The 72,089-nt window shown below is 40.7% G+C and overlaps 2 protein-coding genes and 1 long non-coding RNA gene across 3 annotated transcripts; 2 read left to right on the top strand and 1 right to left on the bottom strand.

The window, feature by feature from the left end:
• Positions 1-34,859: 34,859 nt before the first annotated feature.
• On the bottom strand, positions 34,860-40,145 carry LOC120567685 (CD209 antigen-like protein D). The gene is made up of 5 exons (XM_039814654.1): positions 40,100-40,145; positions 36,904-36,972; positions 35,397-35,530; positions 35,095-35,195; positions 34,860-35,001 (listed from the first exon to the last, which is right to left on the bottom strand). Exons 1-5 carry the CDS (start codon positions 40,143-40,145, stop codon positions 34,860-34,862), a joined length of 492 nt encoding a protein of 163 aa, XP_039670588.1.
• Positions 40,146-40,269: 124 nt separating this feature from the next.
• LOC120567652 lies at positions 40,270-40,704 on the top strand. Its single transcript, XR_005640601.1, has 3 exons — positions 40,270-40,350; positions 40,462-40,561; positions 40,670-40,704. It is a non-coding gene; the product is annotated as an uncharacterized LOC120567652 (long non-coding RNA).
• Positions 40,705-40,766: 62 nt separating this feature from the next.
• On the top strand, positions 40,767-42,163 carry LOC120567686. The gene is made up of 3 exons (XM_039814655.1): positions 40,767-40,836; positions 41,143-41,364; positions 41,603-42,163. Exons 1-3 carry the CDS (start codon positions 40,795-40,797, stop codon positions 42,161-42,163), a joined length of 825 nt encoding a protein of 274 aa, XP_039670589.1. The 5' UTR covers positions 40,767-40,794.
• Positions 42,164-72,089: the final 29,926 nt, after the last annotated feature.

Genomic DNA, 72,089 nt, shown 5'->3' on the forward strand with positions numbered 1-72,089 from the left:
GTTTATTTGTTCATGTATGCACCACATAAGTTTATTATTGTGGCAATAAAACCTTTTCTGATTCTAATTCCGATTCTGAACCACTTAAGCAGTGCTAACATTGCATATTTACTGTATGTGTAAACCTCTTGATAGAATACATTATATTCACAGCTTCAACATTGTACAACTTAACCAATAACCTAAAATTGTGTATTGTCAAATCAATAGCAACCACACCAAACTGTAGTTGGCTGAATCATAATTTGTCTCAAAAGAACATAAACATAAGAACATAAACCTAACCCACCCACACACACACACACACACACACACACACACACACACACACACACACACACACACTCTGTACAGTAACATACAGTAGGCTAACGTTACATGGACTTGGCTAGCGATCGTTATAGAAAGCCAATAGCATAATAAATGCTATTTATCTATTGATGAATGTCACAACTGACATCACTCAGATCTCAAACTTGTCGTCCACCATCTTGAGTACCTGATTCGGCAAGATTGAAAAGGAACTGAGAAGGCAAGCTGTAGCTGGACCATATTGAAGGAACTAGTGAAGTACTTAAGCCTTGATATTACACACTCCGGTACAGTAGGTGGCGGTATGCACTTAAACAAGTTGGTTGCGACCCACCACAGGGCTCCAGACTAACCTAACTAACTAGCCTTGGTTGCACTGGTGCGCCTAACTTTTTTTATTTAGGTGCACCAGCAGAAAATGTAGGTGCACCCACATTTTTCCTTGCGTTGCCATTAACGCTGAATGGCGATACACGATATATAGGGGCTGCGTGGAGGAGAGATCCAAACATAGGTACGGCTTTAAAGAAGGAATGGGTCATGTAACGCAACGTTAAACCATAGATATAAACGACATCGCTACGTTCGTGGAGAGAAAAATCTTAGTTGCACCCTTAGAAATTTTGGTCGCATGTGCGACCAAATTGGTCGCACTCTAGAGCCCTGCGCCATTAAACGCAGATTAGAAGAAGAAGAAGAAGTAGAAAAGGAACTAGCTATGCTTTCAATATGTTGTGCGGTAGGGTGCAACAACAAAAAAGGAGACCCCAAAATATCCTTTTACAGACTACCTCAGGACGAAAAAAGACACCATCAGTGGCTTGCAGCCATCAAGAGGACAGGCTGGACACCAACTGCAAACACTCGTCTGTGCAGTGCTCATTTTGTCTGTGGTGAGTGGATGTCAATATATTGTTAGCGAGCTAACGCTCGCTGTCGCTAATCGCCAACCCTAAAGATAATAACATACGAATCTTTCCAAACAGTATTAAGCAGTCAGTGTGAATTGGTTCATATACTGTCTAACAGCATGAGTTTAGCGTCAAAGGTCAGTTTATCGTTTAATAAAAACTTGTTACAATATCTGGTAGAGACATCACATCAGTCATAAGCTGAGGATATTTGTTCAAGCTTCAACCAGTTTAAGATTGGAGCCTGAAAACACCAACATCACTTTGTGTGTGTGTGTGTGTGTGTGTGTGTGTGTGTGTGTGTGTGTGTGTGTGTGTGTGTGTGTGTGTGTGTGTGTGTGTGTGTGTGTGTTTTAATGGTTTTAGTGTAAATTAGTTAATGCCATAGCCTCCCCTCTGCTGTCTTTATTCAAGTGCTCCTAAGACTGGTTACATTAGCAACTGGTTGGCTAATCTGTTTACACCATAACATTAGCAGCCTGAAGCATTGTTTGGAGTCACCGTTTTGCAAAGCATAGCACATATGAGTTCTTCAGTCCTTATTAACTTCACATACTAGTATTGTTTATTTTACTGACATTGCAGATTTCTTCCACATGTTGTAGACATTTGGAGATAGTTATTCACAATCTGTGAAATATTTGTCTCACCAGGTGTGAAGAGCCAGAACCCTCTGAACCCTGACTTTGTCAGTGTTCTCAAGTGTCACGCATTGAGCGTGACAGTCACTCATTTCGGTCTTTTGTCACGCACTCCCGCCACACATTGTATTTCTCACGCAGAAAAACTATTTAAAATAAATTGAATATGCCGCAGCGCCCAAAATTTCTCTGGCCGCGCCGCTCTCACTATGGAACCGGCAGGAATCAAGCACGTCTCCCCTGGAGTTCTTAGTCGAGCCTGCCACTTATCAGCCAATCAAAAAAAAGAAAGGGGCTACACAATAGCCAATCAGAAAATAGCACTATTGTATCTGGGTAAGATTTAATGCAACAGCCAATGAAAAAAAAAAAGCATAGAGCAGCGTACAGACACTTCCCTAAACATTCGCTCATTCAGAGACCAGAGACCCAAACGGGGTTCTGTGTCTTTCAGATGGTCTGAGATCTACTCAGCAGAGCAATCACGTTAATGCACAGCAGATTATTTTGAAATATATTGACTATTATAACTTTATTTTTCTCAAAATATCACGACTCCTCCAAAACTCAGATAAAACAGATATGTTTTGAATGTGCACAACGTTTTGAACATGAGCAGAAATCTTGCTCAAACAATTCTGTTTATTAATTCATTAAAATGAATTAATGTATCATTGACGTGAATAATTGTCATATGGACTTCCGGTTTAGCATCAGCCATGTGAGGGCACATGAGTCCGGAGCTCCGCAAACCAGCTTTTGAATTTCGTTTTATAATCTGATACAGCGCCATATATATATATATATATATATATATATATATATATATATTTTTTTTTTTTTTCGTTTTACATCTCGTTTATTAGACGTTTACTTCACTTCTAACACTATCGTTGTAGTCAGTCGTTTGAACCCAACGATGTCCAAGCAACGACAAAAGAAGGCCGATTCGTCTGTGGCCGGCGGCTCCCCTTTGAAGACGGCTGAACTTTCCACCCCGGAGGCAGAGAGTGTTGTGATTATGGGTGCCATTAACAGGCTTGAAAGTGGAATTTATGCCAAATTCGACGCGCACGCCGCCGGAATTCGAGGTGAAATTTCCATGATACGAGAAGAAATGCATAACACATTTTCATCCTTCAAAGAGGACCTCAAAACCCAGAGTGAGCGCCTAACTAACCTGGAGACAGCTACCTCAGAATGGACGACAAGTCTTCAATCTCTCGAGCCAACGGTCGTTTCTCTCCAGAAAGAGGTCGCCTCACTGCAAGCTAAGTGCATCGATTTAGAGTGTCGTTCCCGCAGGTCCAATCTCCGCTTGGTGGGAATTCCGGAGGGTTTGGAAGGCCCACAACCTACGAAGTTCGTGGCAGATGCTTTGGCGGAGATATTTGATCTTTCTGAACCTCCACTCCTTGCTCGCGCACACCGTACACTTGCACCGAAACCCGCGGAGGGTAGCCGACCGCGAGCCTTCGTAATTTGCTTCCATCGATACGACGTCAAGGAGGATATTTGGCGAAAAGCGAGCCGTGGTGGGCAGCTTAAGTTCAGAGACAAAACTGTGTTCATCTTCCCGGACTTTCCGCCTGAGATTGCCAAGAAGCGGGCCGCATACTACGAGGTTAAACGTCTACTGAGGTCCATGCCAGATGTTAAGTACGGTCTAAAGGGTCTTACCGGCTTCAGAATCACAAAGAACGGCGCTGAACATGTGTTTGATACTCCAGCCGCGGCACTGGCTTTTGTGAAACAACACCTATTACCTGCTTGAACACTTATGACTGTGCTGGAGCTATAATGTCTCATTTTCTTTGGGTCGGAGACTACTGAAAGCACTTCACTCAGAGCCAGAGGTGTGGTTTAATATGTTAGGTCTTATTCTTTGATTATAGTAATCTTTTATTTCATTATATAGGATTATAATTTTTATTTTATATGTATCAGAATACATTCGCTGTATTTGTTATTTGTTTGCGGAGATGCGTACGAGGTAAGAATCACAATATCTTGCACGCACATTGGGGTTTTTCCTCAGGGTAGCGTACGCTCCAGTTGGGGGAGTGTTAGCTTAGGTCAATGGCGCAGGGTGGGGGGTGGCTGTGAGGGCAGGGGGCGGTTCTTTGTGCTAGGGTTCTTGAAGTGTGTTAATTTGTTCTCGTTTCTTTGTTCATCTCATAAGCACAGGTCTGGGTCATTGCTCTTTTGTATGGTTTCATACTTTTCTGTACTTGCTGATCCTTGCATAATTATTTGGGTTTTACAAGTATCTTATTGGTCTCCGCTTTTCGTTTTTTTTATTTATTTTTTATTTTTTTCTCTCTCTTTATTTTAAATGATGGGTAGTAGAGCTAATGAAGATGTTTTGGTGAGATGGGTTAGCTGGAACTGTAAAGGTTTGAATAATCCAGTAAAACGTAATAAGGTTCTGACTCATCTTAGGAAGCTGAAAGCCAGTTTTGTGTTTCTTCAAGAAACTCAACTCTGTTCCTCTGACCACTTTAGATTGAAAAAGGACTGGGTGGGTCAAGTCTATCATTCACATTTTAAGTTTAAGTCCAGGGGCTGTGCCATTCTGGTACATAAATCCACTCCGTTTGACGTATCACAAGTAATTGCAGATTATAAGGGCAGATATGTCATTGTAACAGGAACATTGTTTTCAACCCCCCTAATTCTTGCTAATGTCTATGCCCCAAATTATGATGATGTTTCCTTTATGACCTCCTTTTTATCATGTATACCTGACCTTCACTCTCATTCATTAATCCTGGGCGGTGATTTTAATTGTGTGATGTGTCCACGACTTGATAGGTCCTCTAAAAAAGTTATATCTCTTTCAAAATGCGCAGCGATTATTCAATCTTTTCTGCATAGCTATGGTATTCGTGATCCATTTCGCTTTTTGAATCCTTCCGCAAGGAAATACTCATTTTTTTCGCATGGACACCATTCTTATTCACGAATTGATTATTTTTTTCTAGATAACAAACTTCTTCCATATCTGCAGAATTGTTCATATGAAAACATAGTAATATCTGATCATGCACCTGCTGTTCTGGAACTTAGCTTTCCAAAAGCACCCCCAAAGCATCATCAATGGTCCTTTAACACTGCTCTATTAAGGGATAAAGAATTTGTAAAATGTATCTCCTCAAATATATCTTCTTTTCTCGACCTCAATAGTACTCAGGGTATGGCTTATTCTACCATTTGGGAGACCTTAAAATGTTATCTGCGTGGTTGCATAATTTCATATTCGTCTTATAAAAATAGAGACTGAAAAAGACAACTTGACGAATTATCTAGTGCTATATCAGCTATTGATGATCAGTACTCACTGAACCCGTCTCCCAACCTTTATAAAGAGCGTCAGCTTTTGCTGACAAAATATGATCTGTTATCGATGGAAGAGGCTGAGAATTTGTTTTTACGAGCTCAACATAGGATCTATGAGTTTGGTGATAAGACAGGTAAATTGTTAGCTTATCAAATTCGTAAATCGCAAACGTCACGCTTGATACCCCAACTTAAGCTTCCTACAGGAACTACTACCACTGATTATAAAGAAATAAACTCTCAATTTAAGCAATACTATGGACATTTGTACACCTCGGAATCTCCTCAAGATACATCTTTAATGAAAACTTTCTTAGATAAATTAGATTTCCCCACTGTAGAGAAGACTCTGTGTGCTTTTTTGGATGAGGATATTCGAATTGAAGAAATAGCTGATGCGATTGCTTCCTTGAAAACAGGCAAGGCCCCGGGTCCCGACGGTTTCCCGTCTGATTTTTATAAAGCATTTTCTAAATTGCTATGCCCTGTATTGCTCTTGGTTTTTTTAGAGAGTCTTCAAAACTCCAAATTGCCCCCAACCTTTTATCAAGCTACTATTTCATTAATTCTTAAGAAAGATAAACCCCCCCTAGATTGTGGTTCTTATCGCCCCATATCGCTTTTAAATTGTGATTACAAGATACTAGCCAAAGCATTATCCTTTCGACTTGAAAAAACTTGGAGTCATTTCACCTGATCAAACTGGGTTTGTTCGGGACAGACACTCTTTTTTTAATATTAGGCGTCTCTTTAATGTTTTGTATTCACCCCATTCCAACAATGCTGAAGTTGTGATCTCACTAGATGCTGAAAAAGCATTTGACCGCATTGAGTGGGGATATCTTATAAATGTTTTGGAGAGGTTTGGATTTGGTTTAAAATGTATTTCTTGGATAAAGCTCCTTTATGCTGCCCCCAAAGCATCTGTACGCTCAAACAATATTATTTCAGATCCTTTTCCACTGTGTCGGGGCACAAGGCAGGGTTGTCCCCTTTCCCCCCTTCTATTTGCTATTGCTATTGAACCTTTGGCAATTGCATTACGTGCTGACCCAGAGGTGCAAGGTCTTTCTTCAGCTGCACCCATTGCCAGTAATGCTTCCTTTCTACCCTCTCTTTTTGATGGGGCTTTCAATATTTGGAAATCACAGGGTCTAGTTACAATTGATCAGTTATTTATTGATAGTAACTTTGCTTCATTTGACCAACTTAAAAATAAATTTTCTTTGTCCAATTCACATTTATTTCGGTATTTTCAAGTTCGAAGCTTTGCCCGTAAACATTTTCCTGAGTTCCCCTCTCCCCCTCCTAGAGGTGTTATGGAGTGTATTTTACACCAGCATAAATGTACAAGGGGTGCCATTTCAAAGATTAACAGTACAATAAATTACAATCAAACCCCATCTAGCAGGTCATTAAAAACTCTCTGGGAGCAGGACTTAAGTATTTTGTTAGGAGATGAAACCTGGCACACTATCTTAAAAAGGATATATTCTTCTTCAGTTAGCTCGAGGCATAGGCTTATTCAATTTAAGGTAGTGCATCGTATTCATTGGTCTAGGGTGAAACTTGCCAGGATATTTCCTGACTTAGACCCCACCTGCCCACGCTGTCTTGCAGAGCCAGCCTCTCTTTTTCATTCTTTCTGGTCCTGTTCTAAGTTATTAAGGTTTTGGGGGGGGGATTTTTAGTTGTATCTCAGAAATCCTTACCACAGTAATAGATCCCAACCCATTGACAGCTTTATTTGGGGTCCTTCCAGAAAATATTAAACTTACAGCTTTAGAGAGGGATAATATTGCACTTTTCACACTGTTGGCTAGAAGACTTATACTGATTAACTGGAAGCTGCCATCTCCTCCAATCTACCGTCAGTGGATTTTTGACCTACTTTTTGCCCTCAAACTTGAAAAGATTAAATTTGGAGTTAGAATGAAACCCGAACTTTTCTTGAAATCTTGGAGCCCTTTTTTGGATTATTTCAAGGAGACAAGTTCTGGATAAAACCCTTTTTTTCTTTTCTCTTTCTGATTTATTTAGTTGTTTATATGTATATGCATATGTTACTGTGATTATATGTTCATTTGTATGTATTCATTATGCCTGTATAATTTTTTTGCCTTATGTTTCCCCCTTCATTTCATTATGCAACATTCTGATACTTGTACTGTGCTTGAGAAGGTTTTCTTAATAAAAAGTAAAAAAAAAAAAAAAATATGCACATTTAAGGAGGTTAAATCCTCAACAAAAGATGCAAAAGAAAAGGGAAGAGTAAATGATGCTAGGCTACATGTGTGCTGACTCAGATTTAATTAGGAAAGCTGATCTACAGGAGAATAAATAGATGAAAGCAATACAGATTGCCTGAGAGACTAACTGCCATATATTCCATTATGTTTTTATATTTGGATAATAATCTATGTTTACCATTACATAAAGATTTCCAGCATGAATTGATTCAGAAAAAGGTATAAATAGATGCATAAAAATTCACCAGAATGCAGGAAATGAAGAGTTTAATGCTCAAAAGTTTCTGGGGGAGGACCTCCATACCCCCCCTTATCATAAGTCACCATGCCATGCGGAAATTGAATAAATACTTTGTATTTGGTTGAATTGTCAGTGCCATGTGTCAAATCTTTTCTTTTGTAAATCTGAGCAATTATTAATAATAACAACAAAAATACTACTAATAATAATAATATTAATGAAACACCGCTACTCCTGCGACTCGTCCAACCCGCCACCAATCGATGATCTTTTTCTTTTGTGGGGGTGGGGGTGTCACTCTTGCCTGTCTTCAAAACTTGAGAGCCCTGCTTTGTCCCAACAATATTTCTGTACCTCAGCTCCCCCAACAAGAGGAAGAGGATTAATCAAATGACACGATTCAAACAAACACAAGAACTGAAGAGAAAAAGAGCAGTTAGTTTGGACAGACGAGAGACTGGAAAAGAAGAAGAGGGAGTGGAGATGGACAAAGATGACAGGTAAGAGTTTGACAGAGAAGACGGACTTGAGTTAGATGAAGAAGATGGACAGGAAATTGACGGGGGAGATTTAACAATTTAGACAATTAAATGAGGAGTGCGTAAGATTACAGACAGAAATTTGGAAGCTCAAGGTTCAAGTAAAGTCATTGTCCTTTGACCAAAAACGTTTGAAGGACAAAGATGATAAAGTACATAAATCAACTGGCCTGCCTTCATATGTAAAACTAATTGTTGTTTTCTCTTTTATCTCATGTTTCCTAAAGTTGAAATCCAGTTTGTCCCCTTTTCAGCAGTTTCTGTTGACATTAATGCGCCTGAGATTGAACTTGCCACTTTTCTTTTTAGCTCATGTATTTCATGTATCAATGTCAACTGCTGGTCGGGTTTTCAACAACACACTGAACGTAATGAATATCAGGCTGTGTAATATCATAAAGTGGCCAAGCAGAGATCAGATCCTTTGTAGTCTCCCAATGTGTTATAGAAACGGCTTTGAAAATTGTACCAGTATTATTGATTGCTTTGAAATATTTATCAAAAGACCAAATCAAATGAGAGCAAGAGCACAAACATATTCTCAGTATAGGCTAAGCATCATAACACAGTTAAATACCTCATCTCCATAACTCCACAAGGGGTTATCAGCTTTGTTTCGAAAGGTTTAAGATTTAATTAAAATTAATTTTATTTACTTTGTTTGTTTTTAAAATGTAATTCTAAATTTGAAGATTATGGTGATCTTGTAACATCTAAATAATGTATTATTGTAATTTGTAACAGAAAAACGTGTAAAAAAATGATATATATATATATATATATATATATATATATATATATATATATATATATATATATATATATGAGCCAATAATAATGGATAATTCTAAGAAAAGTGTCTGAAGAAAACAGAACGTTCAATGCTACGTGGGCAGATTCATATGCTTTCACTGCAGATGAGACTGGTTTACCAGTATGCTTAATATGTAATAAAAAACTAGCAAACAACAAAAAGTAAAATGTTGCAAGACATTTCCAGAATAAACACACACGCCTTTGCTCAAAAATATCCAGATGGAAATGAGAAAAAAAAAAGCTGTTTCAGAACTGATGTGGAAGGTTGATCTGAGCAAAAATCACTTCGAGAAGTGGATGAAGTCTGCAAATTCAAGTACATATGCTAGTTTTGTAAAGAGAGAAATTGTGCAGAAAATCAGGGATATGCCCCTCTCTGCAAAGACGGTCAAAGACAGAACCATAAAAAAGGCAGAAGACATCACCAGACAGCAAATTAAAGACATCAATTCAGCTGTGGCCTACTCAGTTGCCTGCGATGAATCTAAAGACAAAGGTGACATTGAACAAATAGCGCCGTTCTGCCGGTATGTAAACTCTGCTGGGCCACAGGAAGAAATTATTGAGTTGATACCGCTAAAAGGAGGACATCTGTGAGGCTGGTTTGAATTGTTTAAGAGCCAAAGGAATAAACACCACCCACCTGGTGTCACTGGCTACTGATGGGGCACCAAGTATGACAGAAGCGCATAAAGGCTTGGTGGCTTTACTGCAGAAGGTGCTGGACAGAAAGCTGCTGACCTTTCACTGAATCCTGCACCAAGAGGCACTGTGTGCTCAAACATTTCCTCCGGAATGCACAGAAGTAATGAATGTTGTCATTCAGATTGTCAATAAAATAATGGCAAAAGGTTTAAATCACCGTCAGTTCCGTTTGTTACTGGACGAGCTGGAAAGTACATATTCTGATCTCCTGCTGCACAACAAAGTCCGGTGGCTGTCCAGAGGGGAGGTGCTGAAACGTTTTGCCACGTGTCTGGAAGAAGTGAAAACTTTCCTGGGCAGCAAAGGGCTCACATTTCCTGAGCTGGAACAGCCAGAGTGGCTGGAAAAGCTACACTTCATGGTAGACATGACAGCGCATTTGAACACGCTGAACACAGCTCTTCAGGGGAAAGGACACACAGCCCTGCACATGTTGGATTTACAGAAAGGTACACTGTCATACTTCCCCAATTTGAGAGAGTTCAAAGAAGCTCACATGATAAATTCGGAGTATTTACATTCTGCAATCATCGCAATGCAAACATAGTTTGGGAAACGATTCTGGGAGTTCAGAGAGGAAAAAACCACATTATCCTTCCCTGTCACTCCCCTAAGCCTAGATCCATCCCTGCTGAATATGACTGCATTGGCAGGTGTGAGTCAACCTGATCTTGAGATTGAACTGGCCGACATAGCCGACAAAGACATATGGGTGTCCAAGTTTAAACGCTTGACAGCAGACCTTAAAGATGTTGCCCGTCAGAAGGCCGTTCTTGCTCAGAATCACAAATGGCAGGATATTGAAAACATCCCCAAATCAGACAAACTTGTGTTCAAAACTTGGAATGCTATCCCCGACGTTTATGTGAACATGAAAAAGTATGCACTTGGAGTCCTGTCGATCTTTGGATCCACATATGTATGTGAGCTGGTGTTCTCCAACATGAACTTTATTAAAAGCAAACATTGCGCACGCCTCACAGATGACCGCTTACGATCCTGCGTAAAGATGAAGGTGACGGCATACAGCCCTGATGTGCAGACGCTGTGCGCTGAGGTTCAGGAGCAGAAATCACATTAACCAAGTATGATAAATATTGTAATTGCCAATTATTTTGCATATATTCATATTTTTTCATTGTTCATTGAAATAGTCCTTTTATTATTCAGGTTGACAGCTGACTGCACGCGCCAGTAAAAGGATGACGGCACACAGAGAGAAGACGGCATTTTTGGTTTGCTGCCGGTGGATAATTTAAGTTTGGCGTTTTTTCATAAATACAAGGACTAAAATAGACATTGAGTATTTTACTTGAAAGTAACCTTTGTCTTTTGTTTTCTCTGCAGTAGTTCATTGAACTGCGTTATATGCAGTGTTATTTCATTTTAAATGTCAAAAAGGTTTTGTGGCTCCCAGTGTTTTCTTTACTTTGGAAAACGGGTCCAAATGGCTCTTCGAGTGGTAAAGGTTGCCGACCCCTGAACTATACCAATAACACTGTGCTACTCAACCCCAGATGGACTCACACCTCTAGACAACATGGTGAAAGTGTGCTGTGCCCTCTGTAACCTGTTGTTGTTGTTCCAATGGAGTGAATAAATTATGAATTGTGTCAATACATCATGTCATAAATGTCATACATTAGTCTATTATGTCTTTTATGTGACATTAATAAAACACACAGGAAACTGTTTATGGCTGATACCAGTAAAACTCACTGCTTATTACTTCATTTAGCAGGATATGGAATTGGATAAATAGGATATATTTTCAAGATATAAATAGCATATATTGTAATAGTATAAATAGTATTTACAATTTGCCAGACGACTAGACAGGGCACTCAAATCTAGTTTGTACAACACTCCAAAACCAGCTGAAAGGCAACCTCTCAACCAAAATAACTATATACAAATCAAAGAAAAGAAATAACAAATACTGTGAATCAAGCACAGAAAACTTGATACAGTCTACAGTGTAACAGTATACCGTGTAGGTATGTGTGTGCGTGAGTGCCGCCAAGACTACAGGGAATGAACTAATACAACCTGAAGCATGAAGCCTTATTCTCTAGATCAGAGATCAACAGGGGGTCAAAATTATGGGGTGTGTGTGTGTGTGTGTGTGTGTGTGTGTGTGTGTGCGACACGCATGTGTGTAGCCAACACAACAGGGAATCTGAACTAATACAGTGTTTCATTTATTCTGGATTTTCCTGCATGCAGGGCTGGACTGGCCATCTGGCATACCGGGCATTTTCCCGGTGGGCCGACACACTTTTGGGCCGAATCGCCGATATAAATATATTTTTTTGGACGGGCCGGCCCATAAAGAATTCACAGCGGCCCATTGGTTAATTTTCTTTATTGGCACTGGCCTGACCCAATCAAATCCAGGAACCCCCTTCCACACTCCGGGCTGCAACTTTACGAATCCCACTATGGCCACGCCTCCCGGCCCTGACACACAAGCTGTAATAGTTATACTGGAAGTTTAGCATCCACCGTTAAAATGGACAAACGACCACTAAAGTGCAAGGGAGGTGCAGAGAAATTACAGGAGAAAAAGATTAAGAATCAACAGGCGGATTCCTCAAAAACTTCGGACACGTTTGGGGCTGTAGTAGCTGCTTCAACATCAGCATTACCTGAAGCCGCGGAGGAGGAGAGGTGGCTGGCTATACAGAAAAGCAGAAACAACTTCATGACAGGGAAGAAGCCGCGAGGAGGAGGCGAGTGACCATGACAGGGCCATGGGAGCGAGTGAGGAAAAGATGGAAGAGAGAGTAGATGACGACGTGGTACGGAGTAGGCAAATTAACAGGGACTCTCAGGAAGGGAGGGAGGCTGTGTGTGTGTGTGTGTGTGTGTGTGTGTGTGTGTGTGTGTGTGTGTGTGTGTGTGTGTGTGTGTGTGTGTGTGTGACGTCATAACGACAACAAGCAGTTTGTCTGTAACATTAAAGTTAGTGGCTGTCAGGTAACCTAACTGTTTAGGCTTACATTTAAAATGCTGGCGGTTAGCCTGTTGGGTAGCTGAAAAGTCTGTGTGATCTATAAAATCAGTGTTGATACAAGCATCAGTCTTCCTTGAATGGCTTAATTAGCTTCTCTTGTATTGGTGCTCTTTTCCAGGGCATATACTACTCTCAGCTTTATTGTAGCTTTTGGGAAGGGTTATGGTTATTGTATTTAGCAGACACTTTTGTCCAAAGCGACAAAATATGACTCTTACAATAGTTAAAATTAAATTTAAAGTTGCTAAGCCAATATTAAGCAAAATAGTAATAATAACAATAATGGAAATACAATATCAAATATCAATAATAAAAAAATATGAAAATACCATAAATATACAAATCATAACTCTAAGAATGAATGAATTATTTAAGTGTAAGATCAACAGATAAGTCTTGACACCTCTTGAGGGATCCCAAACTATCACAGGAACGCTGAACACTAGGCAACTCATATCATAGAATGCACGCATATTTTGAGAGGACTGTCTGCAGGGAATGTGTCAGACCAATCACATCGGGTGTGGGCCGCCTGGGCCAAAAATGCCAGGGCCGATTTTTTGTCCCAGTCCAGCCCTGCCTGCATTCATAACATTTCCACACTTTTAGGCAAAATCCTAGTTTTAATACATTTTTCTACTCCACTGTATGTCTTATTGAAGAACACTTCATCAAACTGAATGCGCTAAATAAACATTTCAGTGGGACTGCCAATGGTCAAAGGCACTTTAGCAATAGAATGGTCAAAATCTTGATTTCTCCATAATTCCAGGGTAGATATGGAAATGCTGGGCATCAATGGGACACTGAAGATCTGTAGTTCTTCCTGAACATCACATTCATACAGCTTTTGGTAGAACTCCATATACTCCTCTTCTGTATGGACAGGAATGCTGGGTAGTGGTGAGTATGTTACAGTCTTCTTCTTCTTCATGAATGAGATGTTGCAGATTTCCTCGTACTGCACCTTGCCAGTTTTGCTTGGAAGAACCCAGGCACAGGGCATCTCTGTACTAGACAGTCCATCTTTAAGATTTACCGCTGCTAAGACAGCATGAGAGCAGCTGCATGCTTCGCCCAGTCCCGCTTTGCAGGTGCAGTGGGCCACTAAAAATGTCCCATCATCATGGACCACGATCCATGGTTGTGTGGGGGTCATGTTGACGGCCTGAGAGTGGTTCACCTTAAGAGAAGACAGCAGACCAATTAGTCTAGTGAAATCAACTCATTTGTCAATCAATGCGTTTACAGCACAGTGCCATGTTACACACACAACTGCTTTTTATAGTGTACTAAGGGAGTGGAGAGACACCAGATCATGAGATACTACTAGATCAGTGGTTCTCAACCTTTTTTGTGCCAGCGCCCCCCTATCCATTATCCAGGTCCCTAACGCCCCCCATCTAATATTATGTAGGCTTATTGCCCCGAATATTAATGATTACGCCCTATATAGGCCTATTATTGTTGTTACTATTGTTATCAAAAATAATCAATAAATCAAATCATTGAATGACAAACAACACATGTATTTGTTTCCCAGGTATCAAAAAAAGCCATGTGAATAGCAAAATTTACAAAAAATTTTTAAAATGCAACCATTTCACATTCAAATTAAATAACAGCAGCCAATCAGAACTACTAGATATGTAACATTCAAACTATAATTAGGGTATTATCAAAAGGCCTGCTGCATGGTATGAACCTCAGCACCTTTATAAGATGACTATAATTTGAATGTCCTTTTTTGGTTGTGAAGTGACCTTGGGTGTCATGAAAGGCGCTTTAAATAAAATGTATTATTATTATTATTATTACTACAAACACTAACAGTAGCCAATCAGAAACAGCTAGCAATTTAACATTCAATTCTATTTTTCATTCAAATCTAAATCTCTAATCGAATTGTTCCAACGGAAAACAAGGTTGCACTTATCAAGGGGTAAAAGCAGGATTACACGCACGCAAACACACACACACACACACACACACACACACACACACACACACACACACACACACACACAGAAAAAAGCATTTTGGTGATGACAAACGACTTGAAGAATGGAAATAAGTTTACAACCTTTGAAAGTTAGTGAGAGCCCTTTGTTGATGCTTAGAAGAGTATAGGTTTGCTATCGCCTGTCTTGCGAGTAAAACAGCAGAAAAACAACGTATGGAGAAACGCAACCCCACATTGCGCTGCGTTTTGATGAGGCGTGAGAGTCCCGTACAATAAACAGTGACATCACTGCCTCTATTGCTTCAACAAGAAAGTTTTTAAACACCAAACACAAGCCCTGAATTGCCCGGGAGTTTGGGGAACAGCTAAATGTTTGCCAAACAACAAAGCACAGTCGATATCTCTCGCTCGTCTCTTTTCTTTCTCTTTTTCTTCGTGAAATGAAGCTGCCTTCAGGTACAGTAGGAAACGTTGGGTTCTATAAAAGATCTGACGAAAAACTGTTACTGTGAAATATAAAGTCTACTTGTGCTACATTGGGGGGGTTAAAGAATACAACAGGACGTCGCACCACCCTGCGGCGATTGCTATTTTTTCTGAACGCAGCTTCACGCTGAAATACGGAGCTCATTTAAGACGATGCTCTGACGTCCCGTTTCCGTGAAGGCAGCACGGAGCTGCGCCAAACAATGATCCACCAGTTGCAGTGCCGTGAACTGGCAGGTTTTAATGTTGCAGAAAACTGTTTTTTGCAAGTGGTTTAAGTGTAAACATGTATTGTTATTGTGAATCTTTGGTTTAAACTAGCTTTCAAACAAACGCCCCCCAAGGGCACCTCAACGCCCCCCTTTCCAAAATATTACTTCCAACGCCCCCCATCATCTTCTGAATGCCCCCTGGGCATTTGTTAGGTGAGTAAATAAATTACACCAGACCTACATATTATGTGCTAGTTGAATTTCAACAAAGGTCCAAAATGTAAATATGACTTTGACACAGTAGGAAAGAGAGAAAGTCAGACAGGACTCACATGCAACAAGAGAGAGAGAGAGAGAGAGTATGTGTATTTCATGTTACATGTTACTGTTTCCCTTAATAATATGTTCTAATTGTTACAATAAAAACAATTGTTTATGCTGTTTTGCTTGTGCTTTGGCAACACTACCTACAGTCATGCTAAAAAAAGGCAACCTTGAATTGGAATTGAGAGAGAGAGAGCTCTTAAAAAAGACCATGCCTGTTATTTCCTCCCCAAAACATGAAAACACAACGCTTTTCATTTAGAAAACTAGCACTTCTTTGCTATTTTTTGTTGTTGTTGCAAAGTGTGCATTCATTCTTGTAGTTTGTTTTGAAACCATGACCAGATGATTTAGCTATCCCTTGTGCTGACATATGCTAGAGAACAGCTAGAAGTTAGTCTAGATAGCCTTGAGTTGTTAGGCTAGCTGCTGGCAGCTGTTTACAAAGTTGGGTTAAAAGAACACTTACCTTTCCTTTCACGAGAAACATCTTCTTCTTGTGAAGGGGCCATATTTTCCAGTCAAGGACGCAGCCCACAACAAAGTTCCGATTTGTAGGGTTGCACAATTATGGCCAAAATGATAATCACGATTATTTGTTGATTTTAATCAAAACAAATTTTATTGTCATATAGGCTAATTATTACTGCTTTTACATCCATATTGCGCTACATATACTATGAAGCAGTATGCCATTTCAGCTGTTGTGGGACAGCTTTCCACACATGCACATTTGTCATGAAAAGATACAGGCAACGCAATTTTCTGTTCACGTTAACGGCGCACGTTAAAATCCAGTGCCAATATGGCACCGGTGCCCGGTATCTACCGGACGAAATAGCAACGCAGATTACGGTGAACACTTTCAGAAAGCCATTAATCTTTGTCTAATGAAAGTTAGAAGGCATAGTTACCGAATAGCGGGCTAATGGACCATCGTTTCTATCTTAATGACCCTTCACTAATATCACCGAATGATACCAAAGGTCTACATTAGTATATATAGGCACTATAATTGCAAAGCGATCACTCAGAAGTTTATGTAAATAACACTTGCCTGCTGGCTTCTGCTCTCTGCTGTTGTTGTTGCTGGGAGAGCGAGTGCTTAGGGGCATCTACAAATTACAACACCGAAAAGAGATGCAACAAAATATTTTTTAATTTAACTTATTTTACTAAGAAAGTGCTGTAATATAACTAGCAGGAGACAAGTAATAATTGAGGTAAGTTTGGAGACACTACCTTGTTTAATCATTAAATTAATACATATTTTTGTTGTATCTCTTTTCGGTGTAGTAATTTATAGACGGCCCTAAGCACTCGTCTAACTGCAGGTAGCAGCAGCAGCAGCAACAGCAACAGAGAGCAGAAGAGAGCAGGCAAGTATTCATAAACTTCTGGTGTACTTACAAACTTTCCAATCCATCGTTTTATGAGAGCATAACCTATATATAATAGGGTAGACCTTTGGTATCATTTCGGCATTATTAGTGGGGTCATTTAAGAGATACAAACGGGTCCATTAGCCCCGCTAGCTACTCAGCGCCACTAACGCCCAGTGTTTATACCCAGGTGAAAAAAGCTTCTGGGGGGGTGTTTGGCTCGAGGTCATGGTGCAAAGGACCCTAGGGTAAATTACTCCGAAACATCACTTTAAATGTCTGTTAGAGGCAACAGAAACATTGCTGCATGTCACGCTAGTAAACACTAATAACACATTACACAGCAGGTAACGTTAGCCTACCATTAGCTAGCTACAGTAAACACTAATAACACGTTACACAGTAGGTAACGTTAGCCTACCATTAGCTAGCTACAATAAGCACTAATAACACGTTACACAGCAGGTAATGTTAGCCTACCATTAGCTAGCTACAGTAAACATTAACAACACGTTACACAGCAGGTAACGTTAGCCTACCATCAGCTAGCTACAGTAAACACTAATAACACGTTACACAGCAGGTAACGTTAGCCTACCATTAGCTAGCTACAGTAAACACTAATAACACTTTATACAGCAAGTAACGTTAGCTACAGTAGTAACTGGATTAAACACGGCTAAAATGCTGACAGCTAAACGGTATAGTGTGACTGTATTTCACTGTAGAGGATTCCAACAGCAGGACGTACAACAGTCTGCCGCTGAAGCTATGCGCTAACAGACACAAACTAGCACTGGTCACTGCTGTTGTCTGAAAAACAACACCGACGGGACAAAAATGTTGCGTTTACTGGTAAACTGGTAAACTTCGGGACCGACTTATGACCGACTGCTATCTGTTGTGGAATTTTCCTCACGTTACTCTGTCCTCTGTGACTGTCTACATCTAGAAACTAAGCTGCACGGTGCAGGGAACAACTCTGATTGGCTCATGGAGGCACGTGATCAGACAATGGTTTACGGAGCTTTGAAAAAAAAAAACTTTGATACAGAGCATTCTATGAACGGATTGAATCATTTTAAATATCGCTCGATCACGTGAATTTGATCGTGGGAAGCTAAAATCGTGATCGTTATTAAAATTAGATTAATTGTGCAGCCCAACCGATATGCCTCGGTACTCTTGTACGCTTTGAGGCTTTCACCAGTGTATGGCGACGGATTATGTATAATATATATATATATACACACAGTATCTCACAAAAGTGAGTACACCCCTCACATTTTAGTAAATATTTCATTATCTATCTATCTATAATAGCAGGAACGTCTGTCTGTCCGTCCGTCTGTCCCGCTGGGTGTTAAGCGCATATCTCTCGAACCGTTAGTCCGATGGATTTCAAACTTGACAGGTGTCTTGCTATGGGCATGAGTAAGTGCAGTGCCAAGTGTGACGTTGTTTGGATTATAAATGCAAAAGATATCGTTAAATATATAGGTAAACGAAGCACACATTGGCTTTTGCCGCTCTAGCCGCTGGCCACCCCCCCTCTGCTCACTGAGTGAGCAGTAAGCAGGACCAGAGACAGAGAGCAGCAGAGCTTTGGCAGCTAAAATGTGTGCAAAGTAGCACTACTTTGGACTGTCTTTGACTTTGAATAAACAAACGACAATTCACGAATTTAAGGATGTTTCCGAATCCCACACATGCAAAGCACAACCAGCTACAACAAGTGCAGACAGAGCGTGTGGTTGATGATCGCAGATACAGTACAGGCCAAAAGTTTGGACACACCTTCTCATTCAATGTGTTTCCTTTTTATTTTCATGACTATTTACATTGTAGATTCTCACTGAAGGCATCAAAACTATGAATGAACACATATGGAATTATGTACTTAACAAAAAAGTGTGAAATAACTGAAAACATGTCTTATATTTTAGATTCTTCAAAGTAGCCACCCTTTGCTTTTTTATTAATAAGGGGGAAAATTCCACTAATTAACCCTGACAAAGCACACCTGTGAAGTGAAAACCATTTCAGGTGACTACCTCATGAAGCTCATTGAGAGAACACCAAGGGTTTGCAGCGCTATCAAAAAAGCAAAGGGTGGCTACTTTGAGGAATCTAAAATATAAGACATGTTTTCAGTTATTTCACACTTTTTTGTTAAGTACATAATTCCATATGTGTTCATTCATAGTTTTGATGCCTTCAGTGAGAATCTACAATGTAAATAGTCATGAAAATAAAGAAACACATTGAATGAGAAGGTGTGTCCAAACTTTTGGCCTGTACTGTATATGTGCTGTTTAGCTCTCATAACGGGCAGGGTGGGTAACGCACTGCCATGAGTCTATGACGCTATTATCTGTTTACTCCACATTTTAATTGATATTTTAAGTGATATTTTGTGATTACATTTTGATTCTGCAATGTTCTCTGTCAGGTAAATATAGAAGCACAATGTCTTCCTCCACAGGTGCCGATTTATGTTTTCCTCCGTGGGTGCTCACGGGCGCATGCCCTTTAGCTACGGGATGATGGTGCGCTGTGGACGTCTACCAATACCTCCTTCACTTACCTCTAAACTTTTACCACCTAAATTCTACATCCCTGGTCCAGCTTAGGTGGCCATCCGAGGATACACAGAGACCTAGCCCCCCCCCCCCCTCCTCCTTTTACATTTCTTTCATTTTTAATCCTTTCAGCGCAGTTACTTTTATTTAGCCTTATCCTTGATTCCTTTTTTTCGCTCAGAACTAGACATAGCCTTCAAAATAGCCCTAAAATAACTTTGAGATTATTGATCCTAGATTTTTCTCTAAATTTTCCAACTTCTATTAATTTTTTTTCACCCCTTTTAAAAAAACTCACCCAATTGAACATGGGACACACGCCGGGATCTGACCAATCCCGGTGGGCCACACCCAGCGGAGAGTGTCTAGTTTGGAATGGCCGAAACACTTGATGATGCAGAGGTGCACTACTGACGATGTGTCCTAAAATTTAGGTTCTAAAATAGACCGATTTCAACTACCCCTTCTCTCAACACAATCAGGTCTTTCTCTGGGCGTGCACCCTTAGCCTTCCCGTCTTCCCTGGTTGTTCTGGCATCTCCCACTCTGTGTGAGCGCCGGCCAATTACGGGATTACGGTCGGCTATGGGCTTCTGATGGCTGTATGTCTTCCCCCCTGGTTGTACTACAATTATGGGATTGCAGAGGCCCCAGAAGATGCAACTACCGTTTGCGTTTCCACCTCCCTACTGGTTGTGGTTACACTGCAGACGCCTTCTCCTCTTTCTGTAGCATTCCTCTGATCCTCCCTACCACATAGGATCACGGATGTTACATACACTGTGCTCGGCCGATCCGCCCTGCATACTATCCTGCTTTCCTTTCATACCCACACGCACCCAAAAACGAGGACATTGTCGGACGGGTCTGAGCGCATACTGACAAGCGACGGCCAGTGCAATACCTTTGCTTCCCTATTCCAAACTGCTCGGTCCAATTCCGGGTGGCGGGTTGCATTGAGAGAGATTTTAACCACCCTAACCTAGCCAGAGCCTATCGGACAAGATAGCTCACCATGAGTTCAGTATGACAATGATCCAGCCAAACCACTATTCTAATTACTTTCTTTTCTACCGCAGATCAACCATGGCGGAAACCAAAATCCCTACCAACTTCCGAGAAAAAACCAAAGAAATGTCGAAACTGATAAAAGCCTACCATCATCTACGAAATATGGACCCCTCCGGAAGAACCCCAAGAAATATTAAGAGAACACAGGAACAACTGGTCCATACAATCACACCTGCCTTCACCAACACTAACCTTCTCAAAACTGGGAATGCCCTGAATTGGTCCCACACATCGATGCAGATATTATACGAACACTACCAAACAACAATAGAAGATATAGTAACCAAACTTTCAAAAGCCCCCAAAGAAGATTGGGAAAACTCCCTTAAAGTTGCCATTAAATGGGCTCAAAAAGATACCAAACACATATCCGAGATCACCATCGACGAAGCCTCGGCTCGCATTCTCGACCTTTTACACCCGGCTCAACCCACTACCTCGACATCCAGCCAAACCGAACCAGAACTAATCCCCAATATCCCGACCCAGTCTTAACCAGACCCCCCAAAATCAGTCCAGATACCCACCTCAGATAACCCTGTTCATTTGATGACCTCCCCACCCCAAAAGAAACAGAAAAAAGACGACACTGGAATTGATACCCAAACTGGACCAAAATCGACCCAAGAGACAGGTGAAAAGTCCCCACAATCATAAGTCCCCACAAATACTCTGGTCTCTCCACCCAAACACCTTCCAGATACCCTCTTCCAATCACACCCCCACCATGGTAATAAATACCGCAACTGGACCTTGGAACCCCGAAGATCATTCCTACTACTTGGCGACTCCAACATGTCCAGAATACCATTTATCAATCACACTCTACTACAAGTTGACTGCTTCCCGGGGGCCAATCTCAGCCACGCCTCCCACTTACTCAAAAATAACACATCCACAGATGACAGGGTACAAAAGGTTATCCTATCTTTTGGAATTAATAACAGAAAAATATCTAACAGAGCCCACTTCAAAAAAGACCTACAGGCTATGTTCACCGCGGCGGAAACCACGTTTCCAAATGCCACAATCAAGGTCCCCATACTTAACTATTCACAGGACCTTCCTGAGGGCACGAAAGAAAACATAGAAACGTTGAACTCACTAATCGCAGAAACTGGCCATCACATTCCTAAAATACAAACAGAAATGTTCTCCACTCTACCCGATGGCATCCATTGGTCCCCCCAAACAGGGATAGAGATCTTAAGGCACTGGAAGACTTTTTTAGTCTAGAAACCCCGCACGAAAAAGAGATCATTAACCAATCTCCACTTTCCAACTCACTGAGGCGCATACCAGCCTACTTAAAAAAGGCCTCTCATTTATCCCATCAACCAACCAATCTGACACTATGAGAAATGCAATGGGGGTAGATCTCTCTCAATACCACAGGAGACTTAAAATCCTCTCCTAATTTGGCCCGGGCGTGGCACCAATCAGAAAACCTTTTCAAACAGCCTCTACATGGGAACCAGAGACAGCTAAACTACCTACGCCAATCCTGGAATTAATAGATAGAGACCTCCAGACCTTAAAAACCCTAAAGCCCATCCAAAACGAACCTAACTTAACTGACGCTGAACAAAAGGCATTACTGGAACTTACAAAAAACCACAGTTTGGTATTAAAACCACCTGAAAAAGGTAGCGCACTAGTTGTAATGGATAGAACAGATTACATTAAAGAGGCACTACGTCAATTGACGGATACCAATTACTACATCCCGCTAACTCAGTCTATGAAAGACAATACTGCCACAGAGATAGCATAGATCCTTGAGACACTAGTGGCAAAACGACATCTAACCAAGGAACAGAGCAGATATCTGAGGGGGCAAGCACCCCATAGACCCAGACTATTTTACATGCTTCCAAAAATCCACAAACCACCAGAAAAATGGAAAAACAACATACCACCAGGTAGACCAATAGTCTCGGATTGTAGCAGCGAAAGCTATGGGGCCGCGGAATACCTTGATTTCTTTCTCACACCCCTTTCCAACAGACACCCGAGTTACTTAAAGGATACTGCAGATTTTATTGATAAACTCGGCCAAACAACAATAACAGAAAAATGCAAGCTCTTCACTATAGATGTAGGAAGCCTGTATACCAACATCAAGATTCTACTGGGTCTATCCGCAATAAAAAAATGGTTCCAAAAATACCCTGACCCAAATAGACCAGAGAAAGAACTACTTCAACTCTTAGAAATCAACCTGACTAAAAACGACTTTATTTTCGATGACAAAGTATATTTACAAATCAAAGGCACAGCAATGAGTAAGAAATTTGCCCCGGCATATGGTCAAGGTCAAGTTTATTTATAGAGCACATTTACAAGCAGTCCCTACTGCCCCAAAGTGCTGTACAGATACTAATACCGGTAACAGCATAAAAACATACTAATTAGCCAAAAAGAAAAAAGTAAAACCAACTGAAAACATAATATCCCAAAAACAATAATAATAATTAAAATGAATGTAAACATAATTACAGACAATATTAACAATGTCACAGCTCAGCTTGTGTTAAAAGCCATTTCAAAAAGATGAGTTTTTAAAAGTGATTTAAATGACTCAATAGAGCTAGCTGCTTTAATATTGAGGGGAAGAGCATTCCAGAGCTTAGGACCTGCAACTGAAAAAGCTCTGTCTCCTCTGGTTTTCAGTCTGGATCTAGGACAGTCCAAAAGAAGCTGGTCATTTGACCTAAGTGCTCTGACTGGGGTATGTAAAATCAACATATCAGCTAAATAAGAAGGTGCCAATCCATTTAAAGATTTAAAAACAAATAATAAAATCTTAAAATGGATTCTGAGAGCGACAGGCAACCAGTGGAGAGACGATAGTACTGGGGTAATGTGGTCATAGCGCTTTTTCCCTGTCAGGCGTGCAGCTGCATTTTGAACTAATTGCAATCGGCGAACAGAAGACTGGTCGAGGCCATAGTATAAAGAATTGCAGTAGTCCAGGCGATTTGTAATCAGGGCATGTACAACTTTTTCCAGTTGACTTTGGGGTAGGTACAACTTCACCTTCCCAAGAAGTCTAAACTGAAAGAAGCTTGTTTTTACTACTGAGCTAATTTGTTTATCCAGTTTAAACGAACTATCAATAATAACTCCAAAACTTTTTACACCCGGGCTGTAGTTATAGAGTAATGGGCCAAGAGCATTATTTAAATCTGAGATATCGGGTTCCCCAAAAGTTATAATTTCAGTTTTTCTGTCATTTAAGTGTAAGAAATTTAGTGACATCCAATCTTTTATTTCACATAGACAATTACTCAGTGCTTCAATAGAATTTGTTTTGGTATTTAAAGGTAGATAGATCTGGACGTCATCTGCAAATATTATATTTTTGGAAAATTGATCCCATGGGCAGCATATACAGTGAAAACAAGACTGGGCCTAAGATTGAGCCTTGGGGCACCCCGCTGTTAATCGGTGCTTTACTAGAGTAAAAAGGCCCAAGGTTTACAGAAAAAGATCTGTCTGTCAGATATGACCGGAACCACTTCAGAGCTGTGCCTTTGATGCCTGCACAGCACTCGAGTCTTAACAGTAAAATCTTGTGGTCAACTGTATCAAACGCAGCATGCAGATCTAAGGGCGTTTTCACACATGAAAGTCCGAACCAAGGTCCGGACCAAGGTTCATGTTTTTGTTACATTGTATACATTTGATCCGGTAAGTTTTGTTTCCACATATGATTTTGCTAGCGGACTAAAGTACTTTCCATGACATATCTACGCGTGTGCGTCACCACACGCAGCGTGTTGTGTCTCCCTTTGATTGGTGTGTAACGTGCGACGTCTGACGTTGACGTGTTGTCATTTTTGGCGGGTAGTCTTTTCCGGGTGAATGAAAATGAATGAGCAAATTCCGATCGCGTTATTATGGTATTACTACCAGCAGCAACAACGCCAGAAACAACTGCAAGTGCAGCACCAACTACAAGCACAGTACTTGCGAGAAATGTACATTCTCGTAGTGCAAAAAGTATATCGACGCCGACAGGAAAGGAGGCGAAGACTGCAAGCAATCCTGCGAGACTTGGCAACTTCATTTCTGGAGAGACCAGTGAGGTAAGTGATACCCATAGACAGTATATGTGTTATTATTACAATGACTGACACGGAAAGAGGGCAGGAAAAGATGATAATGACTGATAGTGATAATATGACTTTACATGGGTAATCCAAAACAGTAAAGAGTTGAAAAATAACGAATATAGGCCTTAAAGCAATGGAAAGCCATAGGGACATGCTATGTCTTTTATCCACCCTTTCCCTTATTGTATGACAATCATCAACTACTTACCAGTTAAAATGTAATGAACATAACCGCCCTATAAACAGGTTGTAAGTCTACACCATGTCATATTAGGCTATTAGAAACAAACAGTGAATACAATAGGCATTTACCTGCTTGTTGTATTAACAGAGCCTTATTGCATATGAATTTTATTTAGATGCTATTTTTTAATTATTACATAGGACCTAATAATGTCTGAATATAATGGTGTTTGTGTTTATTTACTTTTACAGGAATATCTGGGCCCAACCACGATGTCATGCTTGGTGGCAGCATGTATGTGACAACTGGACAGAAAGAGATTGGTTGCTCAATTTTAGAATGAGAAGAACCACCTTCCATATTCTCTGTGACAGTCTTCGTCTAAAGCTGACTCGACAGGATACAACATACCGCCAGGCAGTGCCTGTGGAGCTGCGCGTGGCTATATGCTTGTGGAGGCTGGCCACCAATCTCGAGCTCCGATCTCTTTCTCACCTCTTTGGTGTGGGATTGTCGAGTGCTTGTATGTTCACCCAACAAGTTGTTGCTGCCATCAACGACACCCTAAAGCCAGAATACCTACACACACCTTCAGCTGCAGAATTTGAAGAAATAGTCAAAGGATTCAACAACAGATGGGGGTTCCCATAGTGTGCTGGCGCTGTGGATGGCACTCATGTTTGCATTCGGGCACCACCTCACAACCCAGCTGACTACTACAACCGCAAAGGCTTCTACTCCGTAATCCTGCAAGGTGTTGTGGACAACAGCATGAAGTTTTGGGATGTCAACATCGGCTGGCCTGGGAGGGTTCATGATGCCCGTGTATTCGCAAACTCCTCCCTTACGAACGAGGGCAGAATGGAACACTCATGCCAAGGTGGCGAGAAACCATTCAGGATGTGGATGTACCCCTTATGATACTAGGAGATGCAGCGTATCCATTGCTACCATGGCTAATGAAGGCATATCCGGAAGGCAGAGGGATAACACCAGAACAAACCGCTTTCAACTACCGCTTAAGTCAAACCAGAATGACCGTGGAGAGAGCTTTTGGACGCCTGAAAGGAAGATGGAGGTGTCTATTAAAAAGATGCGATGTTCATGTCACTTTAATCAGTGACATTATCTTTGCCTGCTGTATCCTTCACAATTTCTGTGAAAGCCACAATGAAGAGTACCTTGGCAATGAAGACAATAATGATGCAAGACCGAGACCAGACCCTGAAGACCCAGTCATTGGTGGTGGGGCAAATATTAGGGATGCATTGTGTGCTCATTTTTTAACTCTGTAGGTAAAACAGAGCGATTGCTTGGATTAAAAGTTCAGTAATTACATGTAAATGTGGTTGAGTAAAAGGAGATGACACACCGTTCAAACTTGTTCAAACAAATTTGTTATAGAAAAACAATTACATTTATTGACACTGGTCAAATATTTTGTCATTTTGTATGAAAAAAACAATGACATGTATTTAAAGAATACACTTTTCTTTCAAAACATTAGCACCAAACATGTCATACTCTGAAAAAACACAAGCCTGACAATAACATTGCACTTTTTTTCTGAACTTTAGCACCAAACATGAAAAATGCAAGTCTGACAGAAATTAACAATGAGAATATGGCTCATATACTTTCTTCATAACTGTTATTATTTTTCAGCACCTCACTAACAGACTTAAAATATAACTTAGCATCAAATACAACATAAAACAATTAAAGTGCTGGGTAATAATAAAAATTACAACTGAAAAAATTGCTGGTTTTCATTGCTTGGTTCACCACTATCATTTTGATACAGGGTGTATGGGGCCTGAGCAAAGGGGTTTGTAGGTTGGGCCTGGGTAGCTGGGTGTGGAGACCGCCGTGCAGCCCAGTCACTGGGAGCTGGAAGAGGTGAATGAGGTTGATGATGTGGATGCATAGGACTCCAGGATGTTGCATTGTGTGGAGCTTGGCTTTGGTTTTTTCCTTGCATGAATGTCTGCATTACATTCATAAACATCGTGTTTGTGGCTGCCTGCTGCTCCATTAGCATCCTGAAGCGCCTCTCCTCTTACTCCTGCATTTTTAGCATCCACCTTTCCAGAGTGGCATCCTCTTTCTCCTGCCTACGGTCTTCTGCTTGGTTGAAGTTTTCTTGAAACCTCTTGTACATCTCCATTCCAGTATCTTTGCCCCTCCTCTTTCTCCTACTGCAAGGAGTTTTTTTGCCTGGCTCATTTCCCTCTATATTGGTGATAACAGGGTTTTCTCCTGCAAAATGAATTAGAACATATTTAGAATTTAGAACAGAATTATAAATGTATGCATAAGATTGATAGCCAATAGCTTACTATTGCCACTAATCTACAATATAATACGAGATATCATTATGATTAATAGATAGCTCATTCGTTGTTTTGAACATTTCATATGTAGCCTACCTAAATTCATATTGTTTAGTGTAGGCTATAGTGTTTAGGCTAGTCAATTTTGTTGAAATAATGATGACTAAAAAATATGTTGACAGTCACATCTACTAGCTTACTCACCACTTTCTGAAGTGTTTTCAGTCCCACTGGACGCAGTTTCATTTGAGGATGTGGAAGACTCCAGTACCTTAATTGGTGAGCTTGTTGGACGAGTGCCAAGAATAGTATCCATCTCGTCGTAGAAAGCAAAAGTGTCCTTTGCATTCGTTGACGCACCGCTTTTTCTGATGGCATCGCGTACCTTTATGTTCTGTTGCCGCAGTTTCTTCACCTTTAGATGACATTGCTCTGCCGTTCGCTCATACCCTCTCTCTTTCATCCGCTCAGAAAACAATTTGTACATGTTGGCATTTTTGTGAGTGTTTTCTAATTGACTTTTTATGTTTTCGTCTGACCAAATTGAAATTAAATATCGAATCTCCTCCTCTGCCCATGTACTTCCACGACTCATTTTTTCTTGTTGTAGCGGGATTTTGTTTTGTTTCCGTTTTTTTTCTTCTTCTTCAATGGTACGTAGTTGCTTAACTTCCTGTAATAGTTCCGAAAGTCCGAACCATCCATAAAGTGTGTTCATACTGCAAACGGACCGGACCGTGGTTCAGTTTGGTCCGGACCGAGACCACCTCTTTTGAGCGGACCAAAATTTGGTCTTTTGATCCGGACCGTGGTCCGAGGCACCTTTCACCCATGCAATTTTGGTTCGGACTAAACTGAAAAGTCCAAAAGTCCGGACCTAATGAGGTATGTGTGAAAACACCCTAAAAGCACTAACACAGCAGAGCTACCATTATCAGAAATTAAAAGGAGATCATTAAATACTTTTAAAACAGCTGTTTCTGTACTGTGACAAGATTTAAAACCAGACTGGAATTTTTCAAAGATATTGTTTGATTTGAGATGCAGTAAAAGTTGCGTATAAACCACTTTTTCTAGAATTTTAGATAAAAAAGGCAGCTTGGAAACTGGCCTGTAATTGGACAAAACAGAAGAGTCCAAATTGTGTTTTTTTAGGAGGGGTTGTACAATGGCCTTTTTAAAAGCTGCTGGTACAGATCCAGTTGAAAAAGTTGAATATTTATCATATTTAAAATATAAAGTCCAATAGTGTCAAAAACATCTTTAAAAAGCTTTGCAGGAAGGCTGTCCAATGAACAGACCGAAGGTCTTAAACATTGGACCGTCTTTAACAAATCAGAAAAAGATATTGGCATAAAATTTTCAAAGATGACTGAACATAACGGTATGATGCTGGGATCTGGTTCAGTACAACATGTTAATGCCCGAATATTGGACACCTTATCAGTGAAAAGTTTACAGAATCTGTCACACAGAATGGCACTAGGAATAATGCCAGTATGTTCAGGAGGATTGATTATCCTATTTAATACATTAAAAAGGACATGAGGTTTATGACAGTTATTTTGCACGAGGTTTGACATATACTGAGTCTTTGCCGCTTTAACAGCGACCTGGTAGTTAGACAAACAGTTTCTTAAAATCCCCAGAGAAATATGAAGCTTGTCTTTCCTCTATTTCCTCTCAGCACGTCTACATTCCCTTCTGAGAGCACGAGTAGTCAAGGATTTCCGTACACGTGGAGTCAAATAAAATAACCATCTCCTCAATGTCCTCAAATGAAGAAGTGTCTAGGGACATTACTGGAGAGGTGTCAAACGCTGCAGCAAATAGTGAGGACGTAGAAGGATTAATCAAACGCTGCTGACGCATGGGGAAGCACGACTTGCTTTGAGAGCACGGCAAAGAAACAGTAAACAGAACTGGCATATGGTCAGAGATACCTGCATCTGAAATGTCCTTTATGGACAAATTTAAACCGTGTGACAAGACCAGGTCCAGAAAATGACCCTTGTTATGAGTCGGGCTGTTCACAGACTGAGTAAGGTTAAAAAGAGTCCAAAATGTTTAAAAAATCCTTGACCAAAGGCTTAGAAACACAACAAACATGAATATTAAAATCACCATTTACTTTCCTCCGCGGAGCGGCACTGGATGTAAGTTGCAGGTACGCAAGTGTAGGAGGGGGTGCATCCGAGGACTGATTCCCATAAATAACACTCTTTATACAGACAGCATGTTGATCGCGAATAGCAAAAAGTGTTTGGCGATCATACACAAACAGAGCTGAGACATTTCGGTAACTTAAACTAATAAGAGCAAACAATAAACCAAACAAAACAGGGAGACGCTGCGCCGTGCACACTGCTGGCGCCATCTTGAGAGTGTCCACATGAGAGTGTGGACATATGTTGGCATATGCCAACATTTATATGGCAGACTGGGAAGATACTGTCTTCCCCAAATGTGATAAGAAACCACTAATATATTATCGGTATCTGGACGACATCTTTGGGATTTGGACGCACGCAGATGAGGACTTCACTGAGTTTGTTCAAACCCTCAACGAACATCATACTTCAATCCAACTTGACCCTACTCTACACGACCTTGAAGTCCATTTCTTGGATGTAACAGTAATACAAGGGATCCAACTTTTTGAACACAGCGAAACTTGACACCAAAGTATATTTCAAGCCCACAGATGCACATCCTCTACTGCACAAACACAGCTTCCACCCAAAACATGTTTTCAAGGGGATTTACAAATTTCAACTGATCAGGTTTAATAGAATCTGCAGTAACCCCCAAGATGAGCATGAGGCAATCCATACCCTTAACAAAAAACTGAGACAGAGAGGATACCAAAGGTCCTTCCTCAGGGGTATTCAAAAACAAGTTACTTTGAAGGTGCTACAAAAACAAAAAAACAACCAAGAACAAATAAACAAAAAGGAGAATCTTATCCCTTTGATATCCCTCTTCTCCAACTATATGGTTACAGCGAACCAACTCCTTAAGCAAAATTTCTCGAAACACTTTCCCAGGCTACTCTGGCTCAAAATTGTAAGATTATTTCTGCTTACAAAAAGAACCCAAACCTACAAAACGTGCTGGTTAGGGCCAAGCTACATCGCCCAGGAAACAAAACCACAACCACTGGGGATAAATCAGTTAAGAATCTGAAAACCAAAGCAAGGATAACTTTACTGAGACCCCCAACTTTAACACTCACCAACTGTGTTTACTTGATAACCTGCAAAAAATGTCCTCAAAAGTACGTTGGCCATACCTCCAAATCAATGGACAACAGAAGATCCCAATACGTGGACAGATTTGCCAACAACTTGGAACCATTCACTTACCTGACAAGCCACTTTCAGGAACACGGACCTGGAAACTTCGTCATCCAAGGATTGGAACATGACCCAACCTGGACCTTCCCTCAAAGGAACAGAACAAAACAGAAATGGATTACTAGACTGGGCACTACTTACCCTTTTGGACTGAATGAAGAAGGGGATACTGTTTTACAATGAACTTTCTACCAAGTTCTCTTCAAAAGTAGATACCTAAATGTTTATTCATATTATTGTAAATATTTACATATGTTCAATTATTGTTCTTCATTCTTGTTTCTCATTGTTTAAAAAGAGAAAAAATAAAAACAAGGACTGGAAAATGATGATATTTGGAAAATTATTCCAGGCATTTGATGCAGGAGTACATCCATTTCAGATTCCCATCCTTTCTTTAAAAAGAATTACAAAAAGTTTCGATTCCTACCGACTCTCCTCCCCGCCCCTGACAATAGGTGGTGTGGGAGTGAGAGTGTACAGCCCGATCCGGCAGGGGGAGTAGAGAGGTCGGATCAGACCCTCTTCTCCCTAACTCTTCTACTCCTACCAAACCTCAGTATTTCCAATCCTTAACCTACCTTTCTACTTACTCTCCTCCCCGCCCCTTTTATAAGGTGGTGTGGGAGTGAGAGTGTACAGCCCGAACCGGCAGGGGGAGCTGAGAGGTCGTACCAGACCCTCTTCTCCCTAACTCTTATACTCCTACACAAACCTCAATAGTTACCTTTTTTATAAATAATTCCAACCCTTTACCTACCCTTTCCTGCTGACTCTCCTCCCCGCCCCTTTTATTAGGGGATGTGGGAGTGAGAGTGTACAGCCCGAACCGGCGGGGGAGCGGAGGTCGGACCAGACCCTCTTCTCCCTAACTCTTCTACTCCTGCATAAACCTCAATAGTCTAGCCCTATACCCCCTTCCTAAACCCAACCTTAAAACCCCTAAATCCTAACCCTAACCCAACTTTTAACCACTAACCTTAAACCCTAACCCATAACCTAACCCCCCTCCTAAACCCAGCCCTAACACCTTAACCCTAACCCTGACCTTGACCACACCCACCTTTGACTGCACCCCCTCAACGTCTCTCACTTACTTTCAACGCTCTATTTTCACGACTCTAAAACTAACCCTAACCCTTACAGCAGAGTTGGTTTTAATCCGGGGCAGGCCCTGCAGCACACAACCATCAATGTGGTTTATGCAATTAGGTGCAGGGCCTGCCACAAACTGTATGTGGGGGAGACAAGAAATGCACTATACTTAAGAATTAAACAACACCAGTATGTTTTAAATAAGGGCGATGGCACAACTGTTTTATATGCACATTTTAAACTCCATGGTTCTGAAAATGTTCAAAGCATGGGCCTGGAGAGTAACAAGGCCTGGACCACGGCTCAGCGTCGGGCAGCGGAGAGGAAGTGGATCCATCTTTTAAAAACCATAGACCCTACGGGTCTAAATGAAAAATATTAAAATGGATCCACTTCTCTTTTCAACCCAAGTTTTACAGGGTATTTTTAGAAATATTTCCTCCCACTGCTCTGGTCTCTCTCCTCTCTCTCCCCAGGTTTTATCTGGACCTCCTCTGTAGCGCATTATACCTGACCTTTCTTTTCCTTTCCTGCTTTTTCCATCTTTTTCTATTTTAAATGACTTTTTATTGTTTATGGTTAATAACTATTTATTGTAAAACAATTTTTATTATTTAATTTACTTTATTTTAAATTTTTTTTATATATATTTAATTCCTTTATGGCAGTTTTTTTTTTCCATTTTTACTATTCTTCCCTTTCGGGGGTTTTAATCTATTCCTACAGAGGAGGTCCTACCCAATACCTTGGCTTTATTTATTTTAATAAATATTTTGAAGATGCCTTGGTTGTCCTTTTATAACTTTTATTCTGTCTTACTTACATTTTAAGAATTTTATTGGATTTTTTGTCTGTCTCTAATATATAATCTATATTTATTTATTATTATTTTTTTACGAATTGAATTACTTTCCTCAAGATTTTAGCATAACTATACACATGCCATTGGTTTTATGCATTTTTTACTAACAGTTTGGTTTTATTTATATGATGTATTTTAAATTGTTATTTATTGTGTGGCACTTTTTTATTTACTTATTTTTTTACTTCTTAAAGCACTTTTAACATAGCACTTATTATTAACCCTGAATGGTATGTGTATGGATATTTTTAACCTCAAGAGCAAGTAACGCAGACAGTATAAATAACATGGTTTTAAGATTATAATATTTTATATGGGGACACCAGGCTTTTTATAATTTTATTTATCACACGACTGTGTTTTTTTTATATATATTTATTTAAAATATTTTTAATTTAAATGTTTATAATCTTCCGGGAGAGACAACGGAGTTGTTGTGGAGTTGACCTTTTATTCAAAGTTTTAAATTCCCGCTGTCCTTCCTTTGCAGTGGTTTTAACCTCCTTTTAATATCAAAACACCCCCCCTTTTAACAGCCCGTCATTTTTTTTAACCGAACCTGGTTTTTTAAGGAGTTTTTTAAAGTGTTTTTATTCACACCAGTGGTCCCCCTGTGCCCGTGCCCTCGCAGCACCCATCCTGGGTGTTGCGTTTTAACCCAAACCTAACCCTAACCTTGACCATCTTGACCCCACCCCCCTATATCCATTACTTTATTTTCAGACCCCACAAACTATAACCCCCCTTAAAACTAAGTCTGAACTCACCCTCTACATAAGAAACCTTAAGATAACGGTTAGAAATTAATAAAAATTATAAAACTAATAAACTCTTGACATTTTAGGTTTTTTTTACAATTACCATCCCACTGCATTTTAGATTTCAACTTTGCTTTTTCAGTTTCCTTTTTCTTTTTTAAATTCAATTATGGCAATATTTTTCCTATTAGCGTAGTAAAATAATATTTTTAATTTGATCTTGCTTCGTTTTCTGTTTGGACTTTCAATTTGAATTATGAATAAATATATCCTCCATACTGGAGAGTCCTTTCTTAAGATTATTTTTAATGTTCAGGCTCCAACTTTGAGATGTATTCAGGCGCTACTTTTTTGTGGCTTCATAGAATCTTTCTCTCCCTCTTCTTCCTCGTTTTTCAGTAAATGTTTCTTCTTATCCTGGAAAATGTAAGACTACAAACTATGACTTATCAAGTTGACACAAAGTTAAAGAAGGTAAAGTCAGCTTATAAGACTTTGGAAACGTGTAATTATGATAGAAAGACAATATACAAGTTAAACATTTAAAGATTAAAATTCAGTCTGTGTGATGTTAACTAGGTCAAATATATTTATTGTATTCTCCACATAACATACTAAAACATTTCATTTCACAATGACCAAAATGTACATCCTAACAAACACATGAAGGCACTTTGAATATTGAAGTATCTGCTGATGTACTTGTTGACAAGATAATGAAATGTGACAAGATACTAAAATAACTTGTATCTTATACAATCTTGATATCTTGATGGACTGTAAGAAATCATCAGACACGTAATAACAAAAAATGCTCATAAGTCAATGTGAAAATAGAAAATAAACAAATAAATTACCCATTTTCTAGTATAGACATTCTCTTGAATTAACGACACCCCTTCTTTCCTCCACAACCATCCTTTTAACCGTACCTTGAGATTTGTTAAAGAGGCTGCCTTCACAACATAATGACAAAGAACACAGGTCATAACTAAACCAATGAGACAGGACTAGACCCCCCCTGTGATGTGACCAGATGCACACATTTCCCCCTCCCACCCATAAACATTTATACATTCATTCAACAACTAATAGATCAAAGTATGTATAACATATTGCAGTTTATTTCTTAATTTTTTTCAGCCAAAGCAGTGAACCTCGTTTGTTTCTATATGCTAACAGGTCACTTTACTGCAGCGCAGATAACCAGGCTTCAGATTATCCCATACAGAGCTGGAAATGATATTCACTTGGAAATTATGTGTCCACATGAGAATATTCATGTTGCTTTTGTGAAGATTTAAATTGTATCAGCAATATATTTATCGTCCCTAGTTTTCTGTCTGGTGGCTTTGGTTGCAGAGTTATGGACGGTCTTTCATTTCACAGATCCAGTTGAGTAGAGTGGAACAGCTTAGATCATTCCAGCTGTTTTCTGAATCAAACTTCTTTATTTTCACACAGTTCTCCTTTTTGTCACCGTTAGGCTCCCCGGAAACCCAGTAGCTGAAAATAATAGCTTTTATCAGAGAAAACAACCCAAGAAGCACAAGATAGGGATTTAGTTTGAATGGACCAGATTAAACAAAATGTGTGAACCTTTTGGTCAGTGGAGTCCCATCCACCCATTTCCACATCCCCTCTGTCTCTGAGTCAGTCAGGCCAATCCACATGATCTTCGTAAATTTTATTGTGAAATCCTTGTTTAAAAAAGAGAGTCACAAACTTTAAACAATATAACAGAATCTTTACAACATTCACACCTATTGAACTAATTTCAACATATCACCCGCTGCATTGACCTTTACATTCATTCAACATTTGTATTCTTTATTCTAAACTACGTCTGACACACACACACACACACACACACACACACACACACACACACACACGCGTACCTGTTCTTCTTTGCTGTTGATAATCACCAGGTCTGCACCCTTTTGACGACAGTCATCTCTACTCTCTTGCCAGTTTTTCTTGATAGAAGAAATGTAGTACAAACTACCGCTGAAATACTCCCATCCTTTTTGAGCTTAGTGAAAACAGAAAGAACCCAAATGACATCAAAATAAACAAATATTTTTCATTGGACTTTCATTGGGAAAACAAAAGCGCAATATATTATTTGGGGGAAAAATAAAAATGACTGTAAAGTCAACAAATGTAAATGTGACAGTAGTCATTTTTATCTAACCTTTATTTATCCAGGTAAGTCGATTGACAACATATTCTCATTTGCAACGACGACCTGTCACATTCACACAGTTCCACATTCATACCTGGAAGCTGCCCAGTACAACCACAGTCTGATCTGCTGGCCACTGAGCAGCTCCACTGGAGCGGTTGGGGTTGAGGGACTTGCTCTTGAACCTTCCGGTCCCGAGCTCGCTTCTTTAACCTTTGCATTTGGCCAGTTTTATGAATTATATGTGAGCAAAACTGTTTACATCCACAAAGAAAATATATATAAATTCTTGAAATCTATTGCACCATTCATTCTGTAGCTCGTAGGCTTCTTGCTTTTGGACTTATACTATAACTTACTAATGGAAGAATGCAAATGGAAGGAACATATTTGAAATGCAGTACATTGTTTGTGACGGACTACATCTCTTGACATTCACTGCATAATGATACTGAGAAGCACACTCTTTAATGTGCTGTTGAGTTATCGTAATTTGGAAGGGCATGAAGATGATTTTGTTTCTCATTCACTCGAAACGGGAACTCTATTTACATGTTGTATATCCGTCTTCTTCCCAGTAAAACATCAAAGTTCCACAAAAGTGATCAAAAAACAATCTTTTCATACATGTATATGAGTGTTTCCCATACATATGCAGACCCACCCAGGTAGATTAAGTCCTAATTAAAAAAATTTTCCCCCATTTAACAATGTATTTTTTATAATATAATATGTATTTATTTCAGACTCACAAGTATGTTCATAGCAGGAAATACACAAAAGAAATATCTAATATATATATTAAGAATTTGTGTGCAAGCTGTCATGCCAGTGTTTTTCAGACCCAAAAGAAATCTTGCAGGGTCGGGCGGTTTGAACATTTATGCGGTAGGGAGCGGGCAGTCCAAAAAAAAAACAGTGTTTAGGAGCTCTTCTCCTGGTCAGTGCTTTAACCCACTGTTCATAGGTTGGCCTAGCTTGTTTTCATAAGTTCATCTGAAAAGCACACAGAGCATCCAGTTGGACACCATCCAAAACGCTTTATTAACACTCCTATTTCTGTCTCTCTCATTTATTTCATGAACTGGAAAGAAACTTTGGGAGAATCATAATATTTTCCGGGAACTTTACATGTAAAATAATCACTTGCATTTACCCATTATTGGACTTGCACACTTCTAGATCCAAACTCTGATTATTGAATTATTCATCACACTTACCTAAGTTATTCAGCTTCCTGTTCAGGTCATCTCTCTCCTCAGTCAGGTTTTTGAAACCAGCCTCAACATCTGAAACAGAATTCTCTACGAATGTTAGCGTAGCACAAGTTCTCTTTAGATAACAGAGTATCAGAAACTGCTGAATGTGACTGCTGTAAAGAAAATACAAGTGTGGATTACGATGTAGCACTTTGTTACTATTCATTAAGGAATCTACACTCATAAAAAGAATTTATTATTTAATCTGCATTGCACTTTATAGTTTAAATAATCAGTTGTTTCCTCTTCATCTAAAACTAGGGCTGGGGGATATGGAGAAAATCTAGTATCACAATATTTTTGACCAAATACCTCGATATCGATATTGCAGCAATATTTTGGTACTTTCACAAAATATTTACACAATGAGAGTTTTGATAAATAATCATCAGTAAGATGGATTTAAAGAGTAAGTGGGTAAAGGCGGATAACAGAACAGCTGGAACAGTCTGGTAAGTTCAGAAAACACTTATACCATTTTACGATAACCAAAATCTAAGACGCTATCTAGTCTCATATAACGATATCAATAAAATATTGATATATTTCCCTATCTAATACCGTATCATTAGCTCTCTTACAACTGCATCATTGATCATTAGTGATCCTGAGAAGATGTATTTTTGAATCAGAAACTGCTGTGTCATTGAATGTTACTGCATAGTAAAGAAACTACAAGTGTGGATTACGATGTCGCACTTTGTTACCATTCATCAAGTGATCTTTACTTATAAAAAAAGATTTTATAATTGAATCTGCGTAGTAGCCAGTTGCACTTCATAGTCTAAAATTATCTGGGGTCTCATTTATAAACGTGGCGTACGCACAACACGGGGCAGAAAACGTGCGTACGCCACTTCCTACGCAAAGGTTGTGATTTATAAAAAACAACCTTGACGGGAGAATGTGCGGTCCTCCACGCAAATCTGACCCATGCGTACGCACATTTTGGAGACAAAATAGGAATTGGCGACGCAGATGGTGAGGTGGTGAACTGAAGTCAGACTGCAGAAAGTAAATTGGAATAATTTTTTCACTCCATATCATCCACGTTACCATGAAGATTAAATACAGCAGTGTTATTTGCGCTTGTACTATAACTGTTCCATAAACTCAAATCTTAAATAAAAATTTGTTCTTAATATTTGATCGGCACTGTCTCGCTGTCACACCGAGGAGGAGATGGCCCGACAGCATGGAATACAGGATAGTATAAAATACCCTACCATTAGATAACGGCAGAACACAGTGTAAATAACTAAATATCTATCTTTAAAACTATGCATATATCATCAAATGTCAAAGTCTGAAAATACAGCCGTTAAGCTCTCGCTCAATCTTTACCCTTAATGTCCTCGTTATCGGTCCGAACTTTAAAACTGTTCATAATAAAACCTTCATGAAGAAAAGTGTTTGCCTATTACACTTTTTTTCGTCTTCAGATTGTATCTCAGCATCAACCACTAGTTGATGCTGTGTTGGCAAGGTGTTAACAATCACAAATTGTTGTAAACATAAATACTGCGGTGACCCCAGTGCGTAATGCTGCATGATGGCACTGCTGGCCATGCAGGAGGACTAACCCCAATGGAAGAATCAGGTGAAAAAGAGACTTCAGGGACCATGACGATGACTGGCTAATTTGCCGATTTAGATTCCCTAAAGCTGAGCTCTTGGATCTATGCACTGGATTGGGTCCAGTAGAGAGGACAACACGCCAGAACCGTGCCATCCCGGTCCAAATACAGGTCCTCGCCATTCTGGGGGCAACCGGCTGTTTCCAGAGGGAAATGGCTGACAGCTAAGTGTTGTTTTTTATAAATATTATATATAATCTTCAACTTTATCACTAAGGCTTGTTTGGATATAATATATAGTTCTGTTAAATCTTGTACGTCTGGTATATCGAAGTGCCGTAATGCCTGCCGTTTTGGACGTATTATTAATATATGTAGTCTATAGATCAGGTTTCCCTACACTGTGCAAGAACAGGCCGAAATTATAACTCAATTTGCAGCAATTCCTGAACGTCTGAGAAGTTTTTAGCTTTTTCTCCACCAGTCATCATGATTTGGTGTAACAACTGCCAGGGTCATTCATACACTGATCAGCATTCACGAGGTGCTTTGCATTGACTGTTTATGGTTAAAAATGGGCGTGCACAGGGCGAGATAAGAGGCTGATCCACGTACGCACACTTGTAGGTAATCTGTTATTTATAAAGGGAACATTTCTTACAGGTGTGCGTACACATGGTTTTATAAATCTGACTTTTTTTCGGCGTATGCCATTTTAGGCTTTTGGGCATACGTACACTTATAGTAAAGATCCTACGCTACGTTTTATAAATGAGACCCCTGATCAAGTCAAACCACCAACAGTGGATTATCATATCAATCCTAATCTCGCGTTGCCAGACCTATCTCTAAAGCGCTGTGGAGGAAGGTCTGACCCCTCCACACATACACTACACGTAGGAAAAAATATACGGCTAGGGGTTGTTAGTAGTAATAACCCCCCCACCTACGTACGTGACGTGCCCGCGCTTTGGAATCAAGGATATTATTTTGATTTTTATTTTTTTTACTTTTTTTTTTTTTTTTCAAGTTGCGGGGGCAGATTAGGCGTATAGTCGAAGTTGCGTGCACCACTCAAGGAGGGGGGGTGACGTAGTAAAATAATAAAATCAATAGTCCCCGGTTTGTTTGTCCCAATGAATGGAAGGGAGATCCGTGCAAAGCATAGCCGTGCCTGTATGGAGTGATCTGCCAGAGTTTGTTGAAGTTTTTAAATCATGTATTCCTGTAAGGCAGTTTGGTGGGGGAGTCTTTGTGCTCGCTGCCGGAGTGCGTGATGACGTCGTCGTTGCGGGGTGCATCTACGAAGGCGTGAAGGTAATATATTTAGATTTATGTGAAAGGTGTTAAAAAAGTGGTGTTAGCCTATGATTAAAGGGGTGAAGAGGTGGAGGTAGGGTTAGAGTGACAGCTTGTCACACAGGGAGTGGTTTGTCCGCTTTTTAAAGAAACGCTGTTCTCGACCTACCTGGCCTCTTTTCCCTGACGTTTTTAGCTAGCATTTGTTAGCTAGCTAGCTTCTCCTTCGTTTTTCCTTCGCCCTTCAAACCAGACCAATGGCGTTTTGTTTGTTTTCTAACTTCGTTTGGTGGAGAAAAGCAAGAGGAAGACGTTCGCTTGCGTCATGTCTACAAAGGGTGAGTAAATTTAAAAAGCAGCGTAATGTTTAACACTATTCTAGGATATATACCATTTCATATAATACAATTTCGCAGTTTAAAAAACGTATTGTTCAATGTATGTTTATCTAGCTAGTCTGCATCAATAGGGCCTTCTACGAAGATTAGGAGTAATGCTTCTTGGAACTCTGATGATGATGATTTTCAACAAGGTAAAATATATATATATATGCACACATATATTGACAAGACACTGTTGCATAATGTGATTTTATGTCGTCATATGATCTTACATGTATCCTTATTGCTCTGATTTTATGTAGGGAGACCAGTATTACAGAATATAAGTCAACTCTTAAATCAGACCACTGGTGTAATAAGAAAAAGAAGTCGAGCTGAACGCTCTAAGAAAGCTGAAAGAGGGTAATTATCTAAAAAGAAAAAAATAAATGTTTAGGTGTTATTATTATTTGTTTCGTCTTTTTTTTTTTTTTTTTTTTACAATGTGTTATGTGTTGTCTTATTGTATAGGTCGTCTCTACCTCTACAAAAGCGACAATGTGGTGGCGGGGTTTTGATAAACCCATGCTTTGAAAACAGAACCCACGTCCCCCCTGCGCGAGTCACCGCAACTATTTGGGGGCAATGTTATACCCATGCCATCTCGCGTTCGCAGAATAAGGAAGACCACTATTGGGGTAAGTTGATAAGAAACAAAAATAAGCATGTAATATTTAGAAGGCGTGATTTTCTCATAAAGTGTGTGTTTGTGTGTGTGTGTGTGTGTGTGTGTGTGTGTGTGTGACTCAGGAGCCTCGGGTGCTTCTCCCGCTCAAACCTGAATGCTCGACCGTTGCATTGGATGAGGCATCTTCTACTGGGATAGCAGTGGTCCCTTCTTATGCTATAGAGGTATCATGTTCTGTATCTAGCAGCATATACTCAGCTACCACGTTAGAAATCTTTTTATATATATATTAATAGTGGTACCCTTGTGCTTTCAGACGCTAAATGCTGTCGCAGATTTACAGAGAGTGCATCCCGGGTCAGAGGAGTTGTTCACACCCTCATTGGATGCATCAGATTTCCCAGAAGGACAGCGTGATGCGCCTCAACAATTTTTACAATGGGGGGATGTGGCAGAGCTCCAGGACATAGCTGTGTCGGCGGTGCCCAGGGGCGTAATTGCCCCAATCCAGGAGCTACCTCAAAGCGGAGCTGAAGAGGTGAGTACCTGTTATCGTGTTTTATGGGGGTGTAGCACAGCGTTTATGATCGGGGGTCTGCAGCGATGGTCAAACATTTGAAGGGAGGGGTACTGGGTATTGTGTTTATGGTAGGGTGCGTGTAGGGGATGTGTGTGTGTGTGTGTGTGTGTGTGTGTGTGTGTGTGTGTGTGTGTGTGTGTGTGTGTGTGTGTGTGTGTGTGTGTGTGACCAACTGTGTTTTATTACCATCTCATAGGCACCCTTTGAAGGAGAGAGCAAAGAATCATCAGAGACCGACCGCACCTCGATTTCACCTGAGCAGGAAGCCTGTCAGTGTCATGGGAACGAGGGTGATGTAGAATGTGATTGTGTGTGTTATATTCCAAACACCCCCATCAGTCAGAGACCCAAAGCTAAAGTAATCCCACAGGCTCATGCAACATCAGACGTCTCTGTAAATACAGAAGATATTGATGAGGTATTTCAATGTGGTCAAGTATTGGATTGTTCTAGTACCAACAGCAGTCTTGAAGCAGTTGATCACATAAACCGTCCTGAACAGATAACAGTAGTTGAGGACGAGGCCCTCTTCGAATTCTGTGCCGAAACTTCACGCCGACACACCGTGTCAAATGCGATACATCGCCAGCTAGAATCCAAAGTTGATAATTTACAAAAACACATCGATAGTCTGGTGAATGCAGTGGGTGCATTGCAAGCCACCAATACAAGTCTGTTTGATCTAGTTACGTCCTTGGTTGCAGCGTTAACGGCAAAAGAGACGCTCGAGACAGCCGCGGTAGAGAGAACGCATTAGCGAGCTGTAACAGACTAACAAACACGCAGATTAAACCATTATTCCTAAACAGAAGACAGTAGCAAAAAAAACATGATGTGAAGCAGTCTTAAGGGTCTGTAAAAAAAATTAAAAAAATAAAATAAAAAAACATTTCAATAACATAATAAAATGGAAATCCCCGCCAAAAAACGTAAAAGATCGCATCAAAGACATGTACACAACGATGAAACCAATGTAGATGCTATGTGTGCAGATGACTATAGCCGTGCTGAGTGTAATCACGATGCATATATTCAGTTGTGCGAAAAGCTGGGAAGCAAATTCCAAGATATTCTGAACAATAGACGCGCGGCTGTCAATGGTACTACAGTTCCCCAAGAAACAGTCAGCCTTGTCACCAATCAGCCATCAAATCACACCCCACCGTTAGCATGTCCAGACAGGCCTGTGGACTGTGTCGAAACCTCCCGGCCAACAAATCCTGATTACACAAGTCAAACATGTTTTGCGAGTGTCCAATCGTCAAGTTGTATACGTTCAGATGATTATACAAACCCACATGGGGCCACCTAGAAATCCGCAGGCAGCGATGCAGTGTGGTGAGGGGCGTTTGTCTAGGGTATCATCCGAGATATCGTGCAGAGAGATTCCTCATTTTAATGCAACAGAGTTTCGTCAAGATGTTGATCTGCGAAATATCAATTTGTGCAATATCGGTAGCGTACCAGCCCAAGTACACAGAACTCTAACAGGGTTAATCGACAGGGCCTTAGACACTGCAACAGAGGACAGCGTTTTAAATGTAGAGCTACGGGGTCTTGCTTTAGTGGCACCTATCCAAACAGTTCTGAGCTCAAACGATAAATATAATACAGATGAATTTCTGGAGCAAATTGCAGACGCTATGCAAAGTAACGACACCTCATTGGCCGATGATTCGCTAGAATTCGTTGTGACACTAGCACGCAATATGTCGGGTGGGCATCGACTAGATCTGGGGGGCGTATGCTACGATGAAATCCTGACTGATAAGTGTAATGCTCTATACAATCCGATGAATACCAATGACAAAGAGAATCTTTGCTTTGCCCTCTGTCTGGCTCGTTATGTAGACGCAAGAATAACTCAAAGCGAGAAGATAGATTATGCAAAGCAGCTATAAAGGGATGTTGGGTTTGAATGTACGCACAAGGTATCGTTCTCTGATGTTGCCAGATTTCAGAGACATTTGAATATGAAAATCGTGATATTCCATCACACAGCCGGACGTAAAAAACCAGAGATTTTCAAAACACATGACGAACAGCATGTGAAAACTGCATGGCTGTATTTACACGGTGAACATTTCTACCTCATTGTGAACAAAACTTCTTTTTTTGGCTCTAAGTACGTGTGCGATACTTGCTACAAGGCCTATCAAAAGCCACTGGACCACAGCTGTAGTCTGAGGTGTAATGTCTGTCTCACTGCATGTATACCAGTGAAAACTATCAGGTGCTCCGACTGTAAGCGCATATGCAAGTCAAAGCAATGCTTTGATCAACATAAAAAGCCTGATGTAAAGCATCACATCATACCATGTGACAGACTCAAATATTGTGACACCTGTCACATGACTTACCGGGTGTCCAAAAACAAAAAACACACCTGTAGGCTGCCGAAATGCCCCCATTGCGGTGAGCACGTAGTTGACTCGGCTCATGAGTGTTACATACAGCCGCTCAAAAATGCAAAAAAGTAATGATAAGTACATCTTTTACGATTTCTTATTCATCAGTCATTACAGAAAAAAGAAATATAAAGGCTACACCTTTATCGCCCACAACGCCTCAGGCTTTGACAGCTACGTTGTTTTGGAATATTTGGTGAGTCAGCGTGTCTGTCCTAGTATTATCATGCGAGGTTCAAGGGTGATCGTGATTGTAGACTCTAAATTCAAACAGCGAAGGATCGACTCATTCAGTTTTCTCCCCATGGCCTTAGCTAGAAACCCCTGCAGCAATGGGTTTCACTGACGTGCTAAAAGGACATTTCCCACACGCCTTCAATACGCGACAGAATGAGAAATACATCGATCCCTATCCTGCGCCAGTTCTCTATGGCTACGACTCTATGACTGAGCCGTCTACGAAAGCATTCATTGAATGGTACGAGGCTGTTAAACACAAGCGGTTCAACTTTCAGGCAGAGTTGTCCCGCTATTGCATTAACGATGTGGCCGTCCTGGTTAAGGCATGTAAAATGAACAGGGACACGTTCATTGCTTGTACAGGTCTAGACCCCTTTACATTTACGACGCTGGCTGGATCATGCATGGGGGTGTTTAAAACATTGTTCATCCCCAGAGACACTGTGGCACTAACCTATGAGGGATCGTACGTTAAGCAAAACAAAATGTATTCAGACATCTCAAAACAGGGCCCCCCCTTTTTGCAGAGACAACATCTACATCCAACACGCTCTTAACAGAGGTGAAAAGGCCTTTGGGCCGTTTTTTGTTGATGGGTACTGTTCCACCACAAATACGTGTTACGAATTTAACGGATGTTTCTTCCATGGTTGTGATAAGTGTTATGGACAGGCCGAGATCAATCCTCTCACAAATAAAAAAACACATGGCGAGCTGCTCAAGGAGTTCAGTGACAGAGTGTCAGCACTGAAGACTGCCTATGGGCTAGCGGTTGTGGTGAAGTGGGAATGTGATTGGAAGCGTGATGTGAGCAATAATCCAGACGTTAAAAGGTTCAAGTCGACATATGAAAAACCAGAGCGTCTCAACCCCCGAGAAGCCCTCTTCGGAGGGCGAACAAATGCAATTAAGTTGTATCACAAGACAGAATGTGATGAAAAAATCAGATACTATGACTTTACAAGTCTGTACCCAATGGTTCAGGCACAAAGAGACTACCCCATCGGTCACCCTCAGATAATCCACCGTGACTTTGACGACCTAAAAACATACTTTGGCCTTGTGAAATGCACTGTGGCTCCCCCTAGAGGCCTGTACCATCCAGTTCTCCCCTATCGCTGTCACGGTAAGCTGATGTTCCCGCTATGTGGCACCTGTGCTGAGCAGTTGAATCAGACAGCCGTCTGCGGTCACACCGACCAGGAGAGACAGCTGTCCGGTGTGTGGGTGACATTTGAACTAAACAAAGCCGTGGAGAAGGGGTACCACGTAGTCACCATTTCGGAGGTTTGGCATTTTCCGGAAAAATCTGACCAGCTTTTTAAAGACCATGTTAAGACATTTCTCAAACTCAAGCAGCAGGATACCCAGGGCATATCAAAACGGAAGATGAGAAACAAAAGTACGTAGAGGACTACTACGAGCGTGAGGGCATACAACTTGAGTCTGACAAGATAACCGTTAACACGGCAGTCAGAAGTCTTAATAAGCTATTGCTTAACAGTCTTTGGGGTCGCTTTGCGATGCGTAACGACATGCCGTCTGCTGAGTTCATAACCGCCCCAGAACGTTTCACACAGCTCATGTTCAGCGATGCTTTCGACATTCGACACTTCTCATTTATCTCTCCAGAGGTTGCCATTGTTCAGTGGCGCCATGCAGAGAGTCAAGGGTCCAGAGTAAAAGATGTGAATGTGTTCATCGGGGCTATGACGCGCCCTATGGCCCATTGTATGGGTTATGCGGTTTGCTGGATAAGCTGCAAGACAGAGTTCTTTATTGTGACACAGACAGCGTCATTTTCACAACCAAGAAAGATGAGTGGGTCCCCCCTCGGGGGCCATATCTTGGAGAGTTGACAGATGAGCTCAATCACGCACAAGCTTGTGGTTCTCCTACAGAGGATTATATAACAGAATTTGTTTCGGGGGGGCCGAAATGCTATGCTTATGGAACAGCTCAAGGAAAAACCCAGGTGAAGTGTAAAGGCGTGACCCTCAACTCGCAGAACGCACAAGTTGTTACACACGAGTCGCTAATAGGTCTTGTACAGTCTTTTGTGGCCAATCGCCAGTCCACAGACCATCTGACCACTAGCGCATTCACCATAAAACGCGACAAAAAGCAGTTTCATCTCAAAAAACAAGAATACCAAGAAAGTGCAGGTCGTGTACAATAAACGCCGTGTGCTCTGTGACTTCACAACCCTCCCTTATGGCTACTAATAATAATAATAGTAGCCAGCTTATTGCAGGTTTTGATGGACGGCTTCAGCATCCATTCGGTGCAAATTGCGGAAAAACGTATTTTGTCAAAAATATTATCGAAAATTCATCAAAAGTAATATCACACGAGATCGATAACATCGTATACATTTACTCTTGCTGGCAGCCGATATACGATCAGCTGCTTAAAACAGTGAATATAAATTTTGTGCAAGATATTCCTGACTCTCTATGCGACGACGCACTTCTCCCCCCTACTAAGAATAACCTGCTAGTAATCGATGACCTTATGAACCAGGCCAGTGGTAATTTGGAGGTGCAAAATGTTTTCACAAAATACGTGCACCATAGACGTTTAAGTTGTATATATTTAGTGCAGAATCTGTTTATACAAGGCAAGTCCAGTCTTACAATAAGTTTGAACACAAGCTATATGTTTTTGTTCAAAAATCCTAGAGATCAAATTCAGATGAGTTTATTAGGACGTCAGATGTTCCCCAGAAATAGTAAAAAAAATTTAGAGGCATTTAACGATACAACAAGTTCACCGTATGGCTATCTCATGATAGATTATAAATCCAAAACCCCAGATAATTTACGCCTCAGAACAGATCTGATATCGCCACGGCAGGCTGTGTATGTCCCGAGAAAACAGAGGGTGTAATAATGTCAATCCGGATGCAACGGAACTTTGCTCTGCTGGACCTTCTTCATAAGGCGGCACCCCGTGCTAGAGGTGTTATTGTGAACAACGCTAGTCCAGATTTTCTTAATGCACTGTGCGAGATAGCTTTGAACGTTTTAAAAGGGAATATACAGTGCCTTGCAAAAGTATTCGGCCCCCTTGAACTTTTCGACCTTTTGCCACATTTCAGGCCTCAAACATAAAGATATAAAACTGTAATTTTTTGTGAAGAATCAACAACAAGTGGTTCCCAATTATGAAGTGGAACGAAATTCATTGGCTATTTCAAACTTTTTTAACAAATAAAAAACTGAAAAAGTGGGCGTGCAAAATTATTCAGCCCCTTTATACTTCAGTGCAGCAAACTCTCTCCAGAAGTTCAATGAGGATCTCTGAATGATCCAATGTTGACCTAAATGACTAATGATGATAAATAGAATCCAGCTGTGTGTAATCAAGTCTCCGTATAAATGCACCTGCTCTGTGATAGTCTCAGAGGTCCGTGTAAAGCGCAGAGAGCATCATGAAGAACAAGGAACACACCAGGCAGGTCTGAGATACTGTTGTGGAGAAGTTTAAAGCCGGATTTGGATACAAAAAGATTTCCCAAGCTTTAAACATCCCAAGGAGCACTGTGCAAGCGATAATATTGAAATGGAAGGAGTATCAGACCACTACAACCACGAAGACCCGGCCGTCCCTCTAAACTTTCAGCTCATACAATGAGAAGACTGATCAGAGATGCAGCCAAGAGGCCCATGATCACTCTGGATGAACTGCAGAGATCTACAGCTGAGGTGGGAGACTCTGTCCATAGGACAACAATCAGTCGTATACTGCACAAATCTGGCCTTTATGGAAGAGTGGCAAGAAGAAAGCCATTTCTTAAAGATATCCATAAAAAGTGTCGTTTAAAGTTTGCCAAAAGCCACCTGGGAGACACACCAAACATGTGGAAGAAGGTGCTGTGGTCAGATGAAACCAAAATCGAATTTTTTGGCAACAATGCAAAACGTTATGTTTGGTGTAAAAGCAACACAGCTCATCACCCTGAACACACCATCCCCACTGTCAAACATGGTGGTGGCAGCATCAGGGTTTGGGCCTGCTTTTCTTCAGCAGGGACAGGGAAGATGGTTAAAATTGATGGGAAGATGGATGGAGCCAAATACAGGACCATTCTGGAAGAAAACCTGATGGAGTCTGCAAAAGACCTGAGACTGGGACGGAGATTTGTCTTCCAACAAGACAATGATCCAAAACATAAAGCAAAATTTACAATGGAATGGTTCACAAATAAACATATCGAGGTGTTAGAATGGCCAAGTCAAAGTCCAGACCTGAATCCAATCGAGAATCTGTGGAAAGAACTGAAAACTGCTGTTCACAAACTCTCTCCATCCAACCTCACTGAGCTCGAGCTCTTTTGCAAGGAGGAATGGGCAAAAATGTCAGTCTCTCGATGTGCAAAACTGATAGAGACATACCCCAAGCGACTTACAGCTGTAATCGCAGCAAAAGGTGGCGCTACAAAGTATTAACTTAAGGGGGCTGAATAATTTTGCACGCCCAATATTTCAGTTTTTTATTTGTTTAAAAGGTTTGAAATATCCAATAAATTTCGTTCCACTTCATGATTGTGTCCCACTTGTTGTTGATTCTTCACAAAAAATTACAGTTTTATATCTTTATGTTTGAGGCCTGAAATGTGGCAAAAGGTCGAAAAGTTCGAGGGGGCCGAATACTTTCGCAAGGCACTGTACCTCTGTCTAGTACTCAGTACAAGTTGTTGAAAAAGAAGAAGAAGGTTATCAGACTAATCGCGGATAAAAAAGTCAAACATTTAAAAAAAAAAAAAAAGACAATTACCCAAACCGGTGGTTTTCTACTGCCTCTACTGGGGGCTGCAATTCCTTTCATAGCTAGTCTCATCAACAGGAACTGACATGGAACACACGCAGAAAATGTATCTGGTGCCTCAACAGCAGCTAGCAACATTACAGCATCATCAATCCACAGACACTCAAAGCGTCTCTTTGAGGCAGTCTGTGCAAAACGAATTGGACAGAGCCATGAGTGATATACTAAACCAGTCCGACATTGACGTATATGAAAAAGCCAAAAAATATTCCAGTGTTTTGCAGAAGTATCTAAACCTGGTAAAACTGGGGGCGCATGAGAAGAATGTACTTACGTTATCCCTACCCCATGATGCATCTAGGAGTGATGACACAGGTGTTGAGTCACAAGACATAGTCGTAGAAGACGATATAATAAGATCAGAGATATTGGCACATATGCCACACAGGAATAAACGCAACGCTGAATACATACTCACCGCTTTATCCCGTAATACCGATCACATCTCGTGGACAAATAATGGGGAAATTGTTGTTGAAGATAAGACTGTAACAGGCAGTCATCTGTTTGATCTACTGAAAAGTGTGACAACCCCTAACAATGTTTCAGACCTTTCGAGACCTGCGGGGTGGAATGTTTTTTTAAAGACATTAGCCCTCTTAAACATACCCCTATCCGTAATTCCAAACACAACTGTACGTCGTGCTGTTACTGACTTTAAAACACTGTCCCCTGTGGCTGCTAATAGTCATCACACAGTTACTGATACACGGTCACCAGACATGTTCAGACATAGGGCAGCTCGTCTTGATGCCCCCCTTAGGCAACATTCGTTGACAGGTACAAGCACACCGCTCATCCCTAGATCAGTACGCTTGGCTTCACCCTTGACCAGTACATGGTGGACTAGTTTTTGTTTTATTTTTTATTGTCAAACTGTCAAAGGCATTTAATGCTTGTTTTTGTCTATTTTTACATATTGGTTGTTTTCTATTTTAATACTATTTTTACATTATTTCCCTATTGACTGTGACACAGAAAATGTTTTTCCTACTGTGAAAACCTAAAAAAGACGGTTAGTCTCTTGCCCTCATGCTGCGCAGACATTTAATGATTGTATCTTTTCTATTTTTCTATTTTTACGTATTGTTTGTTTTATATTTTAATACTACTTTTACATTATTTTCCTATTGACTATGACTAACACCCGAAAAAAAATGTTGAAAATGTTGAATGTATTTCACTATTTGTTTTTTTCAAAAATTTTTAGGTATTTTACCCTATTGTGTTACTGTTTTTCCATGTATTTAAAAAAAAATAAAAATAAAGAGATGGTAAGATAGATATATTCCGCATTCTTTATTGTTGAAAAAAACATCATTGCCCAAGACTTTTACCTATATACAGCACTTGCACATTGCACACATTTAAATTTCTGATCATGACACACATCTGGATGTATTTTGCTAACAAAATGAGTGACCATTGTATCATTACATACAAGATTAGAACCGTACAGGCTCACCACTTTTGTATAAGGAATACTTTTCTGAATATGACATAAAAAGAAAACACAATGTTGCCCACAGGTTGTAGAATAATTATTTTGCACTTGGATCCCTGAATGGTACATCTTCACGCAGTTTTTTAAGAGAAAATGATTGATTTCCCGACGAAAAAAGGGTAGGTGAATGACCAAAACTGTCAAAGAACAATCCATGTTTGTTTTCGGTAATGTATATAGCCAACCAATGTTCACCCGGCATATAACTTGGATGAGTATTTATCACCAGCATCGCAAGCAGCTTGCGAATGATGGTTTTTGGAAGTTGGTCACAAGGCCTGACTCCCAAGAAATTTACTTCCCCATTCATTCTTTTTCTAAGCACGCTGGTAAGCTGTTATTAGTAGTGATCCAATAGAACTTGTCTCCGGTTAGATATCTCGATTACAGAGTCAAAAACAGAATAACAGATCAGCGTCATCGTGCGTGCGAGTGGGTTTCGGAAACGGGCCTCCAATCTCACATTGCCTGTCTTAACCAGTGAAACGTTTCCGGACCCCCCTCCATCAGGTTCCAAATTAAAGCAGAATAGAGTATATCCGCCCCCGAAATCCTCTCGTGTTATGGCCAATGGTCGGTCTTTTAAGTGGCGGCCTGTTGATTCCACCATCTGGTAATATTCACGAACATATTGCCCTCTTTGAAAATGTGGTTGAAAAGGTCGTGCGGGGTGAGGCTGTCCGTCAGCGTATAGGCCTAAAAACTCAGTATTATGGTGTCCGAAATTAAAGGGGTTATGTGCATACGACACGGTGTATGCTTCATTATCAACGAAAGCTATGACAACAAACTTAGGTATCTGACCAATAAATAGATTCTCTTGGTTGCACACGCGCGTACCCGCCGGTATGGAGAATGTTTTTATGGCTACTCAATAGCATATTTGGCATTAGTGTGTTGTAGCGCTCTGCTATGTGCTAGTCTCACAGTAGGAGACACTGATATTTTCTTTACAAACAGACTGGCAGACATTATTTTTACAGTGAATTGAACATTTCCGGGGGTCATAAGAACGAAGTCATCTTTTGACCGAATGAATTTAAGTGACATGTCCACACCATTTAACAACAGTTTTTCTTGAAAAAACAAATCTGCGTGCACTGGTGATATTAACTCCACAATACGACTTTCGGAGGTGTATGCAGCCCTTTGATTCAGCCCCACATTATCGCCGACGATAGACCTATCGTCCATTTTTCCGCTAGTGTCCTTACAAAATAGACCCGTGCTAAACTGTGTGTCCAATGTGTCGTTTCCATAATTCAGTAAAACCTCAATAATTCCTCGATATGGATAAGTATTCGAAGAATGTGTAATCAGTCTATCACTCAACATTATATCTACTTGGGAAAAGAGACTACATCCGGGGTAGTTTATAAAACCCACATTCGCGTCATTAGCCAGCACTTTGCCATCAGGATTTGTAATCCTGACACGTGTGTACAGATATGAATCGTTAAGGTCAAGATAATCTTCTCCGCTAGCAGCGATGAAAAACTCAATAGGACCCGTGTCCGTTAGGGCGGACATTGGTGGAATTTCTACAAATGATGATTTTTCGATAGATGTCTGGGTGTAAGGAACTGTAAACAGATCCAATTCTGTTTTCACACACTCTTCCGACTGATTGTGAATGAATGCCATGATTATTCTAGAATATGTCTTTTGCTGAGATGAGTGAGAGTCGGGTCGGAGCTCTGTGACTTCTGGTTGTCTTCTTCTTTTTGATGACCCTCCGTTTTTTGTTTGCGTTTTTACTCTTTTTGTTCACAGCCTGGGTACGCCCACATCCTGGTGGGGTTCTTTTTAAGGCTTTGCGCCTGTACACCATGAGACTGTTTCCCTGCTGATACAACGTCGCCAATAATACTGGTGGCTGCTGTTTTCAGATGAGGTTTGGCAATATTAAACCCCTTTTTTAAAAGCGGCACAGCCATTCGGAATAGATTTCTGAATATTCCCCCTAGTCCGTGTCCATACTGCTTACTGGCTCCTATGAATCCTGGCAACTCCCCACCGGCCTGATTCATATAATAGGTCAGGTACCTCCCATCATCAGCTGTGTACGCTTTACGCATCATTTTAGTGTTGTTTCACAGGTCTGAAATGTAGTTTAACAACGACTTTTCCGTATGAGAACTGGATGAGCTGATTCTGGTCGTCTCGTAAATCTATTTGGATGTCCGTAATAGTTGTGCGTGACAACGATGTGTAGTGGGTTGTGTCGTAGGTCAGAGTGGGCATGCGCCTACTCTCATCAGAGATATTTATACATCGGAGTAGTGGCACATGACTATCCCCGACCAACTGATAATCCACAATGTCGCTGTAAATAAATATATTATAGCGCCCCCCATGAATGTCGGCAGGGTGTGGAGCTATACATTTTAAATGGGGTCTAATGCGTATATCGAACGCCGTGTCTGGGACAAATCCAAGAATTTCAGCTAGACGGCCTTTAAACACCACTTGCCATCTCCTCCAGTAAAGAATATTTTATTAGTGACCTGATTGTAGTTCATAGTTATGTGTGCCGTGGTCGGGGTAGATGCACATTTCATATTATATTCTTTAACAACGCTAGCTATCGTATTATAATACCCTACGGCTAACCGTATCTTATTGATCAGTTTTGTCTTTGTGTCAAAGAATTCAATTTTGGAATCATTCTCCGTAAAACTATTCCAGACTCTGGGGTATTGAATCTCAATAAGACCAACCTCATATGCCTGTGATAATATGATCGGCTTTGCCAGTTTTGTTCTGAACTGACAAATCTCATTATTGGGATAAACTAGTGGTGAAGCGTTACTAGGTAACGTAACAAAAAATCCGTTCTTATTCATCGTTCCGATGTCTTGCACTATCAAGTCAAAGTGACTAGTTTAAGACTGTTATTGCTCCTTTATCTCACATCAACTATGTCTTTTTCAGAGATCCATGAGTTGAATTTATCTGGCCAGCCTAACCACTTCACTAGTACTAGATTTTTACGACCGGCTTTCTTTCTAGCCACAACTTTCTCTATTTTAAACACTTTATTTTTGTCTACAATTACGGGCTGTAACTCTGCCTCGTAAAAGGTGCCTGTCAGTGTCTCCCCACTGTTGTCGTTTAGTATATAAACAGGAGGCGTCCTGCCTATACACTTTGCTATTGTAAAAAACTTGTCTGTAAACGTTTGATGGTATCCTTTACGAAACACTCCCCTATGTTTTGACAATCTGACGGTCTCGCTATTCTGAAATTTAAAAGCAATCATTCCGGGGTGTTTTAGTTTGTACAGATTGTTAAAAACTGTTTTCTCGTTGTCCTTATTAACTGCAGAGGGTGCCATTTTTATTGACCTATGGTATGAATTATTGTAAGCATTCTCAAGGTCTTGCAATGCATCGATGTATCTACGCGAGTTAACAGCTGTTAAATATTTCCACATACGAGTCTTAAAAGATCGATTGAAACGTTCAACAACACTTGCTTTTGTCTCATTTGATGTAGAGAAGTGATGAATTTTATACTGAGTCATCAATCTTTGAAATCCCTTATTATAGAACTCTCCCCCCTTATCTGTTTGAAGTTTCACAGGTACACGCCCCTGACACAATATTTCTTTAAAGGCACTTGTAACGGTGGGGCCCGATTTATCTTTAAGACATCTGACCCATGCATACTTAGAAAACACATCGATACAAGTTAATATATACCGAACATTGTCGTTTTCTACAGAATATTCAGCCATATCGACCAAATCGGCCTGAAACTGTTTATCAATACTATTAACTAACACACGGTTCCTGGGGAAATGTCTCAAGGCAGGTGCATGTAGAGTATGAGCATCCTGTCACAATAGAAACTTTTTAACCGCGGGGATTGGCGGGGTAACCCCCGTACATTCTTTGACTGCATTGCGGAGCTTATGCACCCCACTTAACCCTCCAGGGTGTGCTGGGTCATAATATATTTTTCGCATGACCCTCTCCATGATTCATATACGACACAAGTGACCACATTAGTTTTATGTCAAGCTTATTTATTCTACAACACACATGAAAATTATGTGGACAGCGAAACCCCCTCTATTACAGATAGAGTTTTGACTAAAATGGACACACCGGATTCACTGATTATGAAACCGTGTAGTTTTTGCAAAGCCTGTAAGACATCAATACATTGTTTTTCATTCACATACAGACTCAACACATCTATAAGCATCGTGTACGTAACCAGTATATGACATACATTCAACTTCTTGAAATCATGGGTGATATTAGTTATGACTGCACTGAACTATTTTGCAATTAAACAGCACATAGAATAGACCCACCATCTTACTAATCTTTGTGTCTGACGATTTTAGGCCTGTACAGCGGGCTTGGCATGGGCAGAGAGTGTTGTCCGTCGTCATCGAAAATCAACTTTTTTCTTATGGTATCATACGAGCTCCTTATCTGATCTCTTCTGATGACATAGTCAACTGTATCAAACTGCTTCTTCAGAAACTCCCAGTCACACCATTGTATAAAGAAGCCATTTTTAAACCACTTGTTGCATTCCTCGTTAGAAACAGGATATGGTTTTAACAGCCATTCTTCACGACCTCTGGCTGCAATAATCTTCTCCTTTTCTTCACATACACTGAGGAAGATGAAATCCTCAGCAGATCTTGTGAAACGGTCTGCTTCCACACGGTAGATTATGCCGTGTAGGATTCCCTTAGGGTACAGATTTGATCATTGGCAAATTATCAAAGATGTTTTATCAATATTAATAAAGTTATGAATATGGTTATTAATAACTTTATCAAAATCGACAAACAATCAAAACGGGGCACCACCCTGCTAGTCAGGGACCAATAATCAAACTGTGGATCAGTCTCATTTCTGTGTAAATCCTTTCAAAAGGAAATAAAGGAAGGGGTGAATCCAAGCACGGACCTGATCGACCAGCAATTATTACAACAAGTACACAAATAATCACAAGCAACTGCTAATTAAGTATAATAAGATTTATTAACTTCACAATTATCAGTAGCTAAACAATAATCAATAATAAACTCTTATACCTTTTTATAATATCACAACCAAAAACAAAGCAAAAACAAAGCAGCATGTGTCATGGACACGTCTGTGTCTGTGTGAGTGTGTGTGAGAGAGAGTGAGTGACAAAGGAGGGGGCGGTGTCGGAGTGTAGTTCTAAACACCAAAACAACTCCAAAGATGGCTACTCCTGTGAGCTGCACAAAACTATTTAGCCTCAAGAGGGCGGTAGTGGTGCTGCGTGCGCGGAGAGGGCTGAAGAAGCCGAGCGGGTTGATAGGCAACGAGCACGCTTAACCTAGTATGCTAGGTCATGTGTTAGCTCTGTACAAGGTGATTCCGACTCCATCGTGTTGAACGCTAGCCTACGGGTTAGCTTCGGGAGATACGCGGCTAGCCTGTGTGGTGTGTGTGTGTGTGTGTGTTAGTAAGAAGAAAGAGGAGAAGAGTAAAGAAAAGAAGCACTATGATCTCAGTTATCGATAATGACCCAGTTCCCCTCAGCTACTCAGGTCTGGGCTAACGTTTAGTTAGGACAGACTGAGACTTCTGGTTTTGCTGAGGAAAACGTCACTATAACCACTCCAGTAGCTCACAGCTGATTTTCGCGATTCTATCGCAGACAATAATTAAAACTCCATGAAAGGAGTTAGCAGATAGCAATTACGGTTTTAACCCAGCTACTTAACACGACATAAATCAACGAGTATAATGATCAATTTATACATTCACAGAACAGATTAATAATCACATATGGATCAGTACATGATTAAATCAGATCACATTAATGGCAACAAGTGGTAGCGAACCCTTTGCTCATTAATAAACACACTACTTATCTCTGCCCAGACGTAAGCCTTCTTACGGTGTGTTCAGTCCGTTTATTCCTGTCCATCGATTCCACAGAGATGAAACAAAACGGGTCTCGGGTGCTCGTCAGCAACCACTGAGAAACTTCCCTCCAAAAAAGGCAGCGGGAGGGGAAAGTTTTGTCGACTTTGAGAAGAAAAACGTTGTTTCCTTCTCACTGCAGTTATGAAAAACACTGGTGCGTTTTTCAAGGATCCACCGAAATAAACTCCACTTTCTCCAGAAAATGGAAGTTGAGCACAAACGCTTGCGTGCTACCCTCAGCAACGGGAGTTGCAATGGAAGACGAAGATTTTCGTAGGGTCAGGTTATTTATAGGTTAAGGCCCCCTGCTGTTTTTATGGTCCCGCTGAACCAATAGGAAGACTCGAAACTCTTGACAGGGTGAAAAACTACAGTTTTGTAGTCCTTTGACTTCCTGCCAGTTGTGGCGTATGCTTCTGGCTGGCTGGCATTTTGACATAGAGGTGTGAATTAACCAGGCTTTGAAGTTTACATACAGGCCAATTCCTTTGTCTTGGCCACATGTCCCCTTGTCTCTGAGCACATATGTGTCTTGTATCCAGAGGTCAGTTTAATCTGAGGCCTTTTGGTTAAAATTGGGTTTAACCAGACTCTCGGTCCCCAACAGCCGCCTTTGCTGCTATCCCATTGGGACACATACACAATCTCAGGAAATCCAGGGCTATCCAGATCCTTACACACAACACTCCTAAAAAGCTTCCAGTCTTTCACTGAGATTGTGCACTCTGTTTTAGCTTTGCTAGATAGCCCCGCTACAACGCTAGTGTACACAGCTAATGCCACATACCCCTCGCTGTATCGAATGGAATAACAATATCCATTCTTACCCTCACATTCCATATCGGCAGTACACGACTCTGCCATGCTTGGCGTAAAGATCTCTGGACGGGATCGCTTCCAGTACATTTCAAAAAAACATTTAGGGGTGCACGGTTCAGTGCAAACGTGCTGGGTCCCAGTTCAAATGTAGTGGGTCTCAATTCAAATGTACTGCGATAGCGTGTATCAAGCGTACCTTCTTCAGCAGATGATCCATCTTGATATCCAAATAGACGTGTAGACATGGTTGTAAGGAGTTTTCCTCTTGCTGTCGACCAAAGGAGTTAAAAAGTGATATGCACCGCTGGTCTGAAGGCAAAAACAAAGTGACAGGCTAGCTAAAAATAAAATGGTGGCTAAGAAACGTCAGGGAGTAGTGGACAGATAGACTGTTACAATGGCTTTTAAGGCAGACAAGCCACTCCCCCTGTATGACGATTTTACAACACAGTCCTAGCCAACCCCCTTTTTTCTATGATGTGCTCCATGGGGTGCCGCCCACCTACACAAAGTCGACCGGTCTGTGAGAAACAACAGCACCCGGTGCAAACGTGAGGACGGGAATGACTACGTCATCCCATCCTTGAGTGGCGCAAGCCGCTTCGATCGTGATGATGACGTCATCACGATCGTGAGATGCGTGCGCAGTTTCGACTGTACGCCTAATCTGCCCCCGCAACTTGAAAAAAAAAAAAAAAAGTAAGTTAAAAAAAAAAATCCTTGATTCCAAAGCGCGGGCACGTCACATGCACGCGCAAAGGTGGGGGGGTTATTACTACTGTTGTTTGCATTTCTTTAAACCAATCACAATCGTCTTGGGCGGTGCCTAACTCTGGAGGTAGTGAACGTGGCTCTGCAAAATCATCTCAGGAAGGAACTTGTTTTGGTGAAAAATTTGCACCCCACAAAAGAAAACGCCTCATACAATATTATATTAAGGTAACTGTTGACATGAAGCAGTGGCAAATCCCCGCCAATTGGTCCCAAAAACATAAATGCAAGAGTAAATGCCCAGTCCATGACTAAAGAGACAGTTCACTTTAACACATCATTTACATGCATTACGTGCATTCATCTATCAATTATAGGTAGTTAGTTTAAAACTTGTAAACAGTTACCTTTTAGTGGTTCTAATAAGCCCCTATGTCATCTAGCATCCTTTGACCTAATTTGTTCTGGACTCCAAGTTTACTGGCTGACCAATGTGACTGGTTAATTCATTAATTTCCCTTTAATCATTTTCTGGCCACTTGGGGACAGAAGACTTCTGGAACATGATAACACACACAACCATGACTTTGTGAAGTTGTTATTGGCTGATGTGTTAGCAAAACAATTTCCTTCATATATATGCAACAGACAGAGCAGCATTAACAGTGATTTAGAGTAATGTGTCTGTCCACAATGACGAATCAAAGTACCTTTATCCACTCTTCTTTTAGCTTTTTTCTGCTCCTGTTTGTCACTTCAGTGTTCTGCCTGAGAAATCATCTCCTCAGTCCTCACTAACAGGATTTAACTGGGATATTTCACATTATATGTAACACACGTAACACCTTTATTTACCTTGCTTGGACTTACTGGACACCCCTTAAGATCTAAACCCTGATTATTGGAGTAGTTTCATCATTGTACTTACCAAAGTTGGTTCCCTTAAACTCGTCTCTCTCTGAAACTGTCATTATGAGAGGAGAGGTTATCATTATTTTCAACAGAATCAGATTAATAGTAGTTTTTTTAGTTTAACTTTGGGAAGACAAACTTCTTGTATTCTCTAATAAACAAAGAGCCAAGGTGGTGTCAATGACACATCTGGATGTTGGCTGTGTCATAGGTGGGACCACAGACTTTAGTATTTAAGGGTTTAATTTCATTTTAACAACCAAGAACACAAAGCAGGAACTCCAAACAATAATATCTGATCTTCTTCTACAGCGTCACAAACAACTTTAATATTTTGTTACTTAATGTTGTTGACTTGGAAAGAAACTTTAAGACAATGGTATTTAACTAGGAACTTTACAGGTACATTTGCCCAATATTGGACTCGATCAGTCTCTCTTCAGTTGGATTATGCGACTAAAGAGATCAATAAATGTAAAACAAAATTTTCAAGATGGCTTTCTTGAAAAAATTCTAGTAAATTATTGTTCAGGACTAAAAATGATTTAAAGGTTTACTGTAAGAATACGGTGAGTGTTGTAAAGGATATTGTTTAAAAAAAAAAAAAAAATGACATTATGATTATGACATTATAGGATTATCAATTTCAGGTCATATTGTCCAACCCTACTGCACAGTGATAATAATATGTTTCTAAATGTTCTTAGAGCAAGTGATCGTCATAACTTGTAAGATAATGACTTTACTGGAACTGAGGTGGTTTCCTTGTGAACTTTCCTGTTACAGAAGTGAGATGCTAAATTACTAACAAACTCAGAATACTCATGGAGAGAAATAAGAAGGAAAATGATGAGAGCAGCTTGTAGCAATACACAGGAGTCCAAGGATCACAGCAGCCAGCCTGTACCGTTTTATACCTGTATGTAGAAAACACACACACACACACACACAAGTCTCTAAACATCTCATTAACCTGTTTGGAACGGGCGATTACTTGGCCTGTGGTATTGCTGCTCGTAGAATTCATCAAAAACAAATTGTACCCCAAAATTACTTACAAAAGGACCCCCAAACCACTTAATACTACTGACTTACAGTGTAGGCTACTTCTACAGTAGCATCAGAGGAAGACATTGTACTACTACACTCACCTAAAGGATTATTAGAAACACCTGTAAGATTTCTTGTTAATGCAATTATCTAATCAACCAATCACACGGCAGCTGCTTCAATGCATTTAGGGGTGTGGTCCAGTTCTAGACAATCTCCTGAACTCCAAACTGAATGTCAGAATGGGAAAGAAAGGCGATCTAACACTGCATGAAAAGTGGGATTTTCGTCAGTAAGCGGCACTGTAGATTGTCGTGGAAGTTCAGGTTTACGACTGCACACGGCAATTTACAGGCAACACCGAAAACTGCCGTGAATTGTCGGAAATTGACGTGGGCCTTGCTTGGCAGTTGTCTCCCCATGACACCCCCTTCCCCTTATACTAGGGGAGGCTTTAACATGTAAATGAAAATGCTGTGAGCTATACAAATGCAAATCAGGGTAGCAGCAGGGGGGTTTTACCCCAGGTGACATTTTTCTAAAAGGTATTAACTTCATTTTAAGAAAATCTCTTAAAATAGATCAGGCTCAGTATAGCCTAATTATAGACTCTTACATTTTAGCTTGAATCGATTTATTAAATAAAAGTAGGCCTATGATGAATTACTGTGTATGTCATTAGCAATGGCCAATGATATGTAAAAAAGATACACACAAAAAAACAGTTAGTTTTAATCTAAGTTGCCACAAAGGTAGAAGTGCATTCCATGATTCATTCAGTCTCCTAGAGCTCAACCACTGCGCATAGTGACATGACTACAGTTGGTCATCCAAGATTGTCTGGTGGAATGGAGACAGAGGCACCACTGTACAGTTTTCTAAGAGAAGTCTTTCTGTGACACCAAAACACTGTGCTTCACATAAAGTATATCAGCTTTGTCATTGCATGACAAAGTCCCAAACATTTGTCTTCTTAAAATACTGGCAAATTCAGCACCATATTCACATGTCCATGGCATGCCGGCTCTGCTGAAATGGCCTCATAATCTGGACTTCAGTTGTCCTATGGTTACGTTACGTTGACGGTAAGCGTATTGTCTCACTACCGGTGTTCCCGTCTCACGGACCCTAGTTTGCTGCTAGAGCAAAAACTTACTCAACTCTGCTTTATTGTTTAATTTAGCGACTATTTGCCTGGTTTGCACTTAAACTACACCAGTTATACTCAAGCACTTATAGTTCTCTTCTGCCTCGCTGATCTCACAATTGTTAAAACGCTGTTAGCTACTTTAGCTTAGCCATTAGCAATGGCTAATTCCTCTCCCTCTCCTGCTCTCTCTTGCTCTGTGTGTCAGATGTTTAGCTATTTCTCTGCCTCCTTTAGTGATAATGATACATGTAATACATTTAGTTTATTCACTGCTCTGGAGGCGAGGCTTAGTGAGTTAGATGCACGACTCCGCACAATGGAATCAAAATTGTATGCTTCCGTAGCTAGCCAGCGCCCTGTAGCTGGTGCGGGCCAACATACTGTAGCTTCTGTTAGCAGTCCCCCGGCAGACCCCGAGCAGCCGGGCGAGTGGGTGACTGTCCGAAAGAAGCGTAGCGCTAGCTCTAAACCGAGGAGTGCACATGACGGCGGTCGCTCTAAACCGGAGCGTCTTCGCCTCTCTAACAGTTTCTCCCTACTCAGTGATACACCTGCTACTGATGTGGGCTACATAGATAACTGGGGCACGTTCTGGGGAAAGCCTGGTCTGACAGCCCGGTCTCATGGAAGTTCGTGTAAATGTGACGTTATTTGAATCTATTGATACTTGTTCACGGAGACGTTTTTGTTTTTTTTTACGTGGTGGACAACACGAAAATGTGAAGTAATGTATTTAAATGGGAAGCATATTTCGTGGCCACAGAACGAAATTGTAGGGAGTAATATAAAAAGCCGAGGTTGGTCGGGGGTGGTGGATGGGTCAAACAACACAGGACTTTCACCCGGGCGAGCGGTGGTGGATGGGTCAAACAACACAGGACTTTCACCCGGGCAAGCGGGGATTGCGTCCCATTTGCGGCGTTTTGTTTCCCGGGGATGGCGTCCCTGCGTGTGGCGTTTTGTCCCGCGTGTTACTGTGGCGCGTCTCCCGGCGTTTAAGGCGCCCTTTCTCCGGTGTTTAAGGCGCCCTTTTCCCGTAAGTTTTTTCATAAACCCAACCTCCGCCATCCCGCTTATTGTGGGCGTCCCCAGCGGCCGTCTTTGCGGGTCGCTACGGCGGCCGCTCCTCGCGGCTTATGGAGCGTCCTTTTCGGCCGCCTTCGCGGGTCCCCAGCAGGCCACTCGCTGGCGCCCGGCTTATGGAGCGACCTTTTCGGCCGCCTCCCGGCGTCCTTTCCCCGAGAAAATAATGTGACATTTACACGTAAAAAATAACGTGACAGTTACACGTAAAAAATAATGTGACAGTTACACGTAAAAAACGAGAAAAACGTCTCCGTGAACACGTATCAATAGATTAAGAATAACGTGGACATTTACACGAACTGCCGTGAGACCGGGTTGGGTCTGATTAGGAGAGACAGCATTCATCCCACTCTGGATGGAGCCGCTCTCATATCAAATCTGACCAAGTCTATTTTTGGTCATAAACCATGACAACCCAAGTTTGATATTAGTAAACAGAGGTGCAGTGCTACGCGCTCCTCTGTGCTTCCATTAGAGCAGTCGCCCACTCATAGTCTAATAACCACGGTGTCTGTCCCCCGACTCAGATCAGTTAAATCAAAGGTAAACAAAAGAGGTGCTATACTTAACAACCTATTTGGAATTAAAACAACCACTGCAATGATAGAACAGAATAGGAAAATTAGATGTGGACTATTAAATATTAGATCTCTGTCTTCTAAAGCAGTATTAGTAAACGATTTGATATCAGATAATCAAATTGATCTATTCTGTCTTACCGAAACCTGGCTGGGCCATGAAGAATATGTTAGTCTAAATGAAGCCACTCCTCCCAGTCATAATAATACTCAAATTCCTAGAGGCTCAGGCCGAGGAGGGGGAGTTGCAGCCATCTTTGATTCAAGCCTGTTAATTAATCCTAAACCTAAACTAAATTATAACTCGTTTGAAAGCCTTGTTCTTAATCTTCAACATCCAACATGGAAAACGGTACAGCCGATTATATTTGTTGTTGTTTACCAAGCTCCAGGTCCGTATTCTGAATTTTTATCTGAATTCTCTGAGTTTTTATCATGCGTAGTCCTTAAATCAGACAAAGTACTTATTGTAGGTGATTTTAATATCCATGTGGACGTTGACAACGACAGCCTTAGTATTGCTTTCAACTCACTACTAGATTCAATTGGTTTCAGTCATTGTGCATAAGGCCACTCACTGTTTTAACCACACCCTCGACCTTGTGCTGGCATATGGCATGGAAATTGAAGATGTAATAGTATTTCCGCAGAATCCTTTTCATTCAAGACCATTTCTTAATAACTTTCAATTTTTTACTACCTGACTATACGAAATTAGATAAAAGCTTCTACACTAGATGCCTATCTGACAGTGCTATAGCTAAATTTAAAGAAGATATTCCAACAGCATTTAACAAAATTTCGTGCCTTAATATAACAGTGGACCTTTATGTTAACTTTAGTCCCTCCCAAATTGATAATTTTGTAGACAGTGCTACGGCCTGGAACAAGTTACTCCCTGACATTTGCACTATTACAGATATAGCTCTTTTTAGATCCAAACTCATTTATTTAGAATGGCTTTTAGTATGTAGTAGTGGTGTGACAATTTTCCTCTCCTCCTCCTGTTTCTATGTAACCTTTTCTGATTTGACTGTTTTTTATGTTTCATTCTTTCTCATGTTTTTTATTCTTGGTTCTTGATATAAAGCACTTTGGATAAATGCTGGTTGCTGTAAAATGCTATATAAATAAATGTTGATCAAACATTATCATCATTCATGTGTTAGGACGCTACCAATGAAAAGTCGAAAATTAGAATGGAAGTAGAGAACAGAACTGATGGTGGTGGCCACTGCACCACTGCTCAGGAAAATTGGAGACCTGGCACTGGTTGTGGATGGCTGCTCCATTTCCCCATCTGCTGAGGTGTGCAACCTGGGCGTCATCCTGGACTCCACTCTCTCCTTTCGGTCCCACATAAAAAACATCACTAAGTCCGCATTCTACCACCTCAGAAACCTCTCAAGACTCCGGCCTTCACTCACTCATTCAGTAACTGAGACACTCATCCATACCTTCATCACCTCCCATCTGAACTACTGCAATGGTGTCCTGTCTGGACTGCCCACCAAGGCCCTTAGCAGACTCCAGTATGTCCAGAACTCTGCTGCCAGGGTTCTAACCCACGCTAAGCCCTGGCAGCATATCACTCCCATCCTCCAACAGCTCCACTGGTTGACAGTCAAGTCACGCATCAACTACAAGATCCTTCTGCTCACCTACAAATCTCTCCATGGACTCTCACCATAATACCTCACAGATCTCCTCCACCCCTACACTCAGTCACGTTCCCTGCAGTCCTCTGACAAGGACCTGCTGGACACCCCCCGCAACAGGTTGCAGACTTTTGGGGACAGGGCTTCCTCTGCCAATGCTCCCACACTCTGGAACAGTCTACCGCTCCACTTCTCTGCCCCATCCCTGTTCAAAAAGCAACTCAACACATTTCTTTTCACTAAGTCCTTTGACCCCTAACCCCCCTCCCCCCCTATTTGTTAGGCGACCTTGGGTACCATGAAAGGCACTATATAAGTCCAAGTTGTTATTATTTTAACTTTGTAGCTTGTTTCGCTGATAACAGCTGGATCCTATCTTCAGCTCTAACGCTGTTATTGAATGAGTTGTGTGCATCTTTACGCACGGTGGGTAGCCTTTACTTGGATAAAAACATATAGTAGTTGCTGTTGATAGTCTACCTATACCTATCTAGCCACGACTTCCCAGGCATTAATATTTTTCCTATATGTGATCATTCCGGGGCTCCGTAGATTACTGTTAATATTGTTGCATTTTAAAACTGAAACTTATAATGGTGAAACCATGGGAATTTCTTTCTCACCGGACTCTGCAGCAGCCACTTTCCTGTCTTCATCAGAGCGTATCTTTGATTCAACACTGCTGGCTGAGGCATCAGGGACATTTGCATATAAATTATCCTCATCATGGCAAATCATCTCCATATTTTAGCCACTGGAGAGTGATGAAGGTGTTGGTCGAAGTGTTTTCTTTAAATGATGCTGATCTCTGATCAGATTCTTGTTTTGTTTCTCTCCAACATGGTCTACACAGCAACTCTCTCTCTCTCTCTCTCTCTCTCTCTCTCTCTCTCTCTTCCTCATTTTTTCAGTTCCTGTATTACTCAACTTATAACTTGAAGTTTTGACTGCCAGGGGCTAGAAGGGGGCACGGGTTGGCACTGGCCCTCCCTGAAATATAGTTTTGAATCATTTTTTTCCTTGGGTGAGATATTTTAAGGTTTTACTTTTAAATACCTTTGCATATACATGTACATTTTTCATTAGTTTTGCGTGATGTCCATAATTTGGAAGAATTAACTTTTCTATTAACACAACACTATCCCAACTGGCAGTAGCATGGCCATTTTACGCGCCCCCATTAAAGGCTCTGTTACATCTTAAAAACTCATTCATTCATCTGCACACAGTGATTTTGCTGGATTGTAATTATGTTAAATCAGAAACGACGGCGGCGAGGAAGGTTGCCTCTGCCGAAGTTCATAAATACCTGACAATGGGCAGGGCATTAACCATCTTAAACCATGGTAACTTGCCAAATAATATATATATATATATATATATATGTATGTGTGTGTGTGTGTGTGTATGTATGTGTGTGTGTGTATGTATGTATGTATGTATATATATATATGTGTATGTGTGTGTTTTTTTTCCTCTAAGATTATTGGTTGGGCATTTTAGGCCTTTGTTATACAGGACAGCTGAATATTGAAAGGGAAAACAGAGGGGGAATGACATGCAGCAAAGGGCCGTAGGCCGGAATTTACACCTGTGACTGGTCTGAGCCTTAGTACATGGTCAACCAGGTGAGCTATCCAGGTGCCCCACAAATAACATTTTTAAACCATAAATGTATCTTTTATTTTTATTAAAATTTTTTTGATACCAATTGTCCGCATCAGCTTAGACGAGCCAGAGAGCTAATGCTATGCTAGCAAGATTCAAAGTCAATAACATCGTGCACGGTTGGCAATCAGTAAATATAATTTGACAGTACGTTTAACAATAAGACAAGCTAGCTATCAGCCATGTCATTGTCCCAAAAACAATATAACGATTTCCAGGAACAATTATCCGCCATGTGAGATAACGTTTTTCCACAGATAACGTTTTTCACTGTGAAACAAAGTCAGTTCAGAGTGTAACTGACTTCCTGCAGCTGTGTGTTAGCGCCATCCTGTGGTGTTCAGAGGACGCTCTTTTAACTTGGATGTCCGTTATCTTCCTCTTTCTTTGTGTTGGCGTTCTAAAGTGGATTTCTGAGGACTATGGTTAACTGCTCCTCAGATCTCTGCAGGATAAATCCAAACAGCTAGCTGGACTATCTGTCCAATCTGAGTTTAGATTTGCGTCGCCCATGACAATTGTGATTGGTTTGGACTAGCCAGATCCTCTTCTGCAGCGCTGTGGATGAAGGTCTGGCAATGCCAGACTACAGTCAGAGTTGAAATAACAGATTCACATTTTTCTTCTCTTTTAATGTAGCACATTCATTTAGACATTTAGGTAGACCGTCAGTTACACCAGAACTTCTTTAGTAGGTGTCCTATAACACTTTTTTATGGACACCCTGCAGCCAATCAGAATCAAGTATTCACCCAGACCATGGTTTAATGTTTTATAACCCCTAATCTTCTAATATGACCACCACCTTCTATAACTACATCACACACCACACCCACATTCAGTCTCTGCTGGTAGATTGTGATGGATAAATAACTTTCAAAAATTGACATTATACTTACACTAGAGCTGTATCTGTATGAATATTTGTACAAAAACGGTACCATTCTTTTTTCTTCCATGTCAGGAAAGCTAAGCTGTACATACTGTTTCAGAGCAGCCACACTCAACAATAAGGTGTGAAATCTTGACCCTTTTTCAGCTGTGTCAACTTCTCATTTTTGAAAATATGTTTCAAGAATTTCCTCTTTGTCAAATAGTAATGCTTGGTTTCGAACTTTGACCATGGCGGGGAACCGAAGAAGTGAAGGAAATATGAACAGACCTGGTAAAAATGGATCTCAGTTTGATCTGCACCTGTGTGTTTAGCTGCATCAAAAGTAATCATGTGAAAAATGTACTTTTCCAAACAAATGCCTGCCAATGGCCCCTCACCACCAAGTGACTCTGCATGAAGTAACACTTGTGACAGGACACTCGGCACTATGGGGGATGGTATAAATCAATCAATCAATCAAATGTATTATTAAGTGTAAAATGACCATTATACATGATCTCAATGCATTTTACAATTAAATAACACACAGCAACAAAACAATTGAACAGCATTAAACTAGTAATAATAAACAACACAAAACCAGCAACATAAGACATTAACTCAAAAGGTTTTTTTGTGAAGGACGCTGAAAGGATGGTGTGCTATGATTGGCTGTAATATAATGAGTAGCAGTAGGTTTTCAATTTAGATTAAAAAATGTCAACATGTAGTGAGAGGCCATTCCAAAGATGAGGGGCAGAATGCTCTATAACAAAAGACCAGTATCAAGGAAGCGGAGAGAGCGTGCCAGTGTTCATGATGTTATAAGCTCAGATAAATAAGGTGGTGCGAGTCCATGCAGGGCCTTATATGTTTAAAGAAGAACCTTAAAATCAGCTCTAGCACTGGAAGCAAGTGAAGAGAGGCCACAACGGGTGTTATATGATCATATTTTCTAGTTTTTGTCAGGATTCTAGCTGCAGTGTTCTGAACAAGTTGGTCTGTAGTTGCACAGTTTGGAAGACCAGTAAAAAGGCAGGAAGACACAAATGCATGTATTACAGTTTCAGTATCACAAAATTAAAAGATGGGTTTAATGTTTGCAATGTTACTGAGACAGAAAGGTGCTTTCTTGGTAATGGCCTTGATTTGAGACTGAAATGTCAGGCATGGATAAAAAAAATGACACCAAGGGTTTTGATGCTTGAGCTTTCAGAGATAATACAGCCATCAATATTAATACACACATTCTTAAACAAGTGGCCATGTTTGGCTGGTCTTACAACTAATAGCCCTGTTTTATCAGCATTTTACAGCAGAAAGTTCATACCACCCATCTTTTAATGTCTGATACACATGCTTCTAAATTTAGGAGTTGGGAAAGGTTGTTTGGCTCTATGGGTACATATAGCTGGGTATCATCAGCATAGCAGTGATATTTAACATTGCATTTGCTAATAATGTTAGCAAGGGGAAGCATATAGATAAAAAGAGCATTGGGCCAAGGACCGATCCCTGGGGTACACCAGATTTCACTCTAGAGGAGTCAGAGTTTTTATTGTTGTAGTTGACATGTTCAGTTGTGTTTGATAAATATGACTGAAACCATGGGAGGGCTGTCCCCTGTACACCAATATCATTCTCAAAACAGTGTAAGAGTATGCTGTGGTCCACAGTGTCAAAAGCTGCACTCAGGTCAAGGAGCAGCAACAGAGATGTTGAGTCAGAGTCAGAAGTCATTAATAGATCATTAACTTCTTTGGTCAAACCTGTTTCAGTTGAGTGATAGAAAGAAAAGCCAGATTGAAATTTATTGAAAAGATTGTTGTTGAATAAGTAATTTGGCTCGTAACTGCCCGGTAAAGGAGTTTTGACACAAATGGTAGATTAGAGATTGGCCTGTAATTGTTAATAACTTGTGGGTCGGTATTTGTTTTTTTAAGCAGCGGTTTAATAACAGTGGTTTTAAAAGCTGAGGGCAGAGAACCCACGCAAAACATAGTAATACTAATGATTTTAAGAATATATATACTTAAAACAGAAAACAGCTCTTTAAAAGGTTAGATGGTAATGGATCTAGTATGCAGGTTGTATATTTAGATGCAGTTACCAGACTGGCAAGGACCTCAGGGGAAATAGTTTGGAACTGTGAGAGACTGCAGTTGGTCTGGGTCGCAGTGCCAGGATCCACCAAGATACTGGAGAATTTGTAGCCTGGATTCTGAGATGAGTATGGACCAGTGAAATTAGTGAAATAGTGTGCTTTCGGGGGTCTTTGGTAGTGATTACAAGAATGGATTGATGAGTTTTAATAACCATGGATAAGTATTTGAAAGTTGAGAAATCTCTGAAAGTGCATTTAGTTCAGGAGAACTAGTTTGAATGTATAGTTGCAATACCACCTCCCTTATTTCCTTCTCTAGTAGAGAATAAGAAGCTGTTGTCCTGAGGAGAAGCCTCAATAAGTGTTGCTGAGGCACTGGATGAGAGCAAACATTCATTGAGGAATACGAACCGTAGTCCATACTGAGAAATAAAATCATTAATGTAGAGACTCTTACTAGAGAGTGATCTAATGTTTAATAACTTTAATTTTAAATCACCAGAGCAGGACATGAGAGAATGTCATGTGTCCGGTTTCGACATTGTCTGTTGGCGAGGAACAGCAGTTTGATAATTGTGCAAACTGAGTTGAGTACGCCCAGGTGAACTCTGAGACAAGCAGGAGACATCACTTACCATGCACTCCAAACTACAAACTTTAAATGTGCAACATCTCCAAAACAATCATTACTTGCAATGCAACACATAGTATTTACTTTTTAAACTGACTGATGAATGCATGTGTCACTGTAAAGGAGGAAGTATATCTTCATCTGTATCTCTGTGGTTTAACACTGACCAATTCTTTTGTGTTTTATCATTTCGGCTTTTTGCTCTGTGTATATGTGGTTATTGCTAAAAGTTTGCTGTATGTAGAGACTATAGAAGGTGGTGGTCATATTAGAGGGTTAGGGATTATAAAATAGTAATGGTTTCTGATTTTACATAATGACAATCTATCAAAACTGCATGTGCAGATGAACACAACAAATGTTTTTTTCAGCAGATATCTTAGTTGTAACAGGATAAAGCTAGCAAAGCAGTTTGGTGTTTATATTTGTGGTAGTTATTCAGTTTGGGAAATCCCATCTCTACAAAGCTAACATTAGCTTAAAGTGATGGTTCGGAGTAATTTTTTTAAATTTCACCCTAGGGTCCTTTGCACCATGACCTCGAGCCAAACACGCCCCCAGAAGCTTTTTTCACCTGGGTCGAACATTGGGAGAGTTAGCGTAGAGTAGCGTTATCAGCTGAATAGCTTAGCGCAGCGGCTAATGGATCCGAAGTGTCTCTTAACATTACCCCACTAATAATGCCCGAAATGATACCAAACGTCTACAGTAGTACAAATAGGTTATGCACTCATAAAACGATGGATTGTAAAGTTTGTAAGTACACCAGAAGTTTATTAACACTTGCCTGACATTACCTTATTTAATCATTAAATTAATAAATATTTTTGTTGCATCTCTTTTCGGTGTTGTAATTTGTAGACGGCCCTAAGCACTCTTACTGCCTGGTAGTAACAGCAGCAGCAGCAGCAGAGAGCAGAAGCCAGCAGGCAAGTGTTCATAAACTTCTGGTGTACTTACAAACTTTACAATCCATCGTTTTATGAGTGCATAACCTATTTGTACTACTGTAGACGTTTGGTATCATTTCGGGCATTATTAGTGGGGTAATGTTAAAGGTCCAATATGTAATATTTGTACTGTAATAAATCCAAAAATGACACCAATGCCTCATCAGATATTAAGGAAACATGTTAAGCTGAAATACTATCTTTTCTGACAACAATGCTAATGTCAGTATTTTCTCTTTTTGAAATTTACATTCCGTGACGGAATTTCTGTTTATGTTTTGATCTGTGTGTTGTTATCAACGGCCCAGTTTGACAGCCAGGCCGGGTTGCTAGATATACCTGTAAAAACGTAAACCCAGCACGCTACAGCTGTAACGGTAGTACAGCCATGAAAGCAGCACACAAACGAACAGGATAAATGGAGATAGATTCTACCCGACCTAAAAAAACAGTTGCGTGACCAGAGACGTAACAACCCCCTGGTAAATATTGGAGATGTATTTGAAAGATGGAGACAGCTTAGATCCCAAAAGGACGCAGAATTGGCTTATTTCCTCCTGAACAGGTAAGCATAGCTTCAGGCTGATTTATCACAGCCACTAGGGAAGGGCATTTTATGTCATTTCAACATTTGTGTACTCACATTGAATTATATAGCTAGAGTACCCGAGTTGGTTACTTGCAAAAACAATTGAGACATAGCCAGTAAAGTGATCCCGACTGGTCCTGGCTAACGCCGCCATGCTAACCCTGCTAACGTTACCGGGAGGACCAGGCAAGCGGGCCATGGCTGTTTACAACGTGTAGTTCCAACCCGGTCTCACCTATTGTAAATATCAACGTTATTCTTAATCTGTTGATAACGTGTTCAGGGAGATCGTTTTCGTTTTTACTTCGGGGGAAAGGGACGAATGTCACGTTATTTTCGGGAAAGGGAGGCGGGCGGAAGGAAGCTCCATAAGCCGCGAGGCGCCCGCGAGGCGGCCCGCTGGGGACGCGCTGGATGAGGCGGCTACGTAAAAACCGACAAAACGTCTCCATGAACACGTATCAATAGATTAAAATAACGTCACATTTACATGAACTGCCATGAGACAGGGCTGTTCAGTCCGCATGGTGGTGGTATTTTTAGCGGTTCCTATTGTAATTCTAAGCCGAGGAAGTGTGCCTGACTGGCGTGTGGAGAGGACGGTGAGGCTGTTGTGTTTTTAGCGGTTCATACTGTAATTTTAAGCCGAAAAAGTGTGTCTGTCAGTTGCTTACGGAGCTCCGCGTGAGCACGGGCTTTTATGACTGTCAATATAGCCAGCATCTAACGTTAGCTACTCCGCTGTGCTGTGGAGTAATGTCTGGCTATGTGAGAAAAACGTCTAGCAACATTGTTGTGAATGCTGCGGTCTCAGCCTGGCAACCTCCGTGAACTTCGAGTCTGGGCAGGAGGGGGCGGGGGAAACGACTCTCCAGTATTTTGAATTGGTAGTGCAGTAACTATTTTAACCGCTAGCTGCCAGTATTACATACAATATTACATATTGCACCTTTAACGCCACCTTCAACGCCGCCTTCACACTGGCAGTTGA

The sequence above is a fragment of the Perca fluviatilis genome, chromosome 11 (genome assembly GCF_010015445.1).
Source record: "Perca fluviatilis chromosome 11, GENO_Pfluv_1.0, whole genome shotgun sequence".
Lineage (NCBI taxonomy): Eukaryota > Metazoa > Chordata > Actinopteri > Perciformes > Percidae > Perca > Perca fluviatilis.

Coding starts and splice junctions, on each gene's coding strand:
- LOC120567685 (XM_039814654.1), bottom strand. CDS start 40,145: ATGACGCAAGCGAACGTCTTCCTCTTGCTTTTCTCCACCAAACGAA. Junction 36,973..40,099: donor GCTTTTCTCCACCAAACGAA/GTTAGAAAACAA, acceptor ATTCTGTTTCAG/ATGTTGAGGCTGGTTTCAAA. Junction 35,002..35,094: donor GGGACTCCACTGACCAAAAG/GTTCACACATTT, acceptor TATTATTTTCAG/CTACTGGGTTTCCGGGGAGC.
- LOC120567686 (XM_039814655.1), top strand. CDS start 40,795: ATGCCATCTCGCGTTCGCAGAATAAGGAAGACCACTATTGGG. Junction 40,837..41,142: donor TAAGGAAGACCACTATTGGG/GTAAGTTGATAA, acceptor TTGTGCTTTCAG/ACGCTAAATGCTGTCGCAGA. Junction 41,365..41,602: donor CTCAAAGCGGAGCTGAAGAG/GTGAGTACCTGT, acceptor ACCATCTCATAG/GCACCCTTTGAAGGAGAGAG.